At 39.7% G+C, this 72,089-nt stretch overlaps 1 pseudogene; it reads right to left on the bottom strand.

Annotated features, from left to right (window-relative positions):
* Nucleotides 1-8,290: 8,290 nt before the first annotated feature.
* Nucleotides 8,291-58,711, bottom strand: LOC102276678 (uncharacterized; annotated as a pseudogene).
* Nucleotides 58,712-72,089: the final 13,378 nt, after the last annotated feature.

The following is a 72,089-nucleotide window of genomic DNA, read 5'->3' on the forward strand; positions in this document are numbered from 1 at the left end:
GGGAGCCTCCCCAGCTGGAGAAGCAGGGTCACAGGCCCACTGTCACTGCTGCCAGTTATCTGTGGCCGTGGGTGCTCCTGTGTTCCAGAGGTGAGACTCATGCATGCTGCCTCCCCTGCTGCTACTGGGTTCTCTGGGGCTGTGGGCTCAGCTACTGGGATTGGGCTTGCAGACACTGTTTGCACTGTTTCCCTGGTTCTGCCTCCTCTGTGTGTTCCAGCCCACATACCTTTAGATGTACCAGTGTGTAGAATACTCTGGCATCCTGGTGTGTTGGGCAGAGGCACCTTTGTTGAGGAGTGGATGTTTTACTTGTTGTATATTAAGGAGCAGAGACAAAGGGAGCATCTCACTTCATTATGATGCTGATGCCACACCCTGATAGCATTTATTTGAATAGAAACTATATATGGTGTTCATATCAATACAGACAAGTAAATAACATATATTCAATTTTATAAAAATTATATGTTCAGTAGATAAACATCAGCATCATAATGGAGTGAGATGCTCCCTTTGTCTCTCTCCTTTAACATACAAAAAGTAAAGCATTCACAACTCAACAAAGGTGCCTCTGCCCAGCAAACCAGGATGCCAGATTTATTCTATATATATGGGGCTTCCCTGCTGGCTTAGATGGCAAAGAATCTGCCTGCATTGCAGGAGACCCAGGTTTGATCCCTGGGTTGGGAAGATCCCCTGGAGAAGGGAATGGTAACCCACTCCAGTATTCTTTCCTGGAGAATTCCATGGACAGAGGAGCCTGGTAGGCTACAGTCAAGTCCATGGGGTCGCCAAGAGTCAGACACAACTGCGTGACTAATGCTTTCACTTTCACATTATGTACATATATATGGGTAATTTTATAAAATGCAAAAACAGAATAAATGCATGGCATATACTCAAAAATAAGACTTACACGTCAGCTTGTTAAACTTTTATTTCAATTACTTATTGATTGTATAAGTATACCTATATGCTGGGCCATATATATACTAATATTTCTTGCTACAGAATGAGCCAACATATGTGAAAGCCACTGCTCTTATACCACGGTGACTTGAGTAACAGAAGAGTCTACACAAACAGCTGGAAAGGCCAATAAAACAACAACTACTCTTTCTGTCTTGCACAAACACAGTGACAATTCCTCAAGGCCAGACTATAATCACTCTTTAGCAGGCTGATACTTTGTTGTCTTGTCTTTTCAGATTTACAGCCAGGCTGCACTCTTTGTTTAAAAGAACTTCTCCCATTTCCTTTAACTACTTGCAAGCCTGGGAATTCTGGTCTTGGCTTCCAAGATGTTTATAACTCTGTTATCAGTTTAGAAGTTGTCATCCCATCTTTCAAATCTTTATTCTGCTTACTCAACTTAGAGCAACCCTCTTCAGGAATAATGTGAGGATCCTACCGCCCTTGCTTACTCTACTACTCCAGTCTAGCAGAGCAATAAGTGTATAAATCTACAGATACAAGTGAATTTCATACTTGAATTTCCCAAAATTTTGTGGTTTATTTTAACTATATCTAACTTAAGGCATAGGCAATTATGCTATCCTATAAGAGTAAATCTGTAGTTATTCTTGCATCATTTATTTCTTAGATAAGCTTTGTAAGTTTTTGAAATTGAGAGAATACCATCTTGAAAAACCAAAGTTGAAATTGTCAGCAAAAAAGTTCTTTTTTAAATAAAACTGCTAAAAATAAAAAAGACAAAAAATGACTATATATGAAAAGTAGGATACGTATTTTCTGTAAAAGACAGTATAAATAATGGCAATGTATTCTTGTCATGGCTGTTGAGGAAAAAAGTAATGTTCTAAACTAAAATGTTTGTCAGAATAAGAAAGGGCAAAAAAGATAGGACAATGAGAATTGTAAGTTATAGAAGGTTTATGACAAAGGAATCTTTAAAGAGGAATTTTTGTATACGTTCAATTTAGCTAAAATTAAAATGAATTAAATTAAAGTGAATTTTAGTATCAAAGGTACATTGGTAGTGTTGATATTAAAAACAAAATTAGAATTTGTTTTTTCTCTGTTAAAAGGAGAAAGTTTCTTTGTCTTCACTATAATCTGCCTGAAAAACAAAGACTCTGTGTTTTGTCTTTATCACATCTTTCAGAAAGCTGTATCTTCTCAATGTTAAAAGAAATTCACATTTTTACAGCAATGTAAATTTTTGTATTTGCCATTGAAATCTTTTTGTCATTTGATCAAGTAGGTAATTAAGTATTCCATAATGAACTGTAATCCAATTTAGTCGAGTTTCCAAACCTTTTGATATTTTTAAAGAACTCCACAAAATCAAATTCTAAATGAAATCTATGTGACCCTGAATTTCCCTAGGATCCTTAGAATATCTCAAAATATATATTTTCTCTCCTTATAAGAAGGGAGATATTAAACAAATTAGGCTTATTTGATGTGGGAAATCATATGGGAAGCATTGTCAGATATGAAGTAATACATTGTATCTATATCGAGAGTAGCAATGCCACGTCCAAGAAGTGGTGGCTAGGCAGGTGAGGAGGGCCTAGTGGAGCTACTCCACATTCAAGGTCAGGAGGGGTGGCCATGAAGAGATACCCCTTGTCCAAGGTAAGGAGCTGTGGCCGCATTTTGCTGAAGCAGCCATGAAGAGATAACTCACGTCCAAAGCAAGAGAAAGCCAAGTAAGATGGTAGGTGTTGCGAGAGGGCATCAGAGGGCAGACACACTGAAACTATAATCACAGAAAACTAGCCAATCTGATCACATGGACCACAGCCTTGTCTAACTCAATGAAACTAAGCCATGCTGTGTGGGGACACCCAAGACAGATGGGTCATGGTGGAGAAGTCTCACAGAATGTGGTCCACTGGAGAAGTGAATGGCAAACCACTTCAGTATTCTTGCCTTGAGAACTCCATGAACAGTATGAACAGGCAAAATGATAGGATACTGAAAGAAGAACTCCCCAGGTTGATAGGTGCCTCATGTGCCACTGGAGATCAGTGGAGAAATAACTCCAGAAAGAATGAAGGGACGGAGCCAAAGCAAAAACGATACCCAGTTGTGGATGTGACTGGTGATAGAAGCAAGGTCTAATGCTGTAAAGAGCAATATTGCATAGGAACCTGGAATGTTGAGTCCATGAATCAAGATAAATTGGAAGTGGTCAAACAAGAGATGGCAAGAGTGAATGTCGACATTCTAGGAATCAGCGAACTAAAATGGACTGGAATGGGTGAATTTAACTCAGATGACCATTATATCTACTACTGTGGGCAGGAATCCCTCAGAAGAAATGGAGTAGTCATCATGGTCAACAAAAGAGTCCGAAATACAGTACTTGGATGCAATCTCAAAAACGACAGAAGGATCTCTGTTCGTTTCCAAGGCAAACCATTCAATATCACGGTAATCCAAGCCTATGCCCCAAACAGTAATGCTGATGAAGCTGAAGATGAGTGGTTCTATAAAGACCTCAAGATCTTCTAGAACCAACACCCAAAAAAGATGTCCTTTTCATTATAGGGGACTGGATTGCAAAAGCAGCAACTCAAGAAATACCTGGAGTAACAGGCAAATTTGGCCTTGGAGTATGGAATGAAGCAGGAAAAAGGCTAATAGAGTTTTGCCAAGAGAATGCACTGGTCATAGCAAATACCCTCTTCCAACAACACAAGAGAAGACTCTACACATGGACATCACCAGATGGTCAACACCGAAATCAGATTGATTATGCTCTTTGCAGCCAAAGATGGAGAAGCTCTATACAGTCAGCAAAAACAAGACCAGGAGCTGACTGTGGCTCAGATCATGAACTCCTTATTGCCAAATTCAGACTGAAATGGAAGAAAGTAGGGAAAACCACTAGACCATTCAGGTATGACCTAAATCAAATCCCTTGTGATTATACAGCAGAAGTGAGAAGTAGATTTAAAGAACAAGATCTGATAGAGTGCCTGATGAACTATGGACAGAGGTTCATGACATTGTACAGGAGACAGGGATCAAGACCATCCCTATGGAAAATGAAATGCAAAAAAGCAAAATGGCTGTCTGAGGAGGCCTTACAAATAGCTGTGAAAAGAAGAGAAGCAAAAAGCAACAGAAAAAAGGAAAGATATAAGCATCTGAATGCAGAGTTCCAAAGGATAGCAAGGAGAGATAAGAAAGCCTTTCTCAGTGATCAATGCAAAGAAATAGAGGAAAATAACAGAATGGAAAGACTAGAGATCTCTTCAAGAAAATTAGAGATACCAAGGGAATATTTCATACAAAGATGGGCTCGATAAAGGACAGAAATGGTATAGACCTAACAGAAGCAGAAGATATTAAGAAGGGGTCGCAAGAATACACAGAAGAACTGCACAAAAAAGATCTTCACGACCCGGATAATAACGTGGTGTGATCACTCATCTAGAGCCAGATATCCTGGAATGTGAAGTCAAGTGGTCCTTAGAAAGCATCACTATGAACAAAGCTAGTGGAGGTAATGGAATCCCAGTCGAGCTATTTCAAAACCTAGAAAGACGATGCTATGAAAGTGCTGCACTCGATATGCCAGCAAATTTGGAAAATGCAGCAGTGGCCATAGGACTGGAAAAGGTCAGTTTTCTATCCAATCCCAAAGAAAGGCAATGCCAAAGAATGCTCAAACTAACGCACAGTTGCACTCATCTCACACGCTAGTAAAGTAATGCTCAAAATTCTCCAAGCCAGGCTTCAGCAATATGTGAACTGTGAGCTTCCAGATATTCAAGCTGGTTTTAGAAAAGGCAGAGGAACCAGAGATAAAATTGCCAACATCTGCTGGATCATCAAAAAATCAAGAGAGTTCCAGAAAAACATCTCTTTCTGCCTTGACTATGCCAAAGACTTTGACTGTGTGGATCACAATAAACTGTGGAAAATTCTGAAAGAGATGGGAATACCAGACCACCTGACCTGCCTTTTGAGAAACCTATATGCAGGGCAGGAAGCAACAGTTAGAACTGGACATGGAACAACAGACTGGTTCCAAATAGGAAAAGGAGTATGTCAAGGCTGTATATTGTCACCCTCCTTATTTAACTTCTATGCAGAGTACATCATGAGAAACGTTGGACTGGAAGAAGCACAAGTTGGAATCAAGACTGCCGGGAGAAATATCAATAACCTCAGATATGCAGATGATACTACCCTTCTGGCAGAAAGTGAAGAGGCACTAAAAAGCCTCTTGATGAAAGTGAAAGTGGAGAGTGAAAAAGTTGGCTTAAAGCTCAACTTTCAGAAAATGAAGATCATGGCATCTGGTCCCATCACTTCATGGGAAATAGATGGGGAAACAGTGGAAACAGTGTCAGACTTTATTTTTTGGGCTCCAAAATCAGTGCAGATGGTGATTGCAGCCATGAAGTTAAAAGACTCTTACTCCTTGGAAGGAAATTTATGACCAACCTAGATAGCATATTCAAAAGCAGAGACATTACTTTGCCAACAAAGGTCCATCTAGTCAAGGCTATGGTTTTTCCAGTGGTCATATATGGATGTGAGAGTTGGACTGTGAAGAAAGCTGAGTGCCGAAGAGTTGATGCTTTTGAACTGTGGTGTTGGAGAAGACTCTTGAGAGTCCCTTGAACTGCAAGGAGATCCAGCCAGTCCATTCTAAAAGAGATCAGTCCTGGGTGGTCTTTGGAAGGACTGATGCTAAAGCTGAAACTCCAGTACTCTGGCCACCTCATGCGAAGAGTTGACTCATTGGAAAAGACCCTGATGTTGGGAAGGATTAGGGGAGGGAGGAGAAGGGGATGACAGAGGATAAGATGGCTCAATGGTATCACCGACTCGATGGACATGAATTTGAGTAAATTCCAGGAATTGGTGATGGATGGGGATTCCTGGCATGCTGCGATTCATTGGGTTGCAAAGAGTCAGACATGACTAAGTGACTGAACTGAACTGACTGATTGTATCTACATAGGTGTGTGTATGTGTATATATATGTGTGTGTGTATATATATATATATATAAAGTGTTTCAGAAATCTGATATATATCCTGGTATAGCTATTATTCTCTTCTAACTACTATCTTAAAGTATGTTACCTTAAAAAATGTTGTACTTCAGATAAATAACCCAATTCCTTTGTCAATTGCATTATATTTAACTCTCATCAGATCTTTAACCTTTACTATTCTCAAGTATTTTATCATTTATAGACAGTTATTGTTTTACTTATGACTTCCCTGGTGGCTCAGTGTTAAAGAACCCTCCTGTCAATACAGAAGACATGAGCTTGAAGATCCCCTGGAGAAGGAAATGGAAACCCACTCCAGTATTCTTGCCTGAGAAATCCTATGGACAGAGGAGACTGGTTGGCTATGGTCCATGGGGTCGGTCCATGGGGTCCCTAAGTGTCAGACATAACTTAACAACTAGACAACAGCACTATTGTTTTTCTCTGATGCTTTGCAAAAATGTTCCTAGAGAAATGCTTCATCTTCAAGGAGATTCATGGAAATGACCCTGGTAAGTATACACTAACATGCAGGTTTATGATAACTAAGATCATAATACTGAACTAGGTAAATTTTTTAAAACTTTAATGGAAAACTCATTGATCCCTAAAGTTGTTAACCCAAGATCAAGATTGACAAGAATTATTAGTCCTTCTAATTACAAGAGACTAAAGATGATTATGGCTTCCCTGGTGGCTCAGAGGTTAAAGTGTCTGCCTCCAATGTGGGAGACCCAGGTTTGATCCCTGGGTTGGGAAGATCCTTGGAGAAGGAAGTGGCAACCCACTCCAGTATTATTGCCTGGAGAATCCCATGGTTGGAGGAGCCTGATAGGCTACAGTCCATGGGGTAACAAAGAGTCAGATATGAATGAGTGAGATTATAATTTTTATGACTTCTTATACATATTTTCTGCTGTTTTATTTTTCTAGATTTAAGAAACTTTTTCTTCTAAGAATCTGTGACTTACAGCAATTCAATAAAATGTATATTTTTTTGTAAACAAAGATGAGACATTTATCTGTCTTTTCCCTAGCTGATCCCTCCAAAAATTGAAAACTGTCATTAAATATTCTTATTTTTATAACAATATATGCTTTTGCATAAATTTAATAAGAATCTACTCTCCTTGTGACAGAAAGCAATTGGAAATATTGGTTATATCACCAAGGCTTTGACTGAATTTTATATTCAAGAATGACAGACATAAACTCAGACAGCTTTTAGAAATGGCCAAGATTCCAGTAAAATAATCTTAAAAAGAACTTATATGATCAATCACTATTCTTGCTGCACTTATGTAAATAATCAGGCCAAGTTTAATACAGACAAATTCATTTTACTGTGATTATCTTTGATAAAAGGGGGAATAATTACGGAGAAAAATTATGTCTATACCTATATAGGTATTAGATTCTTGTTTTAGTAATTGAAACTGCAGTACTTTGGCCACCTGATGCAGAACTGGCTCATTAGAAAAGACCCTGATGCTGGGAAAGATTGAAGGTAGGAGGAGAAGGGGACGACAGAGGATAGGGTGGTTGGATGACATCACCGACGTGATGGACATGAGTTTGAGTAGGCTCCAGGAGTTGGTTATGGGCAAGGAAGCCTGGCGTGCTGCAGTCCATGCGGTCGCAAAGAGTCAGACATGACTGAGAGACTGAATTGAACTGAACTGAATTTTCTTCAAGGTTTTATTATATGCTGTAAGCTGGACTGAATTCTAAACTCTTTTAATTTCTCCAAATATCTGACTACCAATCTCTAAACTAACATTTCCATTTTTCTTCTACTCATCTGACTTGAAATCAGTAAGAACAAAGATTACCCTTAAGTCTTCTTAGAAAGGATCATGCCAGGTTCTCCTCACTGTCCAGATGGCAGTCAGACTTCAGAGACTCCAGCCTTAAGTGCACATCTCACAGTAAAGAAGAGTCCATCTGACACCTAGTTCTATACAAGCCATGGAAATGTCTGAATCCAATTAACCAGAAATTGAAGCAGATGTCAGTTGAGGGAGACAGCTTCTTAAGATGATTGGAACAGACCTGTGTATCTTTTTCCTTAACCTCTTCTTTTTCTTGGAGAAACAACACTCGTATCCACATTCCCAACCTATTGTAAAAGTGGGAAACTTACCTATTTGTTGGGTTTGCCAGCAGAAATGTCTATCTGTTCATTTCAATGGTGACTCTTCAGTCCATACTGTAACAATTCTTTTCACTTGTCACAAGTGCTACTGCTAATTTCACTTGTTGTCTCCTTGACAGCAGCTATAGAGTAAGACTTGAAGCATCTCATTGGTCCATGGCCACCTTCAATGAGAACTTCCAGAAGGCATACATGACTCTAAGTTTGCTTCCATATGGAAAGTCCTCCTCCTTTGGGTTGGAAAAAAGTGCTAATGAATGCTTGATCAGAAATTTCTCTCTGACATTAGCAGAGCTGGCTGGTTCCACAGCCAAGGCAATAGCAACCAAGTGGTGATCATTTGACTCATTGGCTAAAGTATTGGCTTGACCAAGATGTTTGTTCAGGTAACTAACATCTTACGGAAAAATTTGAATGAAAATTTTTGCCAAACTAATAATTTGGGACAATCACATAGTCCTCAGTTATCTACTTGTTGAACAAAGAGGCACATATGAAATAACAAATACCACCTTCTGCACAAGGATAAATACCACTGGAGAGATTTAAAACTCAATTACACAAAATCAGGAACCAAGCCCATTGGTTACAACAAATTTTACCTGATGACATCTGATCTTTTCACCTATTTAGCTGGTCACTCTCAGATTTGAGTTCCTATTTAAAAATCATCATATAAACTGAACTTGTCATATTGCTTTTAACTCTGTTTTGTGTAACCATTTTTAACTTTTGTTCCTTTTGCCCTTAAAATTATTTATTTATTATTATTATTATTATTTTACTTTACAATATTGTATTGGTTTTGCCATACATCAACATGCATCTGCCACGGGTGTACACGTGTTCCCATTCCTGACCCCCTCTCCCTCTTCCCTCCCCATACCATCCCTCTGGGTCATCCCAGTGCACCAGCCCTAAGCTTCCTGTATCCTGCATCGAACCTGGACTGGCGATTCATTTCTTGTATGATATTATACATGTTTTAATGCCATTCTCCCAAATCATCCCCAGCTCCCTCTCCCACAGAGTCCAAAAGACTGTTCTATACATCTGTGTCTCTTTTGCTGTCTCGCATACAGGTTGTCGTTACCATCTTTCTAAATTCCATATATATGTGTTAGTATACTGTACTGGTGCTTTTCTTCCTGGCTTACTTCACTCTGTATAATAGGCTCCAGTTTCCTCCACCTTAAATTTTTATAAAAAGGATGAACCTAACAGGGTGATGTTGGCTCAGCACTTCGCGATATCTCCAGTGCTTATGATCTTGATAAGGTATAGACTTTAGATGAGAAATACCTGAACTTAATAATGCTATAAAATTTGTTCTTATGTGCAAAGATGAGTAAGACTGTTCTAGCAACTAGTAGAGGGCCATCACATCGTGTGCACTTGATACTTGCTTTGGGATTAAGTTGCTGTTCAAAACAGTAACTAGAAAACAAGATATTTAATTTTTTCAGTTATAAAATACTTCTCAGTTTAGGAGCAAATGGTAAAAATATCTTCATTTTTACATTTATTCTATGTTTCTCAGAGAATAAAGGAGAAAACTTTAATAGGAAAAACAATTCAAATGCACTGTTTTTCAAATTTACATGTACTGCATTCTTTCCCTCAGACTTAGTTATTTGGATGGTTTTTATGGATAATGCAAGAAGTAATGCCATATTAAATAACAATTTAAAGTTAGGCTTTTTGAGACACAATCAGCCACTGAAATACCTGTAAGCCATATATGGGTAGTGAATGGATTACCCAATACTCCAAAACACTTTCAGAGGAGACTGGGAAGCTGGAAAGATGACTTTGAATATGTTCTCTGACAAGTTGTCTCTGAGCTGAAATAGGACAGTTTACTGCTTACATGCAAAGCAACTTAAGAAGCAAACAGAACAGAGGCATCATCTTCTATAAAGAAAGAAGACAATTTATTTCCTGAAAAATAAGCAGAGGGACAAACTACCAGACTACTGCCAGGCATTTTGCAATTCAGAGAATGGCTGTAGTTGGTTTATAATGAGTTTTTCAGGGAAGCAGCGTGGAGCTACCCTCTGGAACTTTGCAATATTAGTCTAGCCCTCAAACAGCTTTAAAAATGATAAATCTTTGTCCCTGAAATAGCATCTTTTATGTTTAATTTATTTTCTTTAGCTTGAACAAAGCCTCCCTATTTATTTTTCGTGGCCCCAGGGGTTAACAATTTATTTTCTTCGGGCTCAAGAAGGTCGCTTTCATTTATTTTCCACAGATCAAGGAGGAAACTTCTAAATGTTTCTAGATCAAGTGGTAGCACTGCCCATATAAGCTAAAGGATAGAGCAAGTATGGAAATTTATTCCTCTGTCCTTGTTATGCATTTTTCTGCATCTGACAGCACACATCAGGTTTAATTGTGTGTAGTGATGTAGGAAGCTGCAGTTACAGATTCCTGTGACAATGTAATAAATTGCCGTTTGTTTTGAAGACTCCATAGTGGTGAGTTAGACCCAGCTGGTGCTGTCACATGAAAGTTGATTTGTGAACCTCTTCCTAACACTGGTGATATTTTGCTGGTAGCTTGAAATTGACCACAGTGGAGGCATTTATACCAAAGAAATTGGCAAATGTCACAAATCAGGTCTTTTGCTTCCTTTTTTCTCAATTTGAAAGCAATCACTGTTGATCAACTGACTATATTACAAAAATAATCATGGTAGATACCTTAGTTGGTAGGTACACTTCAACCTGTTGATCTAGTCTTCCCTGTTGCCAGCATCTCCACCTTCTATAAAATGCATGGTCTTTTTCTTCATTCCACCTCATGAAGAAGGTAATTTGAAGGGCCACAGATAGTTGTTTGCTTTTTTAAAATGTTTTCCAACAGTATAGATCTCATGAGTCAAACCCTCCATGTAGATGATGCTATATTAGTCAATAGAACGAGCAATCAAGACATTATTCTTCAGGGCAATTTGCTTCTTGTTGATTTTGCCATAACGATGCTTGTAGACCAGTTGATTTGCAGACTTCAGATTTGGTAACATCGTTGCTGTTGTTCAGCTGCTAAGTCCTGTCTGACTCTTTGTGATCCCATGGACTGCAGCACGCCAGTCTTCCCTGTCCTTCACTATCTCCCAGAGCTTGCTCAAACTCATGTCCATTGAGTTGGTGATGCCATCCAACCATCTCATCCTCTGTCATCCCCTTCTCCTCCCACTTCAATCTTTCCCAGCATCAGAGTCTTTTCCAATTAGTCAGCTCTTTTCATCAGGTGACCAAAGTATTGGAGCTTCAATTCCAGCATCAGTCCTTCCCATGAATATTCAGGGTTGATTCAGGTTACCAGTATGGTTCCATAATTCTCAGTATGTTAACTGAAACCTGATGAGCTTCGCAAAGGAGTCATTGAAGATCTGACAGAGGCAAAGAAGCTGCAACACCTTTCAAACATTTGGGTTCACACCAACTGATACCTCTGATCTTGATGACAAATGCCAATTTGGGTTCAGTGGGTACATACAAGTTGCTGGCTTTTCATGCTATCCTAACCATTCAAATTTCATTTCTGTACATCTCCCTGTATTCCTTGTGGTGGTGTTTAGCTTTTTCAGAGAAGCTTCCTCTTTGCCTTTCGAAGCATTTTCTGGGCACAAACTTCTTTCTCAGGCACTTGATCTTAAGCTCCGCCAAATTCTTTAGCTTTATCTTGAGGGTTTCTGGCATAGCATGAAGCTTCTTTTTCTTCTCTTCTGCACCTTTCCTGGTTGCAACCCAGAAAGGGGGGTATTTTGCTTCTTTAGAGAGCTAGTATTAAACATGTTCCAACACACTTACTCTAAGTGTGTGTGTATCTGTGTATGTATCAAATGTAATTGAACAACTTTACTGTTTCTGTATGTAGAAAGATTAAAGTCATAACTGCATGGAGATTTTGTTTTTTCATTCAGTTAGTTTTTCAGAAGTCTTCATGTGAAACTGATACTCCTCCCTTGGGTCTTTAACTAGTCAACTTTATATTTGTTTTTAGTTTCTACAACTTAAAGAACTTTTGAATATTAGGCATTAAAAATCCATATTTCTTTAGCACAGTCTCTCTAAATATCCATTCAATATGGAATCCCAGTGTGTGCATGCTAAGTCACTTCAGTCATATCTGACTCTTTATGACCCTATGGACTGTAGCCCGCCAGGCTCCTCTCTCCCTGGGATTCTCTAGGCAAGAATACTGGAGTGGGCTGCCATGCCCTCCTCCAGGGGATCTTCCCGACCCAGGGATCTAACCCATGTCTCTATGTCTCCTGCATTGTCAGGCAGGTTCTTTACCACTAGGACTACTTGGGAAGCCCTATAGAGTTCCCAAATTAATCTATTTTCTTATTCTTCTGTCTCCTATCTTCTCTTCATAGTAGCCGCTCTTTAACTTTCACTGCAGACTCAGACAGAAATATAAGACCCTCTGAGACTGACAAACAGTTTTTGTATTTTTGGCTAAAACATAATAGTTTAAGGCATATTCCTTGGGGAAAAATGAAAATAAATGATGAATGTCCAAACATTAATGTTTGCCTTGAAAATATATCTAGAATCCCAACTAGCACATTTAGAAGTGAGAGATCAAGCTTGGTAAACCACTTACAACCATGCCACATGAGAGAAAGTTGAATGAAAGAAAATACTAATTCAGATGATGTTGTAGATGCCAACCCAAAGTCCTTCCAACCACAAAATGCTAGATATGAGACACTCATCCAAAAATTGTATAGTCTATGCTCAGAACTGGAAACAATAGTTGGGAATTTTATCTATATTTTCTAAACAGAAATTTTGACATTATCTAATTGTTGCCAAATATTAGCAAAGAAAAAATTACTTAAAAATAAAGCCATCTTCTTAATATTGCTAAATTGAGTGGGAATGGATTCTGATATAAAAAGTAAATGTGACCCAATGTTGATAAGAGTTTTGGTGGATGGATATCTTCATTTACAGTTGGTGAAAGATGAAATTGAGAAATATTTTGGTAATACATCCCCAAATCTTGAATATCAGTAAACTTTCAGACTTTTTTCTATGAATTTTAAGCTGTATGTGTATGTGCTGGGGGGAGCTGACATGCATGAAGATTTAGAGATAGGGTGTTGATAAAGCATTTTTCATCAAAGATTAGAGTAATATAGGTTTTCTAAAATAGACAGCCATCTAAATAATGATATAGTTATTTGAACTTAAAAAACTTCAGTCCTTCTGAGCCTATTTTGTATTTGCAAAATGAGTAAAATATAAGTAGTTGAAATTCATATAATGATGATTGTATGCAGTCACTGCTCTAAGTGTGCTACATTTATTAGCTCAGTTGCTACTCACAAAACTCTAAGGTGGGTGCTTTTATTATCTGAAGTGTCTACAAAATGAGTGACTTGTCTATACTGACACAGCCAGTAAGTGGCATAACCAGGTTCTTAACCCAAATTACTGGCTCTGTCTCCTGTCTGTTTTGTAACTTTCCCTATGCACCTCACAGAACTGGAAGAGTCATATGACATAGAAATATAGACTGCCAAACATTTGGTAAATGCTCGATAATATTTCCCATTAAAAATAGAGCTAATAAAAACTAGTTGAACTCGGTCAAGTTTAAAGAGATAGATCAGTGGCAATGCAACTGCAAATGCGATTTGAGTAAACTGGAAAATTCTTCCAGGAAATGTGTAATTTAAACAGATAGGCAAATAGCCCCAGTAAAGCACTTGTGGACAGATTTGGAATTGTCTTAGAGTTTCTGTAAAGGCTTGTAATATAGAACTTCTGAGGACTAGAAAGCAAGAACAGAAATTCCTAGAGTACCAGGAGTAAACAATTGTCAGAAATACCACAGGTAGTTGAAAAGTGCTGCATTGCTGAGACAGAAGGGCTCGAATCTGGATGTTGTCTATGAAAAGTGGAACAGCAGTCAGGAGGCTGTCCACTGGGCGGAAGGCAGGACACTAATAATTAATTCAAGGCACAAGAAGTTCCAGGGCAGACCTGGGAAATCAGGTATCAAAGACTGGCTCCTGCCCTGGAACTTCTTGTGCCTTGAGTTAATTATCAGTGTCCTCCATTTCTGCCCAGTGGGTAGCTTGAGTTACAAGCTGGAATCAAAATAGGTGGGAGAAATTTCAACAGTCTCAGGTATGGGGCGGAATAGGCAATGGCAACCCACTCCAGTACTCTTGCCTGGCAAATCCCATGGATGGAGGAGCCTGGTAGGCTGCAGTCCGTGGGTTTGCTAGGAGTCAGATACGACTGAGTGACTTCACTTTCACTTTTCACTTTCATGTATTGGAGAAGGAAATGGCAACCCACTCCAGTGTCCTTCCCTGGAGAATCACACGGATGGGGGAGCCTGGTGGGCTGCCATCTATGGGGTCGCACAGAGTTGGACACGACTGAAGTGACTTAGCAGCAGCAGCAGCAGCAGATATGGGGATGATACCCCTCTGATGACAGAAAGACAAGAGGAACTAAAGAGCTTCTTGATGAGGGTGAAGGAGGAGAGTGAAAGATCGGGCTTAAAACTAAATGTTAAAAAACTAAGATCATGGCATCTGGCCCCATTGCTTCATGGCAAATAGAAGGGTAGAATGTGGAAGTAGTGACAGATTTCGTCTTCTTGAGCCATGAAATTAAAAGATGCTTACTCCTTGGAAGGAAAGTTATGACCAACCTAGATAGCATATTCAAAAGCAGAGACTTTACTTTGTGAACAAAGGTCCATCTAGTCAAGGCTATGGTTTTTCCAGTGGTCATGTATGGATGTGAGAGTTGGACTGTGAAGAAAACTGAGTGCCGAAGAATTGATGTTTTTGAACTGTGGTGTTGGAGAAGACTCTTGAGAGTCCCTTGGACTGCAAAGAGACCCAGCTAGTCCATTCTAAAGGAGATCAGCCCTGGGTGTTCATTGGAATGACTGATGCTGAAGCTGAAACTCCAATACTTTGGCCATATGATGCGAAGAGTTGACTCATTGGAAAAGACTCTGACGCTGGGAGGGACTGGGGGCAGGAGGAGAAGAGGACGACAGAGGATGAGATGGCTGGATGGCATCACCGACTCAAAGGACATGAGTTTGCGTGAACTCCAGGAGTTGGTGATGGACAGGGAGGCCTGGTGTGCTGCAATTCATGGGGTTGCAAAGAGTTGGACACAACTGAGCGACTAAACTGAACTGAACTGGGCTCTAAAATCACTGCAGATGGTGACTGTAGCCATGAAATCAGAAGCCTCTTGGCAGGAAACTATGACAAACCTAGACAGTGCATTGAAAATCAGAGACATTGCTGACAAAGGTCCATATTGTCAAAGCAAGTGAGAGGTGTGAAAGCCATATAGTTAAGGGGTACAGTTGTGAGAGCTGCACTGTAAAGAAGGTGGAGCACCGAAAAATTGATGCCTTTGAACATGGTGCTGGAGAAGACTTCTGAGAGTCCCTTGGATGGCAAAGAGATCAATCCAATCAATCTTAAGGTAAATCAACCCTGAATACTCATTGCAAGGAATGATGCTGAAGTTGAAACTCCAGTATTTTGGTCACCTGATGTGAAGATCTGACTCATTGGAAAACTTCCTTGATGCTGGGAAAGATTGAGGGCAGAAGTAGAGGAGCATGTTCAAGGATGAGATGGCTGGATGGCATTACTGGTTTAATGGACATGAAGTTGGGCAAACTTCGGGAGATGGTGATAGACTGTGAGGCCTGGCATGCTGCAGTCCATGCAGTCATTGCCAAGGCATTCTACTACTTTTTTTTGTTTGTTTTTGACCATGCCACGAGGCTTGTGGGATCTTAGTTCCCTGATCAGGAATCAAACCCAAGTCCATAGCAATGAAAACCTGCATTGTAACCACTAGACTACCAGGACACTCCCTACCAAGTCATTCTTGATTGAGGGTTTGCTAATTTGAATTCTGAAGTCGTTGTAATTAACACTTGACCAACATTAAATTGTTCAACTTGTATCTAATAGGAACTTCTCAAATTATTTATGTGTTATGTTTCTTGGGTGTGCTCAAACAAAAGCATTGTACATATACATAGATTTCACTGTGGGTAATTAATATGTTCTTCGAACTTACCATTGTCACAGGGGAAGGATGGGGGAAGGGATAGTTAGGGAGTTGGGGGTGGACATGTACACATTGCTATATCATTGCTATATTTAAAATGTGTAACTAATAAGATCCTACTTTATAGCATGGGAATTCTGCTCAATGTTATGTGGGAGCCTGGATGGGAGGGGAGTTTGGGGGAGAATGGATACATGTATATGTATGGCTGAGTCTCTTTGCTGCTCATCTGAAACTATCATAACATTGTTAATTGGCTATACTGTAATACAAAATAAAAAGTTAAAAAAGTATGTATATATACATCTTCTTTAGTAATTCATCCAGTTCCACCATTAACCTAGCTTTATTCATGCTAAAATGTACCATTATATTTTGTATATGTTAATATATATATATTCACTTTGCTATATTTTATTTATTTTAAAAATACTTATTTATTTACTTATTTGGCTGCACCAGCTCTTAGCGGCACACACTTCCTTGCAGCACGTGGGATCTCTAGTTGCAGCATGCAAACTCACAGTCGTGGATGTGGGATCTAATTCCTTGACTAGGGACCAAGCCTGCACACCCTGCAGTGGGAGCGTGGAGTCTTAGCCACTGGACCAGCAGGGAAGTCCTTATTTTGCTGTATTTTAAATTTAAACACATTTTGAATGCATGCTTGTTAATAAAGAAAATGCGAAGACTTCTTCAGGTTTTGTACCTGAAAATCCCTCTCCAGTGCCACCCATGTACTGGGTACCCAAAATTCAGTTCTGACTCACACATACTCTCTGGGACAAGTTTACATACTCATGCTTTAATATTTTTATTTAAAAATATTTACTTAATAATATACTTTCTATTAAAAGTGATATAGGCACTTTTCTCTCAATAGAAAATTTTAAGTCAACAAGACTTAAATGAGTTATCTCATATGTCATTAACAAATTGCCAGTAACTCCCAAATATATTAGTTTTGCTTCTAACTTCAATTATAAAAAAATCAGCATTTTTACTTTTTAAACTTGCTTTATGTCATCCTATTCTTTCAGGGCTCATATTCCTGATATAAACACATGGTAATATATCCTATATGTTCTGAGTCAGATCTGAACACCATGTATTATGACTATACTCACTCATAATGTGTGCTCAGTCATGTCCAGCTCTTTGTATCTCTTTGCACTGTAGTCCACCAGGCTCATTTGTCCAGGCAAGAATACTGGAGTGGGTAGCGATTTCCTTTTCCATGGGATCTTCCCGACCCAGGGATCAACCCTGCATCTCCTGCATCCTCCACATTGCAGATGGGTTCTTTACCTGCTGAGCCATCAGAGAAGCCTTATTATACCTAAACCATTCATTTTTTGTGTAATATAGATTTCTTGAATTATATCAACAAGCCAACTTAGAAACTTTTAAATAAAAAAATGAAAATGGGTGGCAGAGTTTCAGGGTCCATTGTTTTTCTCCAGGAAAAGTTATATTCATAAATGTGCATTAATTTTACTACTATTTCTGACCATATTTCTTTCCCTAAAGATGAAAAAACAGTTGCTTTTGGAGAGCATTCTCTCTTCTTCTGTTTTTCACAATCACTTACTGTTGCTTCACAGCCACTCAGTAAGATCATTACCACTGCTTTTTATGTTTAACTTACCTCACTTCCAACCCAAAGGTATCTCCTTTTAATAACTGCTAATTTCCTGTTGATCAAGGTCCTTTATAATTAGTTTATATGGGTATTTGCTAGCTTGCTTCAGTAGGCCTTCTAGTCTGTGATGTAGTCATTGCTTTGGTATCTATGCTGGGTTGCAAAATAACCCTGACTGCCCACCAAGCTTTCAGTTGCCAAATGATATCCTGATGGCATGGTTTGCATGCCAACTCCAACATATGGTGATAGATGCCTGAGACTTTATTTATTTATTTCATGTCAAGTGGATTGTTTGAAGGTTTTCAGGGGTATGTTTTTTATTGGGGTCTATATTGCTTCAAGTCTAATGTAGAATTTTCTACTTCAAAAAACTTTGCTATTAAATTAAATTAACTTTGAATTAAAGAGCCTCTTGATGAAGATGAAAGAAGAGAGTGAAAAATCTGGCTTAAATTTCAACATTCAAAAAACCAAGTTCATGGTATCCAGTCCCATCACTTCATGAAAATAGATGGGGAAAAAATGGAAACAGTGACAGACTTTATTTTCTTGGGCTCCAAAATCACTGCAGATGGTGACTGCAGACTTGAAATTAAAAGACACTTGCTTCCTGGAAGAAAAGCTTTGACAAAGCTAGACAGCATCTTAAAAGCAGAGACATTACTTTGCCAGCAAAGATCTGTCTAGTCAAAGCTATGTTTTTTTCACTAGTCATGTATGGATGTAAGAGTTGAACTGTGAAGAAAGCTGAGTGCCAAAGAACTGATATCTTCAAACTGTGGTGTTGGAGAAAACTCTTGAGAGTACCTTGGACTACAAGGAGATCCAAAAGTCCATCCTAAAGGAAATCAGTCCTGAATATTCATCAGAATGACTGATGCAAAAGCTGAACCTCCGATACTTTGGCCACCTGGTGCAAAGAGCTGACTCAGTGGAAAAGAGCCTGATGCTGGGAAAGATTGAAGGCAGGAAGATAAGAAGATGACAGAGGATGAGATGGTTGGATGGCATCACTGACTCAATGGACATGAGCTTGAGTAAACTCCAGGAGTTGGTGATGGACAGGGAGGCCTAGGCAGTGTGCTGCAGTCCATGGGGTCACAAAGAGTCAGACATGACTGAGCAAATGAACTGAACTGAGTGACCATCATTTACCCTATTAATAATTTTTAAAAGTTTTCTTTTCTTTAAAAATTTTCTTTACCTTTTGGCTTCTTTCACCTATTTTCCCCAACTCCCACCCTCAATTCTGGCAACCACTATGTGTCCTATATATCTATGAGTTTTTTTTTTTTTTAATACTACAAATAAAAGAGAAAATACAATATTTATGTTTCTCTGTCTGAGTTATTTAGCATAGTGCTCTTGAAGTCTATTCATTTTGTTGCAAATGGCAAGCTTTTGTTCTTTTTTATGGCTAAATAATATCCCGATAAATTTAATATAAACAACATACATTTCATTATTCATCCATACATTGATGGACACTTACACTGTTTCCATATCTTGCTTACTGTAAATAATGCTCTGTTAAATGGGGGAATGTGTGTGTGTGTGCATATCTCTTTTTTGATCTCTCTCTTTTTTGATGGGGTTTTCTTTTTTGTTTTGTTTTTTGGATAAGTATCCAGAAATGAGATTGCTGGCTCATATGGTGGTTCTATTTTTAATTTTAGATGAACTTCCCTACTTTTTTTCATAGTGGCTACATCAGTTTTTATTCCCACCAACACTATTCTCTTTATTCTTTCCAATACTTGTTATGTCTTGTCTTTTTGATAATAACCATTCTAACAGGTATGAAATGATATTTCACTGTGATTTTGGTTTGCATTTCCATGATGATTAATGTTGAGCATCTTTTCATGTACTTGTTTGACATCTGTGTGTTTTCTTCAGAAAAAATGCCTCAGATCTCCTGGCCAGTTTTTAATTTGATTGTTTTTTTGCTGTTGAGCAAATAATTTCTCCATATATACTTAATATTGGTCCCTTATAAGAAACATGATTTGCAAATACTTCTCCCACTCAGTACGTTGCCTTTTCACTTTTTTTTTTTAAATTTTATTTTATTTTTAAACTTTACATAATTGTATTAGTTTTGCCAAATATCAAAATGAATCTGCCACAGGTATACATGTGTTCCCCATCCTGAACCCTCCTCCCTCCTCCCTCCCCATACCATCCCTCTGGGTCGTCCCAGTGCACTAGCCCCAAGCATCCAGTATCGTGCGTCGAACCTGGACTGGCAACTCGTTTCTTACATGATATTTTACATGTTTCAATGTCATTCTCCCAAATCTTCCCACCCTCTCCCTCTCCCACAGAGTCCATAAGACTGTTCTATACATCAGTGTCTCTTTTGCTGTCTCGTACACCAGGTTATTGTTACCATCTTTCTAAATTCCATATATATGTTAGTATACTGTATTTATGTTTTTCCTTCTGGCTTACTTCACTCTGTATAATAGGCTCCAGTTTCATCCACCTCATTAGAACTGATTCAAATGTATTCTTTTTAATGGCTGAGTAATACTCCATTGTGTATATGTACCACTGCTTTCTTATCCATTCGTCTGCTGATGGACATCTAGGTTGCTTCCATGTCCTGGCTATTATAAACAGTGCTGTGATGAACATTGGGGTACACGTGTCTTTTCCTTCTGGTTTCCTCAGTGTGTATGCCCAGCAGTGGGATTGCTGGATCATAAGGCAGTTCTATTTCCAGTTTTTTAAGGAGTCTCCACACTGTTCTCCATAGTGGCTGTACTAGTTTGCATTCCCACCAACAGTGTAAGAGGGTTCCCTTTTCTCCACACCCTCTCCAGCATTTATTATTTGTAGACTTTTTGCAGCCATTCTGACTGGTGTGAAATGGTACCTCATAGTGGTTTTGATTTGCATTTCTCTGATAATGAGTGATGTTGAGCATCTTTTCATGTGTTTGTTAGCCATCTGTATGGCTTCTTTGGAGAAATGTCTATTTAGTTCTTTGGCCCATTATTCAACATAGTTTTGGAAGTTTTGGCCACAGCAATCAGAGCAGAAAAAGAAATAAAAGGAATCCAAATTGGAAAAGAAGAAGTAAAACTCTCACTATTTGCAGATGACATGATCCTCTACATAGAAAACCCTAAAGATTCCATCAGAAAATTACTAGAAATAATCAATGACTATAGTAAAGTTGCAGGATATAAAATCAACACACAGAAATCCCTTGCATTTCTATACACTAATAATGAGAAAACAGAAAGAGAAATTAAGGAAACAATTCCATTCACCATTGCAACGGAAAGAATAAAATACTTAGGAATATATCTACCTAAAGAAACTAAAGACCTATATATAGAAAACCATAAAACACTGGTGAAAGAAATCAAAGAGGACACTAATAGATGGAGAAATATACCATGTTCATGGATTGGAAGAATCAATATAGTGAAAATGAGTATACTACCCAAAGCAATTTATAGATTCAACGCAATCCCTATCAAGCTACCAACAGTATTCTTCACAGAGCTAGAACAAATAATTTCACAATTTGTATGGAAATACAAAAAACCTCGAATAGCCAAAGCGATCTTGAGAAAGAAGAATGGAACTGGAGGAATCAACCTACCTGACTTCAGGCTCTACTACAAAGCCACAGTTATCAAGACAGTATGGTACTGGCACAAAGACAGAAATATAGACCAAAGGAATAAAATAGAAAGCCCAGAGATAAATCCACGCACATATGGACACCTTATCTTTGACAAAGGAGGCAAGAATATACAATGGATTAAAAACAATCTCTTTAACAAGTGGTGCTGGGAAAACTGGTCAACCACTTGTAAAAGAATGAAACTAGAACACTTTCTAACACCATACACAAAAATAAACTCAAAATGGATTAAAGATCTAAACATAAGACCAGAAACTATAAAACTCCTAGAGGAGAACATAGGCAAAACACTCTCTGACATACATCACAGCAGGATCCTCTATGACCCACCTCCCAGAATATTGGAAATAAAAATCAAAAATAAACAAATGGGACCTAATTAACTTTAAAAGCTTCTGCACATCAAAGGAAACTATTAGCAAGGTGAAAAGACAGCCTTCAGAATGGGAGAAAATAATAGCAAATGAAGCAACTGACAAACAACTAATCTCAAAAATATACAAGCAACCCCTACAGCTCAACTCCAGAAAAATAAATGACCCAATCAAAAAATGGGCCTTTTCACTTTGTTGTGCAGTTTTTTGTTTCCTGAAGTTCTGTTGCTTTTGCTTTTGGTGTCCTTTTCTAAATCATCACCAAGGTTTATGTCAAGGAACTTACTACCAATGTTTTCTTCTAGAAATTTTATGGTTTCAGGTCTCATGTTCAACCCCTCAATCCATTTTGACAATTTTAATTTTTGTTTGTGGTAAAATATAGTGGCTCATTTGCATTCTTTTGCAGATGACTGTCTTGTTTTCCAAATACCACTTATTGAAGAGACGTGTCTTTTTCCTACTCTGTATTGACTCTTTTGTTTTAAGTTAATTCAAAATATATTCATAGGTATATTTCTTGGCTTTCTATCCTCTTCCATTGATCTCTATGTCTGTTTTTATATCAATATCTTACTGTGTTATTTATTATAGCTTTGTAATATAGTTTGAAACCAGGGCTCATTATGCCTCCAGCTTTGTTATTTTCTCATTAGTGCTTTGGCTACTCAGGGTCTTTTTTGATTATATAAAAATTTTTAGGATAATTGTTCTACTTCTGTGAAAAGTGCCATTGGAATATTGATAGAAATTCCACTGTATTTATAGATTGCCTTTGGTAGTATAGACACTTAGCTACATTAATTCTTATAATCCATTAGCATGAAATGCCTTTCACTTATTTGTGTCTTCTTTAATTTTTTAAATTAATGCTTAACAGTTTTCAATATACAGGTCTTCAATATAAGGTGGTGTTTCAGCAGGCTCCTAGATATGTATGTTAAATTTGATGCGTACCTCCTTAGTCAGGTGCTTTAATATAAACAGGGGAGTCTCCTTCACTTTAAGGTTGGGAAGGATTGGCTACCTCTGAGATGGGCCACAGGCCAGGAACATGTGACTGTACATGAGTTTTAAGAGGCATTTCTTAAATAATTACAGTGTTGTGAGTCTCAGGACACAAAACCTGCTGCTCTACAAAATTAGATGTTTTGGGGGCTCATCTCTCAGGTACAGGTCTTAAAAGTCAAAGTGCCCTATGTGGGATTGGAACCCTTCATTCCACTTGGAAAAGCACCCACTTAATAATTTTCTCTTCCTCACTGTGCTGGGGTCACTCTGCTGAGAAGATAAGATTAGGTTTATGGCAATATTGTGTCCCAACCAGTCCTATCAGTTTCTATGTGGCTTTCTTCTCATTTGTCTGATGTGCAGTCACCACTCGGACAGACTTTGGATTATCTTTTAAGAGGAAATTACTCTATATGTAGCTGCTGACTCGGTGTATCCACTGAAGGAGGTGAGGTCAGTATTTTCTTACATCATTCCCTTGAAATGAAACAGATTATTCCTTGCAAAAACAATAGAATACATATTTTTCTCAAGTGTTCTTTGAACATTTTCCAGGATAGATTCTATATGAGGCCACAAAACAAGTCTTAACAAACATAAATGAAGAAACAAGAGGAAATACAGTAATGATAAGGGAACTTTAACACCCCATTTACATAAGTGGATAGATCATCCAGATAGAAAATTAATAAGGAAACATAGGCCTTGAATGTCACATTAGACTAGATGGACTTAACAGATAAATATGTGCACTTTTTAAACAGTACAAAATATTTTATTATTAAAATCAAATAGTAGTATTAAGTTAAAAATGATTTGAATGCATGCCTTTATCCACTAACTTCTGAAATTTCACTAAAATGATAGCTTATAAAAAGTATCAATGACAGACATGAAGACTGAAACAGGAAACAATACCAAGGACTTCCCGAAGAAGGATAGTAGGTGGACAAGTAGCCAATTTGAGAAAACTGAAATTTAAGTTGGCATTATTACAAGCTCACTAGAAAGTTAATTTGTTTTGCAAAATGTCATAACTGAAATCAGGCACCTTTGAAAAATAATGATGAAGTTAAGGAGTTTTTTAAAAGCTCTAATTGAGACATTCTTTAAGACATACTTAACTGCCAGATTCTCTCCCATAAAAGTCACTATTGGCTTTTATCCAGGGTGGCAAAGAAATGGGGGTTTACTTTACTGGAAATTTTCAAACAAATTCTAGGAATTACAGGAATCTGTGTGCAGCTGAGGGTGAGGATAGTGTACTAGAATACAAGGACACTAAAAACCAAAACTACATCCGCAGGAAGGGAACTGAAAGTCTTCCTTGGGTAACCTCACTATCTTCAGGGAAAAAAGATCACCTTACTTAGACAGACTTTATTTTCTCAGGCTCCAAAATCACCACAGATGGTAAATTGTGGTCATGAAATTAAAAGACATTTGCTCCTTTGAAGAAAAACTATAACAAACCTAGAAAGCATATTAAGAAGCAGAGACATTACTTTGCTGACAAAGGTCCATATAATAAAAGCTATGGTTTTCCAGTAGTCACATATGGATGTGAGACTTGGACCATAAAGAAGGCTGAGCACCAACGAACTGATGCTTTTGAACCGTGGCATTGGAGTAGACGCTTGAGAATCCCTTGGAGTGCAAGGAGATCAAACCAGTCAATCCTAAAGGAAATCAATCCTGAATGTCCCATTGGAGGGACTGATGCTGAGGCTGAAGCTCCAATACTTTGGCCATCTAATGCGAAGAGACCCTGAGCTGGGAAAGATTGCAGGCAGGAGGAGAAGGGGATGGCAGAGGATGAGATGGTTGGGTGGCATCACCAATTCAATGGACATGAGTTTGAGCAAGCTCCAGGAGACAGTGAAGGACAGGAAAGTCTGGCGTGCTACAGTTTATGGGGTCTCAAAGAGTCGGACACTACTGAGTCACTGAACAGCAGCAACAGAGAAATCCATAGCACACAATTCCCAGTCATATTCACAGACTTCCAAAGATATTTTATTGCTATATTATTCATTATGAGCTAACAGCCAAAGATCTGGAGAAGGGAATGGCAATCCACTCCAGTATTCTTGCCTGGAGAATCCCAGGGATGGGGGACCCTGGTGGGCTGTCGTCTACGGGGTTGCACAGAGTCGGACACAACTGAAGCGACTTAGCAGCAGTAGCAGGCAAAGATCATGATGTCAGAAATTTGAAAAAAAAATCTTTAACCTGAAAGAGAGAAACCAATATAAACAAAACAACAATGAAAAGGGAGAAATCAGAAATGCAGGGAGATAAAAACTAGAATTCATTATCTTCAGAAAGATAAAAGATAATTGTCCTTTCATGACATAAGAAAATCCTAGTATAAAAATATATTTCAGAGAACAAGAAGGAGATTGTGTAAATTTAAAATATGATAGTAAAAATTAAAGCATCAATAGAAATCTTAGATGATAAAGTTAGGGAACCCTCCCAGAAAGTAAGATGTGACAAAAAAGACTTGAAATGGGAAAGGAAATATAAAGCAAAGGATTAGTCTGAGTGAATACATATCTTTGTAAGAGAATTTTAAAAGAGACATTAACAATTTCATGGAAAAATTATAAATACATAATTAAAGATAAATTCCTGAAGCTGAAGAATGCTTCTCTCAATAAAAGGGTTTTAAAATAACTGAACAAAGGATGAGAAAAGATTTTTCCAAGGTACACCATCTTGAAATTTCAAAAAATTAAGGACCAAAAAAAAAAAAAAAAATTAAGGAAAGGAAAGCTTCCAGAATGAAATGCAAAGCATAGTGAAACAACAGAAATAAGTGAGAAGAGAAATCAAAATTGAGTTGCAATTCTCAACCACAAAGTCTCTGTTATACAGTCAGGAAATTATTTCCAATCTGGACATCCATAAACAACCACATCATCAACCAAAACATGAGAGTAGAACTTCTGCTCACAGTTATGAGAGAGTACATTATATCAGAATAATCCTCCTACTAAGAACTAGCAGAAAAATGGACTAAGGTACTTTTTAAAAGTCTTTGTGAAGGCTATCAGTGTGGTTAGGATCTGAAAATTTGATATCTTGGTGGAAAAGTCAAAGAGGGATGCCTGACATTTCATTCTATTCCCTTCTGATACATTTCCTAAATCTGAAGCAGTGCCCCGAGAGGCTGGAACACTAAGCGACCCTGCCATCCAAGTGCCCATAGTGAGCTGCATATTACCTAATCCACTGAACCATAAAATGAGATATGCACAGCAGCACTCCATTACTAAATGCAAATGGTCAGTGAAGCTGGACAGGCCTAGGCAAAGAATAAGAGGATATGTTGAGGAGTGAAAGGGGTAGACAGATGGGTGTCGTCTACTTGCCCTTCCAGATCCTCTTTCCAAATTTTCAACTTTTTCTTTTATTGGAAATGGTCTATCTCTCAGTTGGCTTTGGCCAATCAGAGGCAGCAGCAGCAAATCAGAGGAGAGATGAGGACTTCGGGTTGGATGTTCCTCTAGTTCTCTGCTTGTTGGCCTGCTTGTTGACAAAGACTGCTTCTCTTCTGTAGGTCACCCTGCTGGCTGGAGACCCTCTCCTGCAGCTACTAATGAAACAGTTCAATCCCCAGCTGCCAGAATCCGTTCTCTTTGACCTCCAGACTTAGGATGGTTAAGCATCTCACTGTTTCTAGCAAAATGGTACTTTCCTATTCTTACTAACTTCCCTTCATCCATTTCTTACCCTTGAAAACAGTTCCTTTATTAAAAATTCCTTCAGTTACCTCATTTCACAGTGCCATCTGTTTCCTGTCAAGACCCTGCTTGATATAATTTCTAATTTAAAATGCAAACTTTATCATAGTATTTAATTATCATATATATGAGTCTATTCCTGGACTCCGTTCTCTTCATGATGTGCTTAAGTGTTCTTGCACCAACAACACATTATTTTAATTAATCTAGCATTATAGTATAGTTTTATATCTGATAGGGCAAACAGTTTTTAAACATTTTGGTTTCAGGATGTCCTTTCAGTTTTAAAAATTGTTGAGTCCAAAGAGCTTTCGTTTATGAGAGACGAATTACCAAAATTTTCCCATACTAGAATTAAAATGAAGATCTTTAAAACTGTTTTATAATTCATATAATGATAATGTAAACCTATTACATGTTAACATAACCTATTTTATAGAAAAATATATTTCCCCACAAATTAATAAGAAGCACTTTATTGCTTGAAATTGCTTCAAATATTTTTAATGTATGGTAACAGAAAAGGTTTGTATTACCACATCTGCATTTACATACAGTTGGTTGTAGCATGGCATCACTGACTCGATGGACGTGAGTTTGAGCAAGCTCCGGGAGTTGGTGATGGACAGGGAAGCCTGGCAGGCTGCAGTCCGTGGGGTCGCAAAGAGTCGAACATGACTGAGCAACTGAACTGAACTGATTGTAGCATGCTATTTTCCTTGAACTGCATGAAACACATTTCACATACACATAGGTAGTTAGAAAAGGAAGGAATATTTTAATAATCTTTTCAGTCAATTGTGGATATTATTCTTTGATTATATACAGAAGTTTGACAAAGTAGTTTCTTAGAGGTTATTTTTAATGTGGAATCTGAAATCACATCAATGAACTTAAATTTAAAATTCATTGGTCTATCTCTTACTTGGAATGGATCTTAGATTCAAGTATGATTTTGTAACATCATGTATTTGTCATTTAGAAAATATTGATTTGCTAAGGTATACAGAATCTTCCAAATGTTGAGATAATTTATTAGACAATGTCAAAAAGAATCACATTAATCAATATCACTAAAGATGTCATCAAAAAAATTCTCCATTATTGGGAAGCTCAAAGCTCATGGTGGCAGATACAAGTTCCTCAAAATTTTAATTTTCACTTGAAAGTGCGTGTCTTATCATTGACAACAAATGATGACAACTGTTTTTCTTGATGTGCCAGGCTTAATTTATTTTTCTGAAAACACCTGCCAAATATTCCAAGTTTGAGTGGTCAGAGTTTGTCTGTTACTCTTGGAAGTAAAAATGGTGGATAGTTCAGTCTGCAATTCAAGCAGTCTCACAAAGCCTGTTTCTCAAGAGCATTATTGTACTTCAACATGCAATAGAGGGGCTTTGGTTGTATTTTATATTTTTATACAGAATATTAAAAATATGTGTTCTCAAAGGTCAAGATTTAATAATGCTAACAGCATATACTTCTTTCCAAGAACATTCTAATAAAAAGGAGCTAAAACTAGCTCCTTTTTTCCCACTGTCTTTGTGTGGTGTTGATAACATAACTTCTAATACAATTTTGTCCTGTCTTTTTTATAGCTTATTTTTATTTTTGTTAATTTTTATTGGTGTATAGCTGCTTTACAATGCTGTATTAGTTTCTACTGTACAACAAAGAGACTTAGCTATATGTATACATATAGTGAAGTGAAGTGAAAGTCACTCAGCCGTGCCCAACTCTTTGTGACCCCGTGGACTATACAGTCCATGGAATTCTCTAGGCCAGGTAGCCTTTCCCTTCTCCAGAGGATCTTCCCAACCCAGGGATTGAACCCAGGTCTCCCGCATTGCAGGCAGATTCATATCACCTCTTTTTTTTGGATTCCCTTCCCAGTTAGGTCACCACAGAGTACTGAGTAGAGTTCCCTGAGCAATATAATTGGTTTTCATTAGTTATTTATACATGGTATAAGTAGTGTATGTATGTAAATCCCAATTTGTTCTCTTATGTCTGTGTATCTGTTTTGCAAATAAGATTACCCACACCATTTTTCTAGATTCCACATATATATGTTAATATACAATAGTTCTTTTTCTCTTTCAGACTTACTTCACCCTGTGTAACAGTCTCTAAGTCCATCCATGTCTCTACAAATGACCCCGTTTTTTTCCTTTTTATGGCTAAGTAATATTCCACTGTATATGTATTATACCACATCTTCTTTATCCATTCCTCTGTTGATGGATATTTAGGTTAATTCTATGTCCTAGAGATTCTAAATAGTGCTGCAATGAACACTGTAGTGCATTTGTCTTTTTAAATTAAGATTATCTCTGGGCATATGCCCAGAAATGGGATTGCTGGTCATATGGCTAGTTCTATTTTTAGTTTTTTAAGGAACATGTATGCTGTTCTCCATAGTGGCAAAGGAAATCATTGTTTATGTCTTGTTTAAACCAAAGACAACCCTCAGAGTGGGAGAAAATACTTGCAATTTGGCAACTGACAAATGGTTAATTTCCAAAATATACAAACAGCTTATATAGCTCAATATAAAAAAAGCAATCAAATCAAAAAATTGGCAGAAGACTTAAATAGACATTTCTCCAAAGAAGACATACAGATGGCCAACACACACACGAAAAGATGCTTAACATCACTAATTATCAGAGAAGTGTAAATCAAAACTGCAATGAAATATCACCTCACACAAGTTGGAATGGCCATCATTAAAAAGTCTATAAACAATACATGCTGAAGAGGATATGGAGGAAAGGAAGATCTTCTATGCTGTTGTTTAGTCACTAAGTCATGTCTGATTCTTCTGCGACCCCATGAGCTATAGCCTGCCAGACTCCTCTGTCCATAGGATTTCCCAGGCAAGAATACTAGAGTGGGTGGCCATTTCCTTCTCCAGGAAGTCTTCCAGGGATTGAACAGGAGGATTGGCATTGTCAAGAGCATTCTTTACCACTGAGCCACCTTGGAAGCCCTGTGCTCTGTTGGTAGGAATGCAAATTGCCTCCCTGTCTTGATTTGCACAAAGCTGCCAGCGGTTTACCCACCACTGTTTCCACACCATCAGTAGAAATAGGAACACACACAAAAAAATAGTAAATTACATCTGAGTATTGTTATGAAAAGATCTTTGACTTTGTGGGCCCCTAAAAAATTTAGGAAACCCCAGAGTCTATAGACCATAATTTGAGAATGATTTTGGTAGGATAACTATTCTGTGCTATACCAGAGGTAGTTATAGCATAATGTTTAAACCTGGGGTCTTAAAGTGAGACTATTTTGGAACCAAATTTGACTTGACTACTTATTTTGGACCATTTGACCACTCCCACTCTTTGAGTTACAATAACTCTCACTCCCTCAAATGCATGTGTAATGCATGCAGATGCACAGTAAATTTGCATTAATCAATGAATAAGAAGAAAAAAGATGCTATGTCTGTGTAGTTAATTATAGAGAAACAGGGTGCAGTTATCTTAAGGCCAAGAAAAATATACTTCCTTATATGAAGGTTTTTTTTTATTTCTTTCCTCAACTTCAAGATATAATCATATTCATCATTTGAAAATTACTATTTTCAAAGTATTTTGAATATATTCCTATTTAAATAATTTTGTTTTATTTTGTTCGGATTCATAAAGTTTCTTTATTCCACATGTTTAGTTCCTTGAAATGAGGAAAGGCATTATTATTATTTGTTTACTTCCTTTTCTTTTTGTTTGTTTGTTTTACTTATTCTGTTTCCAAATGCAGCCCAAACTCTGACAAAAGGTGGGCATTCAGTCAATGGTAATATAAATAATAATTGAATGGTGAAATTGAAATTGATCCTGAAATTTTTTTTAAATTCATTTTATACATATTCTTCTTAGAATTATGCTAGGAAAGAAATTTCTTTGTTTCTTAAAGGCAAATTAATTTGGTGATGAAATTATAAAGGCATCTGTCTCCTGAGTGCAGAACACCAACAATACATATTTAAGTATCTAAAAGAAGGTTATTTTTTGTTATTATTTTTATCATATTTTTATACTTTTGCCAAAAAATTAATTAGACAATTGAGGACAGAGGCATGGCATCTTCCTGGAGAAAGATGGTCAAATATTCAGTGAGGAAATGTACTCATTTTTTCTAGTTCTTCTTTTCCATAAGAATAAAAAACTTATTTTCTCAAACAACATATAAGACAAAGGTAAGAACTGGAAATTCTACTCTAAGATCAAAGAATAAGAAATGTTCTATGTTCTATTTTGATTCACCCTTTAGTGTCAGTGGGGTCACAATAATACCAGCAGCAATGATCCAAAAAAGAGAAAACATAGATGTTTAAGGGCCTATATGGAAGTTACAGGCAGTAATCCTCAGTGGAAGTGGACTTAGAGAGCGCCATACTCATTATTTTTGCAGTAAAGACGCACAGGGTGACTGTGTTGTAGGGTTTTTATTCTTCTTTCTCTTTCTTTTCTTTTAGGATTAAAATATTTATAATCTTCAAGGGCAGACTCGTATCTAAATAAATAAGAAGGTAAATAAATGGCTGCCTTTCTCTTGTAGCACATGATGAGTCCAACTGGGAAATGCCTCTCCTTAGTCAGCTGCTCTGTTCTTTGGGAAAAGCTGCAGAACATACCTCTGCTCTTATAATTTTTGTAAGGCCAATCTCTTTTCAGGTAAGGCCAATGTCTACTGATATTCATTCTCCCAATTTAGAAAAAGTCATTTAAAAACTCTAGTGATTTAAAGGACATATTTCTTTCTCTTCTCTCCCTTTTTTTTTTTTTTGCATGCCCACGTCACTGAATTTACAGAATTCAAGTCAACATATAATAACTCACATAATAACTTCTCCAGTCTCTGTCCTCCACATGTTCTTGAAATCTCATTCAACCAGAAAACAGGTTCATACTTCAATCATACAAATATGTTTTGCCTTTTTTAAATGAAGGTGAGCTCCGAATTCTGGATGAAGGGTTAAAGCATGAAGTGTAAGCATGAGTCAAACTTTTCAAAAATGAGAAATAGAGGAGTTTTAGAGGTTGTTCAATTCAATTCCCTCAATTCAAAGATGAGGAAACTTTCTTCGGGAGGTAAACGGCAAATAACTATGATTATGGTCTGTATACTGGGAGTTCAAGGTTGTGTTAAACACTGTGCACCCATTATCTTCTCTGATTTCTTCACCTTTGTTACCAGAGGGGGCACCCCTTCCAGGGCCTCAGAATGGGCTCTTGTCTAACACTTGGAACTGAAGTGTCTGAGGAGACATGTGCTGACTCAGTGAAAGACATTACTGGCCAGGCAGAGAGCAGCAGGGTCAGGGAACCCAGGAGAATTACTTCGTCACATGTTCACAGTCTCAGGTTTTAGGATAGTGGGATTCATTTCCAGGTTGTCTCTGGCCTGTCATCTTGCCTGTTCCTATATTTGGTATGACCGTGGTCCTTCCTGGCGGTACACACATCTCTCAGCCAAGGTGGATTCTAGCATGAGGGCCTCTTGGAGGTTGGCAAGACATATTATGGGCTTGCACTTCCTCCCTCCTTTTGGCCCCTCCCAAATTCTGTCAGTTGGTTTTCAGCAGCAGCACCATGCTCCTTATGTGGACCTCCTGTTGTGAGACAACTTGTGAGGATGCAAGCGGTCATTATTGTACCTGAACAAAGCGGGTGGTTTCAGTCAATGCTTCCCTAACACCTTTAACAATCTCTGTCTTATGGAAGTGGAATCTAAGTTTCAAACAGGCTAAATAATTCACCTATATCGGATCTAGCAAGACAGAGTCAAGGTGAGAATTTGAATCCAAGTTTTTCTGCTTGACATTCTAACTCAAGTCAAAGCTCCAAGGGCTTGTGCTGAGAAACTTCAGAAGGAGAAGGTCATAGCTCAGTGGAGATAGTGTCTTTAAGGTTATCACTTGGTTGCTGGGAAGTGGTAGATTTATGATGTCAGCCAGTGAGGTGATAATTGAATTTTTAGCTCAACTCAGAATGACTTGGAGAATATGATTTATTTTTCAGTACCTACAGGAATTTTAAGATTCTATATTGAGCAGCAACCCTAGCAATTCTAACATGGCATAAACTGTATGGGTCGGTGGAAATGTTGCTAAGGCATCTCCCACCTTAACAATAATATTGCTGACGTACTCCACAGATGTATAGCCTCTGTCACAATTAGCTATATGATTTGGGTGTGTCATTTTCCCTTAATATTACTTTTCTCGTCTGGAATTTGGTGACAGTAAGAACTACTTAACAACTCAATGGTATTGTGAGGATTTAGCAGAATAATGTATACAGAAGAAAAATTTTAAATGTGGTACAAATTTAAATATTGTTGTGCTAAAATTCACCAGAGTTTTGTTAAGCAGGTTAGACTAATGAAGTCAGCTCATGCAGAAACCTGTAGTAGGTGCTGTAGACTAGCACATTAACCTCATAGTATGCGTAGGAATCACCTTGGGAGCCTGTTAAAATGCAGATTAAATTTAATTAATCTGGGGTGGGGCTTAAAAATCCCCATCTCTACAACACTACCAGAATAAGCCAGTGCTGCTGGTCTACAGACACGTTCTAACAGCCAGATTCTAGATCACAACATTCCAGTTAATGTAGATTATGGAGTTTGAAAATTTTGCCTGAAGTACCAGATATGTTTAAATAAAATTCTAAAAGGATCATCTCAGTGAAAACTGCAATTATTTAGAAAAAACATACTTTTATTTAACTCCCTGATTTTAAAAAGCCTTTTTCTTTGTATTGGGATACTGTTGTTGTTCAGTTGCTCAGCTGTGTCCAAATCTTTGAACCCCATGGGCTGCAGCACGCCAGGCTTCCCTTTTCTTCACCATCTTCCAGAGCTTGCTCAAACTCATGTCCATTGAGTCAGTGATTCCATCCAACCATCTCATCCTCTGTTGTCCCTTCTTTTCCTGCCCTCAATCTTTCCCAACATCAGGGTCTTTTTCAATGAGTCAGTTCTTCACATCAGGTGGCCAAAGTATTGGAGCTTCAGCTTCAGCATCAGTCCTTCCAATGAATATTCAGGGTTGATTTCCTTTAGGATTGATTGGTTTGATCTCCTTGCAGTCCAAGGAACTCTCAAGAGTCTTCTCCAATGCCACAGTTAGAAAGCATCAATTCTTCAGCACTCAGCCTTCTTTATGGTCCAATTCTCATATCCATACATGACTATTGGGAAAACGACAGCTTTGACTATACAGACCTTTGTTGGCAAATAATGTCTCTACTTTTTAATATGCTGTCTAGGTTGGTCATAGCTTTTCTTCTAAGGAGCAAGCATCTTTTAATTTCATGGCTGCAGTCACTGTCTGAAGTGATTCAGGACCCCAAGAAAATAAAGTCTGTCACTGTTTCCACTGTTTCCCCATCTATTTGCCATGAAATGATGGAACAGATGCCATGATCTTCATTTTTGAATGTTGAGTTTTTAAGCCAGCTTTTTCACTTTCCTCTTTCACTTTCATCAAGAGGCTCTTTAGTTCCTCTTACTTTCTGTCTTAAGGGTGTTGTCATCTGTGTATCTGAGGTTATTGATATTTCTCCCGGCAATCTTGACTCCATCTTGTGCTTCATCCAGCCTGGTATTTTGCATGATGTACTCTGCGTGTAAGTTAAATAAGCAGAGTGACAATATAAGCTTTAATGTATTCGGATATAGCTGATTACCAATTCTATGATAGTTTCAGGTGAACAGTGCATTTCAGCCATGCATGTATCCATTCTTCCCCGAATTCCCCTCCCATCCAGGCTGTCACATAACATTGAGCAGAGTTCCATGTGCTATACAGCAGTCTCTTATTGATTATCCATTTTAAATATAGAAGTGTGTAACTTCTTCATTTTTGTATGAGAGGACAATGGACACACACACACACACACACACACTCACACACACAAAGGTGAAATTCCATTCTGCATGCCTTCCTCATCTCTGACCCCAACTAGCTGGTGGAAAAGGCCAGGTCTCCTGGCCTAAGTATGCTGCTCACAACATCCTTTACACATCTGTGTCTAATCACCATGGACCCCATTGATGCATTTCTCAACTTTATGCAAAACTGAGAAGGCAGTGGGGGGGGTGACACTTGAATGTCTGTAAAGTTTCTAAGAAGTGTACCATCTGTCTTTAGATAGAAACTGAAAACCCCAGCTCCTAATTTCCAGTCTAAACTTCATGAAGCATCAGTCACACAGCTCTTTCTTTCAGTGATATTACACTCCAGTTCATTTTGACAAGTTCTTACTAGATAGGACAAACAGCTTCTTTCAAATAATTCTTCAAACGAGACCTCTGCCTGCAATGTCAGTCACTTCAGTCATGTCCAACTCTTTGAAACCTTTTGGACTGTAGCCCATCAGGCTTCTCTGTCCATGGGATTCTCCAGGCAAGAATACTGAAGTAAGTTGCTATGACCTCCTCTAGGGAATCTTCCTGACCCAGGGATTGAATGCATGTCTCCTGCATTGGCAGACAGTTTCTTTACCCACTGAGCCACCTAGGAAGTCCTGATTTTATACCTCTATCTGCACACAATTCTGAAATATCCCCAAAATATAGAGAAGTTAAAACCATGATATACCAAATACATTTATTTTCATTTTCCCAAATTAACAACTATTAACATTGTGCCATCTTTGCTTTTAGAGTTCTTACTTCATTCATTCTTCTTTATTGGCTATATGATCCATGCTAGATACTGTCTGGTATACCTGGGATAATGTGAGAAAGATGAACAAGATCTCTTTTCATGAAACTGCACCTAAGTGGGGGAAATGGAAATATAAAATAAACATGAAAAACAAAGGGAAAATATCAGAGTATTTCTTGCTATGCAGAGAATTCAAGCAGCGACATGAGAGAGAGAGAGACCGGTGAGGTCAAAGATGACCTCACTGAAGGACTAATATTTAAATAAAGTTTAGATGTAAGTTCAAGGGTGTGGAGATACAGCAAAAGAAGCATTCTGAGCAAAGGTGACCACTCTAACAAAGCCTTTAGAGGGAAGCAAGGCTGCTGTGTTTAAAATAGAGAAAGAAAGCCGGAATGTGTTACAGCAGACAATGCAGGATGGTAGGGAAAAGGTCTGCCTGGAGAATCCCAGGGACCGGAGAGCCTGGTGGGCTGCCATCTATGGGGTCGCACAGAGTCGGACACGACTGAAGTGACTTAGCAGCAGCAGCAGCAGCAGGGAAAAGGTCAAAGAGCTGGGCAAGGGCCAGTTGCTTTATGATGAAGAGTTTGGTTTTTATTTTATATGAAGTCAGAAGCCATTGGAGGCTTTTAAGTAAGGGCATAATATAATTTGATTTATCACTAAACATGATTACTCAGCTTGCTTTGTGTATAGAATTAATAATTGGAAGCTTAAGCAAATTAGGGGCTATGGAACAATTCAGGCAAGACATGACAGTAGTTTGCAGAACAGGAAACAGATTTGAAATATGTTTGCATGTAGAATAGATGGAACTTGTTTATGGATTAGATGTTAGGAATAAGGGAAGGCAACATGTGAATGTTGATTTCTTTTATTGGGAAAGAAAATACTTGGCAAGAAGCTGGTCTAGAGGAGCAAATCAAGGGTTTGGTTTTGTCCATGTTAACTCTGCAATACCTATTGGATGGATACAACTGTCCTCTGGAGTTCTAGAAAGAAATCAAAGCTAGAGATCTGAGAGTCATTTAAAACCTTGGAACTCACATCTGAGGCAGCCATCTCCTGGAGAGAACATGTTGATAGAGAAGTAGGTCCCAGGACGTAATTCTGGGCACACTAGCATTTTGGAAGCCAGAGAAAGAGGAGCCGACAAAGAAACTTCATGCTTGTGGCCCACAAAGTGGAAAGGGTGTGTATGACTTAGGAGTGTGAAGAAAAACAGAATTAATAGTTAATACTATTACGTAACTGTGTGTGTGAGAGAGAAAACAGAGAGACTGTGGAGATGTGGAGGTGGGCAGTTCCAAAGCCAGCAGGCTGAAGACCCATGGAAAGAGATGATATTCCAGCTTGAGTCTGAAGGTGATCTGTTGGCACAGTTTCCTCCTTCTTAGGAGAACCTGTTTTGTTTTTTTTTTCCCCTAATGTCGTCAACTAATTGGATAAGATTCACCTGCCTAATGGAGACTGATGTGCTTTACTCAAAATCTTCTGATTTAAATATTAATCTCCAATTTACTGATTTATATATTAATCTCAAATCTACTGATTTAAATATTAATCTCATTTAAAAATACCTTTGTAGCAACATCTAGACTTGTCTTACCAAATACATATCAGGGCACCATGACCTACCCAAGCTGGCATATAAAATTAACCATCACAGGATGTTACCATAGAAACCCAGAAAAGAATATGTCAAAGGAGAAGAGAGTAGCCCAATACATTGACTACTGCCAAGAAGTTAAGTAGTATAAAAGATCTCACTTTTAGGATTTGATATCTAGGAGGCTATTATTGTCCAAGAACAGTATCTGTGTAATAGGTACAGAAGCCCAATTGGAGTATGTTGAGAAGAAAAAATACGCCTAGAACATTTTTTCTTTTTCTCTCAATCTTTGAGAAATAATGAAAGCTAAAGACACTTTTTAACATATCCTATTCCCCTCTCTCCTCTCTGTTTATGGAATATCTTGACTAAAGTAGAAAAAGCTTGAATCCTGAAGATTATTTGGGTAGATTCTGAATCTCTTTTGCTGATGACTTACCAAATGAAAATAAGTTACAATTGTCTATTTTAAATCTTGGAAAATTCTTCAAGAGATGGGAATACCAGACCACCTGATCTGCCTCTTGAGAAATTTGTATGCAGGTCAGGAAGCAACAGTTAGAACTGCACATGGAAGAACAGACTGGTTCCAAATAGGAAAAGGAGTTCATCAAGGCTGCATATTGTCACCCTGCTTATTTAACTTCTATGCAGAGTACATCATGAGAAACGCTGAACTGGAAGAAACACGAGCTGAAATCAAGACTTCCGGGAGAAATCTCAATAACCTCAGATATGCAGATGACACCACCCGTATGGCAGAAAGTGAAGAGGAACTCAAAAGCCTCTTGATGAAAGTGAAAGTGGAGAGTGAAAAAGTTGGCTTAAAGCTCAACATTCAGAAAACGAAGATCATGGCATCTGATCCCATCACTTCATGGGAAATAGATGGGGAAACAGTGTCAGACTTTATTTTTCTGGGCTCCAAAATCACTGCAGATGGTGACTGCAGCCATGAAATTAAAAGACGCTTACTCCTTGGAAGGAAAGTTATGACCAACCTAGATAGCATATTGAAAAGCAGAGACATTACTTTGCCAATAAAGGTCCATCTAGTCAAGGCTATGGTTTTTCCAGTGGTCATGTATGGATGTGAGAGTTGGACTGTGAAGAAGGCTGAGCACTGAAGAATTGATGTTTTTGAACTGTAGTGTTGGAGAAGACTCTTGAGAGTCCCTTGGACTGCAAGGAGATCCAACCAGTCCATTCTGAAGGAGATCAGCCCTGGGATTTCTTTGGAAGGAATGATGCTAAAGCTGAAACTCCAGTACTTTGGCCACCTCATGTGAAGAGTTGACTCATTGGAAAAGACTCTGATGCTGGGAAGGATTGGGGGCAGGAGGAGAAGGGGATGACAGAGGATGAGATGGCTGGATGGCATCACTGACTCGATGGACATGAGTCTGAGTGAACTCCGGGCATTGGTGAGGGACACGGAGGCCTGGCATGCTGTGATTTATGGGGTCACAAAGAGTCGGACATGACTGAGCAATTGAACTGAACTGAACTGAATGTTTCCTGCAACTGTGACAAACTATGCCTCTATGCAGCTACACTACTAGGAGTTTGAAAAAGAGAGACTCAGTTACAAGATTACATAAGGATCAAATATTTTTGCTTAAGTGAAGTGTATACAATAAATAATATCCCCAGAAAGTGTTGCTGCTTTGCCATCAAAGGCATTAAATAATAAAACACACAGATTAAAGTAATAAATCATGAGTTCTGAGAAAATAAACTTGGGTAGAACTTTTCCAATTTATTGAGCATAAAAATCAGCTGGAGAGCTTGTTTAAAATAAAGGTTTTTGAGTTTTTTTCTCAAAAATTCTATTAGACTATGTTATGGTGGGGCTAAAGTCTTCCCTGGGGGCTTAGCAGTGCAGATTGTGCCTGCAATGCAGGAGATGCAGGAGAGGTGGGTTTGATCCCTGGCTTGGGAAGATCCCCTGGAGGAAGGCTTGGCAATCCACTCCAGTATTCTTGCCTGGAGAATCCCAGGGACAGAGAAGCCTGGAGATCTACAGTCCAGGGGATTGAAAAGAGTCAGACATGACTGAGCATGCACACACATGGCTGGGCTAAAGTTTAAGGATCTGAACTTTAAATATGTTTTATGTTCCAATTGGTTTTGATGTGGATGAGTCCAAAGACACATTTGAGAAACAATGATTTAGGAAAAAATAAATAAATACATAAATAAAGGTTAAAAAAAATTAGGTCCCTCTGATGTGGGGAAGATAACAAAATATAATAAATACTAAGAATTCGTTGAGTAAATTGAAATGCTGAGCAATATATTTTTTTCTTTTCCAATTGTATTCTGTTTGTTGTTGTTGCTAAGTTGCTCAGTTGTGTCCAACTGTTTGCCACCCCGTGGACTGCAGCACGTCAAGCTTCCCAGTCCTTCACCATGTCTAGAGCTTGCTCAAGCTCATGTCCATCGAGTCAGTGATGCCATCCAACCATCTCCTCCTCTGTAGTCTCCTTTTCCTCCTGCCCTCAATCTTTGCCAGCATCAGGGTCTTTTCCAATGAGTCAACTCTCCCATCAGGTGATCAAATTATTGGAGCTTCAGCTTCAGTATTAGTCCTTCCAATGAATATTCAAGACTGATTTCCTTTAGGATGAACTAGTTTGATCTCCCTGCAGTCCAAGGGACTCTCAAGAGTCTTCTCCAACACCACAGTTCAGAAGCATCAATTCTTTGGTACTCAGCCTTCTTTATGGTCCATCTCTCACATCCATACATGACTACTGGAAAAGCCATAGTTTTGACTAGATGGACCTTTGTTGTAATTTGTTTGGGTAAAAAGAATTTGGTTTCCTAGGAAACTGAAAATATATAGCATTTGTTTGGATGGGTTAACATGCTAGGTCAAATGATCTGTGATATGGGTAAGCAACCAGGACAAAAGATTTAGAATATTCCAAGTGTAAAGAATGCTTTATTAGTATGGACAAGGTATGATACCCAACTCTTAGAACTTTTGCAGGATTAATGTCAATGAGTGATTCATCTCATTAGCCCAACACTTGGGAGTCTTGTCTAGTCTCTATCACCAGTTATTCTACTTTAGGCAAGTCAATTATAATCTCTAGATTCAGTTATTTTGCTTGTATTATGATGACCAAGATGGTTTCCTCAGTTCAGTTCAGTTGCTCAATCGTGTCTGACTCTTTGCGACCCCATGAATTGCAGCACGCCAGGCCTCCCTGTCCATCACCAACTCCCAGAGTTCACTCAAACTCATGTCCATCGAGTCAGTGATGCAAACAGCCATCTCATCCTCTGACGTCCCCTTCTCCTCCTGCCCCCAATCCCTCCCAGCATCAGAGTCTTTTCCAATGAGTCAACTCTTCACATGAGGTGGCCAAAGTACTGGAGTTTCAGCTTTAGCATCATTCCTTCCAAAGAAATCCCAGGGCTGATCTCCTTCAGAATGGACTGGTTGGATCTCCTTGAAGTCCAAGGGACTCTCAAGAGTCTTCTCCAACACCACAGTTCAAAAGCATCAATTCTTCAGTGCTCAGCTTTCTTTATAGTCTAACTCTCACATCCATACATGACCACTGGAAAAACCATAGCCTTGACTAGATGGACCTTTATTGGCAAAGCAATGTCTCTGCTTTTGAATATGATATCTAGGTTGGTCATAACTTTCCTTCCAAGAACTAAGCGTCTTTTAATCTCATGGGTGCAGTCACCATCTGCAGTGATTTTGGAGCCCCCAAAAATAAAGTCTAACACTGTTTCCACTGTTTCCCCATCTATTTGCCATGAAGTGATAGGACCAGATGCCATGATCTTCATTTTCTGAATGTTGAGCTTTAGGCCAACTTTTTCACTCTCCTCTTTCACCTTCATCAAGAGGCTTTTTAGTTCCTCTTCACTTTCTGCCAGAAGGGTGGTGTCATCTGCATATCTGAGATTATTGATATTTCTCCCAACAATCTTGATTCCAGCTTGTGTTTCTTCCAGACCACTGTTTCTCATGATGTACTCTGCATATAAGTTAAATAAGCAGGGTGACAATATATAGCCCTGATGGACTCCTTTTCCTATTTGGAACCAGTCTGTTGTTTCATGTCCAGTTCTAACTGTTGCTTCCCGCCCTGCATATAGGTTTCTTAAGAGGCAGGACAGGTGGTCTGGTATTCCCATCTCTTTCAGAATTTTCAACAGTTTATTGTGATCCACACAGTCAAAGGCTTTGGCATAGTCAATAAAGCAGAAATAGATGTTTTTCTGGAACTATCTTGCTTTTTTGATGATCCAGCAGATGTTGGCAATTTGGTCTCTGGTTCTTCTGCCTTTTCTAAAATGAGCTTGAACATTTGGAAGTTCACAGTTCACGTATTGCTGAAGCCTGGCTTGGAGAATTTTGAGTATTACTTTACTAGTGTGTGAGATGAGTGCAATTGTGCGGTAGTTTGAGCATTCTTTGGCATTGCCTTTCTTTGGGATTGGAATAAAAACTGACCTTTTCCAGTCCTGTGGCCACTGCTGAGTTTTCCAAATTTGCTGGCATATTGAGTGCAGCACTTTCACAGCATCATCTTTCAGGATTTGAAATAGCTCAACTGGGATTCCATCACCTCCACTAGCTTTGTTCATAGTGATGCTTTCTAAGGCCCACTTGATTTCACATTCCAGGATGTCTGGTTCTAGGTCAGTGATCACACCATCGTGATTATCTGGGTCGTGAAGATCTTTTTTGTACAGTTTTTCTGTGTATTCTTGCCACCTTTTCTTAATATCTCCTGCTTCTGTTAGGTCCATACCATTTCTGTCCTTTATCTAGCCCATCTTTGCATGAAATGTTCCTTTGGTATCTCTGATTTTCTTGAAGAGATCTCTAGTTTTTCCCATTCTGTTGTTTTCCTCTATTTCTTTTCATTGATAGCTGAGGAAGGCTTTCTTATATCTTATTGCTATTCTTTGGAACTCTGCATTCAGATATTTATATCTTTCCTTTTCTCCTTTGCTTTTCACCTCTCTTCTTTTCACAGCTATTTGTAACGCCTCCCCAGACACCCATTTTACTTTTTTGCATTTCTTTTCCATGGGGATGGTCTTGATCCCTGTTTCCTGTACAATGTCACTAACCTCCGTCCATAATTCATCAGGCACACTGTCTATCAGATCTAGTCCCTTAAATCTTTTTCTCACTTCCACTGTATAATCATAAGGGATTTGATTTAGGTCATACCTTCAGTATTTTTGCCTTGAGAACGCCATGACCAGTATGAAAAGGCAAAATGATAGGATACTGAAAGAGGAACTCCCCAGGTCTGTAGGTTCCCAATATGCTACTGGCGATCAGTGGAGAAATGACTCCAGAACGAATGAAAGGATGGAGCCAAAGCAAAAACAATACTCAGTTGTGGATGTGACTGGTGATAGAAGCAAGGTCTGATGCTGTAAAGAGCAATATTGCATAGTAACCTGGAATGTCAGGTCCATGAATCAAGGCAAATTGGAAGTGGTCAAACAGGAGATGGCAAGAGTGAACGTCAACATTCTAGGAATCAGCGAACTAAAATGGACTGGAATGGGTGAATTTAACTCAGATGACCATTATATCTACCTCTGTGGGCAGGAATCCCTTAGAAGAAATGGAGTAGCCATCATGGTCAACAAAAGAGTTCGAAATGCAGTACTTGGATGCAATCTCAAAAATAACAGAATGATCTCTGTTCGTTTCCAAGGCAAACCATTCAATATCACAGTAATCCAAGTCTATGCCCCAACCAGTAATGCTGAAGAGCTGAAGTTGAACGGTTCTATGAAGACCTACAAGACGTTTTAGAACTACCACCCAAAAAAGATGTCCTTTTCATGATAGGGGACTGGAATGGAAAAGTAGGAAGTCAAGAAACACCTGGAGTAATCGGCAAATTTGGCCTTGGAATACAGAATGAAGCAGGGCAAAGACTAATAGAGTTTTGCCAAGAAAATGCACTGGTCATAACAAACGCCCTCTCCCAACAACACAAGAGAAGACTCTACACATGGACATCACCAGATGGTCCACACTGAAATCAGATTGATTATATTCTTTGCAGCCAAAGATGGAGAAGCTCTATACAGTCAGCAAAAACAAGACCAGGAGCTGACTGTGGCTCAGATGTTTTCCTAAGTTTACAAAAATACTAACATGGAAATGCTAACCAAGGCCCAGTAGGTTTCCGAGTAAAATAAAGCTGTCTGTTCTAAAACATGGCCAAAGTCAGAGTCCTGGTCAGTATAATACACAGAACATGTTCATTAAAATTTTTTCTTTTTTTTTTTGAAATATACATGTATGCCATAGTATACGTAAATTACATATATATGCTATGTAAAATCTTAGAAGACCTCCATGTGTCCAGAAAAGACACTACATTCCTACTCCCTGGGGTAAGGCCTAGCCTGGCTTCTGTTACCATTTTCTTGTTTTCTTTATAGTTTGAATCATCTACATATACTTACCTAAAAAATATTGCTTAGTTTGTTATTAAGCTATATAAATGGAACATTTGTATATTCTTTAGATTTTTTTTTTTTTCACTCAACATTTTTTTGTGAGGCTCATTCATATTACTATGTGAACTGTTTTCACACAATATCTTTGTTGCGTGAAATTCCACTGTATGAAAACCTTATTATTTATCTATTCTACTGTTGATGGACATTGTAATGCTATGACTATTCCTTTATACATATCCTCATGCAAGATTTTTATTGGAACATATTCCTACATAGTCGAAATGCATAATTATAAGATATTTGCATCTTTAACTTTGTTAGATAACTCCAAATAATTCCAAAGTGGTTGTGCCAGTTATAACCCCTTATAATTACCCCTTAGCACGGTCTTCTTGTTAACACTCAATTTGATCAGATTTGTAGATGCCTTTTGCCAATCTGAAGAGCATGCACTGTTATACTTTATTTTGTAATTATTTGTCTGATTATTACTGCAGGTAAATACTGTTTTATATATGTAAAGGATTTCTTCTAGCTTCTTTCTATGTCATGTTTTTTGTATTACTTGGCAGTAAATCACCATGCTGTTTCTCTAATGTTGATTTATCAGCAGTTTCTTATATATACTAGAACACTGTGGCTTGTCTTCTCTGTATGATGTCTTACCTAGAAAATTTTAATTTAAGGGGAACAAATTTATCATCTTTCCCTTTAGGATTACTGCTTTTTAATGTCTTTTCCTAGCCTGAGGTCATGAAACTATTTTCTGAAGTTCTAAAAATTTATCTTTCTTACATTAATTACTTTTTATATATGAAGTGAAATTGAAATTTGTTTTTAATTTTTTTACATTAAGCTAAAGTTTACTCACAGTTAAATGCACAAGTATTACTTGTACAATTCAGTACATTTTGAGAAATGTAACCAACATACCAAACAAGATATTATAACATTTTTCCTATCCTAGAAATGTTCTTCTTGTCCCCTTGAGACAACCACTATGCCCATCGACTTCTTTTATTCAATGTATTCTAACTTATTCTTGCCTAACCTCCTCGTTCTTTACTGTAGATCAGAGTTTCCATCTAGTATCATGTCTACTCAGTTCAGAATTTTCTTTTAGTATTTCTTACACTATAGGCCTACTGTAATAAATTCTCACAGCTTTATTTCCTTAAAATGTATTTCACCCTCATTTTTGAAAGGCATCTTTACTAAATATAGAATTCTGAGTTCGCAATTGTTTTTATTAAACATTGTTACTGATGATGTGAATTTTACCTAGTCCTGTATTCCTAGAAAATGGTGGTTAAATAAAATTTCCTAATTTTATGAGTTCAGGAAAATGGCTATTGCACAGAACATTCTTTCTCACATGACTTAGATAAGACTCATGAATATCCCACTTTTATCTATGACAAGGTTGGTTACAGATTCTTCAAATTCCTAATTTCTGCTTCATGAATGATTAAACTAAATTGTATCTACTGATCAATGACAAGGAAATGCTTGTTAACTAAACTTGGGTAAGATTTTTTCCTTTCCCCAGGTCCCTATGCAAGCATATAGCCTCTTCTTAAGGGTTGGGGAAACAGACTGGCCTCAGGGTAAAACATTTTCTGATCTACTACCTGATCATGCCAGTCTTCAGTACTAAGTAGCTACACCCTGTTTCTATTATGAGAAAAAAAAAAATCCTTTTTACCTAACCCAAGTGGGAGATGCTTGTAGATCTTATGGTCAGTGTTATTTCTACTGCAATAGTCTCTTCCCTTCTCTCCTTGCAATAATCATTTTGAATGAAGTGCCTTCCACTAAGTCCGTGTTTGCTTTTTATTTAGCACTGTGTCACAAATAACTATGAAACTTAAGGCTTTTTTTTTTTTTTTTAAAGCACATTATATTTCATGATTTTGTGGATTGATTGGGATGGACTGGATGGTTCTTCTGCTCCGTGTGAAATCAGACAGAGATAGATACACTAGTCTGGGTGTACAAGTGCATTGAGAAGTCCAAGATAACTCATTTCCAAGGCTGGTTGTTGGTGCTGGCTTTGGGCTGGGAGCTCAGCTGGGGCTGCTGACTGGGGTTCTCACACCTGACCGCATTTTCAGCTTGGGCTTCTCACTGCATGGCAGCTGGGTTCTGCAGGGAGCAGAAATTCTAGCAAAAGGGGGCACAAGCTGCCAGCTCTCTTAAAGGCTAGACCCTGAGCTGACACAATGTCCTTCAGGCATATTGTATTGGCTAAGCAGGCACAGAGCCAGCACAGCTTCAAGGGTAATTGAAACAAACTCTCCTTGAAGGGAGTAGTAGAGATAGGCCATCTTTTAGCTTCCATTCTTTCGAGTACTCTAAAGGCATCTTTTGACTGTTTTCTGACTTTCATTGTTTGTGATGAGAAACCAGACATCAAGATCATCATTGTTTCTCTGTATGTATTTTTTTGCCCCCCTCTCAAGGTTCCTTTAAGACATTATCTTTCTTTTTCAGCAGTCTGACTATGATGTGCCTGGATGTGATTTTCTTTATACTTACCCAGCTTGGACTTCACTGAGCTTCTTTAATTGTAGGTTCCTGTGTTTCACCAATTTGAAAGATTCTTTCAGTCATTCTTTCTAAAATTTTCTCCTTTGTTTCTTCTATATTCATGTGCTACTTGATTTGTTGAAGAAGGGAAAATTTCAGGCCTTGTTCATGGATTTGGAAGCACGGGAGTTGGTGTGAGTTGAAAATGGACTGCCCCTGCACGGCAGACTGACTGAGGTAGTGCTGAAAGATGATATTGAAAGAGCTTCAGTAAACAGACTTTGGCATCAGTTAAATTAGAGGGAAATATACTGAAGAGACTTTGTCCATGGACTCCTTGTCAGTGGCCAGTGCTTGACTGGTTAGGCAGGGCCTTAGAAGGAACTTGACTAGAAATTCAGAGACAGAGAAGTCTGAGTGAGAAGCATGTGTATGAACCTACAGAAATCGGCCTAAATTAAATCTGTGTGTCTCATGTAAATACCTACCAGAGAAGGTGCACTTTGGGCATGACATCAAAAAATCGGGTGGATATTGGTCACTCAGTGGTTGCACAGAGAGTCCATGAATGGAGCAACTACCTTTTCTAGGCTATCATTTATTCATAGTCCCAATAGCTTGGGCTCCTTCTCAGAGGCTGATCCAGCTGATTGAGCTCATAGCATTATGCCACCCATTGAAGAGATATGCAACAGCTATTTGGTTTCAATCTAATTGCAATGAAACACTGCCAAACTGGAGGTGACAGCAATTTATCCTTACTAAAACTGCTATTCTGGGGATAAGTCTTCCACTTCTATCTGCAATGCCTCAGCCTACTATTTAAAGATTCAGATAATGTCTGTTTTACTGACATAGGATCTCACATAATTCCTCTATGGACAATTGACCCACTTGCAGTGGGCATATGGCCATGTCATCCACTAATCCTGCCATATTTAGCACCCTGAAGCTTCCAAGCCTGACAGAAAATTGGAAAGAACTTCTAAATACACACTTATGTGCTTAAATAAACACCTCTGGACTGGAGTACTGTTCTTTAAAACGTGGTATTTGAGTCAACAGTCATTGCGTGCTGCTGTGCTCTGAGAGGTAAAGAACTCAAGGTTGGAAGTGGGAGTGGTCCTCTCATTATCACTTTCAGGGATCCTTTTGAGAACAAACTGTGGAACCTTTCCTCACTGTTGTTAGCCAAGAATTCTAAGAACAGAGACCTGGTTGAGGCAAAAATGTGTTTATTTGATGTTTGTTAGAATTGCAGCCCAGGAGACACAGATCCAAGAAGCATCTGAATCGTGCTCTGCTGGACTAAAAAATGGAGAGGTTTGTAAAGGCAAAAATCCACAAGGTTACATGCATTGTTTGTCAAGAATTAGGGTTTGAGCTGGAAAGAGGTAAGGGTTCTTGTTAAGCAAGGATCAGTTGGGGTCTAAAATAATTACATAGTTGCAAAGGGTGAAGTGAGAACTTTGAGACTACAAGGTGTTAGGAGACCACTAGCAGGTGTTAACAGATGTTGTTTTGAAAAAGGGCTGGTGGTGTCCTTAAATTTGATATAGTTCAGAGAAAATTCAAGTTCTCTGTAATTTTGGAATGTGTCTGAAACTGTGTCCACAATGACCACCCAGCTTCATCTTGGATGTCTGAGCCATAGTTACTCCACTTTGATTTTTAAATGATTTTGTCATCACTACTATAGATTCAGTACAGACCTAGTTCCTAGAGGACCATTCTACTAGGACCACAGTGAGGCTTTCACTAGACCTAACACTATGCATGTCATTCAGTCATTTGGGGTTCTTTAATCCAGTATATTAACAGTATACCAGACCATCTGACCTGTCTCTTGAGAAATCTGTATGCAGACCAGGAAGCAACAGTTAGAACTGGACATGGAACAACAGACTGGTTCCAAAAAGGAAAAGGAGTACATCAAGGCTGTATATTGTCACCCTGCTTATTTAACTTATATGGAGAGTACATCATGAGAAACACTGGGCTGGAAGAAGCACAAGCTGGAATCAAGATTGCCGGGAGAAATATCAATAACCTCAGATATGCAGATGACACCACCCTTCTGGCAGAAAGTGAAGAGGAACTAAAAAGCCTCTTAATGAAAGTAAAGGAGGAGAGTGAAAAAGTTGGGTTAAAGCTCAACATTCGGAAAACTAAGATCATGGCATCTGGTCCTATCACTTCATGCAAATAGATGGGAAACAGTGGAAACAGTTTCAGGTTTTATTTTTGGGGGCTCCAAAATCACTGCTGATGGTGATTGAAGACATGAAATTAAAGGATGCTTACTCCTTGGAAGGAAAGTTATGACCAACCTAGATAGCATATTAAAAAGCAGAGACATTACATTGCCAACAAAGGTTCATCTAGTCAAGGCTATGGTTTTTCCTGTGGTCATGTATGGATGTCAGAGTTGGACTGTGAAGAAAGCTGAGCACCGAAGCATTGATGCTTTTGAACTGTGGTGGTGGAGAAGACTCTTTGCGAGTCCCTTGGGCTGCAAGGAGATCCAACCAGTCCATCCTAAAGGAGACCAGTCCTGGGTGTTCATTGGAAAGACTGATGCTGAAGCTGAAACTCCAGTACTTTGGCCACCTCATGCGAAGAGTTGACCCATTGGAAAAGACCCTGATGCTGAGAGGGATTGAGGGGAGGAGGAGAAGGGGACAACAGAGGATGAGATGGCTGGATGGCATCACTGACTCGATGGACATGGGTTTGGGTAAACTCTAAGAGTTGGTGACAGACAGGGAGGCCTGGCGTGGTGTCACAAAGAGTTGGACATGAGTGAACAACTGAACTGAACTGTTACTTTATTATAGGGAGGAGATAAGGTTGATGGCTCCTAGTATTGTAGAATAAATACCAGGACAGAGAAGAACAAATCTAACTCCATCTTGGATCTATTCCTCTGTGTTCTGTTGCCTCTGCTCAGCCTTGCTGGCTCTAATAGTAGAACCCTACTACTATCTCTGTAGTAGAATGATACCTATAGCCTTAAATATACTCAGTAGCCCTTTCTCAAGGCTTTGTCTCCCAGGCTTGATCTTTAAAGCCATAACACTTTCACTGACACACAGGAAAAAAATTTAGAAAGAAAATAATATTTGTCTTGTAAGTTTATAGGAACATAATGACTCGGAGAAGGCAATGGCACCCCACTGCAGTACTCTTGCCTGGAAAATCCCACGGATGGAGGAGCCTGGTGGGCTGCAGTCCATGGGGTTGCTAAGAGTAGGACAAGACTCAGCGACTTCACTTTCGCTTTTCAGTTTCCTGCTTTGGAGAAGGCAATGGCAACCCATTCCAGTGTTCTTGCCTGGAGAATCCCAGGGACGGGGGAGCTTCGTGGGCTGCCATCTATGGGGTCGCACAGAGTCGGACACGACTGAAGCGACTTAGCAGCATAATGGACTGCTACAGGAACAAAGGATTATTGCACCCCCTCTGGAGTCTTGGCAGTACCAAGAAGTCTGTGACAACCAGCCACACTCGCTTCTCCCACTTTTAGTATAAAAAAGCCTGATTTCTAACTCAGGTGTTTGGGACACTGGTTCACCATCTTCTCAGTCTGCTGGCTTTCTGAATAAATTTGCTATTCTTTGCTCCAACACTTCATCTCTCAATTTACTGGCCTTCATGCATGGTTAGCTGTACAAACTTGGACTCAGAAACAATAAGGGTCTTGTCAAATTCAAGTTCATGGGCCCAATGCACAACTGAGGCCAAACAAACCAAAACGCTGGAGTTTGGAGCAGGAAAGTTTTGATAGTCGCAGAGGCGCCAATCCAGAAGATAGGAGATCTAGACTTGTCTCAAATACATCTTTCTGGCTCTCCTGTGGTTTTTAAAGGCCAAAAGGGTAAAAGGGAGAATTTTTTTGATTTTTCAGTTTCCTGATGAGATTTCAGTTGCAGGCTTCCTGGATCTGTCTTGTGAGTCAATGTGTCACTGGTGATTGTGATTGATCTTTTTCCTGCAAATCTAACTAGTAAATAATGATCTTGTAATCTGTTAACTTCTTTCTAGGAGACAGCAAAAGCAGTGGTTGAGGCATTTTATTATTTACTTAGAGGGTTTGTGATTCATGAATTTCAGTTCTTAATTGACCCTCCTGATATCATCAATTTTAAGTTCACTTGGGGCTAGCTAGTTGAAGCCACAGGACATTATCTTGACAGTTTGGGGTCATAAATCAAGGCTTTAAGTTTAAGCTAACAATCATGGGGATGATTACCACGGGCTAGCTTTCCTTTGTTTTTGCATTCCCTCACCTTTCTCATTAGTATCTGCTTAAATCTGATCTTTGGAACTGTTAGGTAGGTAAAATAGGGAAAAGGAGTCCAAAATGGTGGTGGCTAAAAGACAAGGAAGGGAAAAGCCCATGAAAATAGAACAAAGGGAGATCAAAGGAAGGTCCAAGGACCAGAGTGAAGACTTCAGGTAGAACAAACAGCACTCCTGGCTAAGCCCAATTTGCATAGGGCAGGTCCAGGTGGAGGAAAAAAAATATATGTATAAAAGGAGGAGCCAAAGCGCTTTCTCACCCTTTTTCTCTCCCGCGTGCGTGCACTCTTTCTTTCTCTCTCCCTCTCTCACTCTCTCTCCCTCCCTTGTGCACTCCTCCACTCTTCTCTTCGAGTCTTTGGGTTGGCATGCCCTCACGCTTTGAGGATGGATTCTTCTGTTATCTTCTAAATAAAATAGAGCTGTAACACTGATTTGCCTAAAAGCTATAACACAGTTTGTCCAAGACCCGAGAGCTGTGATGCGTTGAGGGCTTTAATGTCCGTCGCTCCAAATCTTTGTTGTGACGAGACAAAGAACCGAGGAACATACACTTGCGTGACAGAACTCAAGGAAGATCTAGGAGCCTTTTTCTACAAACAAGACATGGGGGACATGGAAAGGCTTTTGTATGTGGGAAGACATGACTGAGTCTTGCTTGGTTTCAGCAGCAGCAAGGAGTCTGATTGGAACTTGGGGGATTTACTTGACTGCCTCTTGATGCCTCAGTGCCCACTGATATACAGGAACAGGGAATGGAAATAACACAGCTTAACAGATGCACAGTAACCAGGGACTCGGACAAGGAGACCAAAATATCTGTGTTATCCCTTTTGGCAAGCAACCAACACTAGACCATTGATAGCTTACAGTGAATGATGTCAGATTCATGGTCTCTGAAGAAGATTTAGCTTCAGCACCAGGGACCAGACTTGATCACTCAAGAGCTTTAGTGTAGCAGAGTTTTATTAAAGTATAAAAGGACAGAGAATGCTTCTGACACAGACATCAGAAGGGGAATGGAGAGTGCCCCCTTGCTAGTCTTAGCAAGGAAGCTGTATACATTTCAATTGGTTATTAACAATAAATCAAAAGAATGTCTCAAGGTTGTAAAGTTCTTACCAGACCCTCTCCCACAATTCACATTTTAAGATAATGAGATCAGAACTAACAATAGAAAGATCTTACCAGATTCAATCCCATAATAGGCTTTTTAAGATGACAGGATTAGTCAGAAGGTTCTCAAGAAGGAGAAACTTGTCCTCTAGCAGGATACATTGTTGTTACATACACCATTGGTACAGAGTTTAAGGGAAAACATTTCCTTGAGCAAGATGAGTTGTTTTGTTGTGCAATCATCAGTTCTGGACTTAAAGTAAAAAAAAGTATTTTATGTGACTGAGACTAAGGAATGTAGAAAAAAAAAAAAGTTTGTCCTTTTTTCCTCCTTGAGAACTTGAGATCCCTATCTTCTCTTCGAGAGCCCCAGACTCCTCTCTCCTCCTTGGGGACCCTGGACTTCTTATCAACCTACCTAAGAATTGACTTTCTCAGCATGATCTGGCCAAGGATATGGGAAACCTATAATGGGCAGGAGAGGAGAGAGGCAATGAAGGCAGTAAAGGCAGCACTCCCTCAAGACTGCCAACAGCAGTGGGAATGGTCGTTCATCCATCCTCCTTTCACGAGGCTTCCTTTTCAGAAATTGTAAGCAAGTCATGGACAGAGTGAAATTCACAGGAAGCATGTGTGGATCTGAGCAGTGCAAGGCTTTGTCTGGGACAGAAGTTGTGCCCTATTCTTGTCTCACCAGTTTTGACCATATCAGTGTACAATACTCTAACCTCTGAACACTGGTATCTGCATGTCTTCTCCTGAAAGCTTTCTCTGGCCACCAGGTTATGCCTTATCAATGCACCAGCATGCCAGAGCATCTTGAGATTAATGTCCTCTGGGAGTTTTAGGGGAAGCACACTGACTGAAACCACCCACCCTGGCCAGGCCCTTTAGTAACCATTCACATGAGTTGTTTTATGACAGGAGATCCTGGTAAGGAATACAAAACTAATAAGCCACCACCAACTGGAAGAGTTTGGGAAAGGTCAAAAGGAGAAACCGTGTGTCCGTCCACTTCCCAGAATCCCTCTCACTAGCATCCATCTTTGTTGAGCAATGCGTGCACCACAAGGAAAAACTCTGAATTAGAATGATTGGCCAAAGACAACCCGGAAACTAATCCCATCACCATAAAACCCGAGACTGTGAGCCACACAGCAGAGCTGTTCTCCTGGGTTCACTTACCCTACTGCTCTCCACCCAGGTGCCCTTTCCAAATAAAGTCTCTTGCTTTGTCAGCACATGTCTCCTCAGATAATTCTTTTCCAAGTGTTAGACAAGAGCCCGCCCCTGGGGCTTTGAAGGGGGGCCTCCCCCTTCCTACAACAGGAGGATTCATTAGCTAACAACTGGCCGCAGTTGCTACATAAACATTCCACTTCCTTCATCACTTGGGTGGTGCATGTTTTATATCACATCCCAAAGTTCACTGGTTGGATGAAGCTCCAGCTACCCAGAGTGGGGAATTATTTGAAATAGGCATCATTCTTTCTTGCCTCCCTCTTCCCTTTTTTCCCTCCACTCAGCCATTGTTTTCTGAGACCATCTTCCAAATAAACTACTTTCACACTCAAAAACCTCAGAGTCTCAGGGTCTGCTTCTGGGGAAATCCAAAACAGTTGACTTATGAGTCTAACATTTTGTGGTGCTTCAGGATTCTACAGATTTGGGGAAAAAATTGTGTGTTGGGTGTTGTTCTGTCTCTTCTCATTTGTGGGGATCTTGGCTCCACAAATCTGCTCTTTTATCTCTTCAACCCAGTGAGACTGTCAAAACACTCTACTGGCTTTTCTGTCAAAAGCCAGCTCCCACCCTCAATTCTTTGCTTTTCTTTTCCTATCTAAACCAGCAAATGGTTCCAGTAGAACAGCAGTTTAAATGTTATCTATTCTCCATTGTGTATATGTACCATAGCTTTCTTATCCATTCATCTGCTGATGGACATCTAGGTTGCTTCCATGTCCTGGCTATTATAAACAGTGCTGCGATGAACATTGGGGTACACGTGTCTCTTTTCCTTCTGGTTTCCTCAGTGTGTATGCCCAGCAGTGGGATTGCTGGATCATAAGGCAGTTCTATTTCCAGTTTTATGTGTATATGTATATGTGTACATATACACAATGGAGTATTACTCAGCCATTAAAAAGAATACATTTGAATCAGTTCTAATGAGGTGGATGAAACTGGAGCCTATTATACAGAGTGAAGTAAGCCAGAAGGAAAAACATAAATACAGTATACTAACGCATATATATGGAATTTAGAAAGATGGTAAAAATAACCTGGTGTACGAGACAGCAAAAGAGACACTGATGTATAGAACAGTCTTATGGACTCTGTGGGAGAGGGAGAGGGTGGGAAGTTTTGGGAGAATGACATTGAAACATGTAGAATATCATGTAAGAAACGAGTTGCCAGTCCAGGTTCGATGCGGGATACTGGATGCTTGGGGCTGGTGCACTGGGACGACCCAGAGGGATGGTGTGGGGAGGGAGGAGGGAGGAGGGTTCAGGATGGGGAACACATGTATGCCTGTGGCGGATTCATTTTGATATTTGGCAAAACTAATACAATTATGTAAAGTTTAAAAATAAAACAAAATTAAAAAAAAAAAAAAAAAAAAAAAAAAAAAAAACAAAAACAGCCTTACTGAAGTAAAAAAAAAAAAAAAAAAGAGTAAATGTTATCTATTCTTTCTGCAGTTCTCTTCTCTCTGAAATCTTATCCCTTCTTATCCTAGTAATATCAGGAACTACCCAGGGCCTTTATACAGATGTTCAAATTTTATCTAGATGTATCTATTCATTATTAATTGGATCATTGTTCTACTTCATCATAGTTGGAAGCCTATTCATCAAATAAGTATACATTTTAATTCTAGAAGTTCTGTTTGATTCTTTTGCAAACCTGCTTTGTTATCATTTGTAATTTCTGTTTCCAGAAGCTTTTTTTTTTAATTGTTGTTAATTTGCTTTAACATACAAAATAAGCTCTTTAGTAATGCTTATCTGTGAATTTCTAGTATCTAAATTCTCAGTGCATGTTTTATGATTTTATATTGATGCTTGCACATGGTGTTTTGTTTCCTTGTGTGCTGAGTGATTTTCTATAATCTGAAGGGTCATTTTCCTTGAAGAATTATCTATTTATCTAATAATTTTTTGAAATCTGTTTAAGGTACATTCTTTTGGAAAGGATTTACTTATTTTTCAGCCAAGTACTTGGAACATTACTAATCTGGACAGCTGGTGTTCATGATTTGAAGATTTTTGGACCACATGAGTGAAGTGAATTTGGATGAAAATGTGTGTTAGGGCTGAGTTATTACAGTTTCCCAAGGATAATGCCCTCTGCTAGTCACCAAGGCATTTTCCCTTGAGTTCATGGAGGCAGTAGAACTCTGGAGTTTCATCTTCACAGGGGAAGGTTCTTCTTTTGTACATGAGTTTTGTTTTCTGCTGCCCACCTTCTTTTCACCTTGAAGGTTACAATTATGTTCCTTAGATTTGACAAAAGTCTTTAGGGTAAAAGTGACATATGGGCTCTTTACTTTTTACTTTCGTATATATTTTAGTGTGGTACATTATTTATTACTAGTTCCTATATGCTTTTAAGAATATTTTCTAAACATGTTATTCAACATTTTAAATTATTTTTTAAAAAGTAGGCTCAGATATCTAATACCTAATGCCCTAATGAAGAGAGACTCATTTTGAAAAAAAAAAACTTTTGAAATATGTAATATAATCTTCATTTAGTAAATCCCAGTAAAAAGAAATCAATAAATAAAATAGGTCAATTATTTGATTGAGACAAATTCTCACTATAACATCTACTATGTTATTTAAATTCATCCAGTTAGTTATCCCGGAGAAGGCAATGGCACCCCACTCCAGTACTCTTGCCTGAAAAATCCCATGGATGGAGGAGCCTGGTAGGCTTTAGTCCATGGGGTCGCTCAGAGTCGGACACTACTGAGCAACTTCACTTTCACTTTTCACTTTCATACATTGGAGAAGGAAATGGCAACCCACTCCAGTGTTCTTGCCTGGAGAATCCCAGGGACGGGGAGCCTGGTGGGCTGCCGTCTATGGGGTCGCACAGAGTCTGACACGACTGAAGCGACTTAGCAGCAGCAGCAGCAGCAGTTAGTTATCCATTCTGTGGCCTCAATCATCCATTCCATGATTTCGTCTCAAGAACTTTTTTATTGAAACACATTCTGTGAAGATGAGAGAATTAAAACACTACTGCTTCAGTAAGATATTATCCACCTAAATTGACTTGGGTTTCAAGCCTTGATCCACCTGCCTGGGTAAATATAATTGAGTCTTTTGAGCACAAGTTCCTTCCTGAAAATGAAAATGAGAACATCTTGTAGAACTGCCGGGGTCCAGCCCCGGCTGATCCAGGGTATTCGAAGGAGAGACAGCGTAGGCGACCTATTTATTTAAATATTTATCAAAGATATAAAGAGTAATAGAATGACGATAGCTCAGTGAAGAAATTCAGTGGAGAAAAGAGGCTGAATAATTCAGCCAGAAGGTGAGAGAAAGAACGACATGGGGAGACCAAGTTTCGGTGAACAAGGCCCGCACTTTATTTTCCAAAGTAGTTTTTATACCTTAAATTGTGCATAGAGGATAATGGGGGAAGGGATGGAGTCATGCAAGGACAGCAGTTCCTGATCCTAATCGAAGCCAGGCTTTCAAACTTATCATATGCAAAAGTTTAGGTGATTTACATCATCTTCTGGCCAGGAGGCCGGTTAACATTTTAAGAAACTTATTTTTCTCTAAAGGTGATTATTCCAAAGTCAGGCGCCAGCCTCCAAAAAAGCATTGGACAAAGCTGCATTCCTATAGGGCAAAGGTGAGGTGGGCTCAATCAAGAAAAGAATTAACTCAAGGGTCCAAGGTTACAAACATTGAGGCTACTACTTACATTTCTATACACCCATTATATCAATCAATACACTGCCAAGAACACAGTAGGTAAGGGGTATGGAGACTTAGCAGCAAACATTGGCCCAATAAGTGAAAAACCCTTCACCAAGACAATTTCTAATCAATCTTTTAACTACTCAAAGGAATCTGTGTTTAGACAGTTTAGAACATCTCCTGCCTCTCACATTTGGGAGGCTCCGAACAATCACATGTGGCTGGAAAAACCTATTCAGGCAGGCTAGAGGGTTTCCAAAGGAGTTTGTAGGTTGAAACACTGTCACACCCAGGAATTATTAACTGGAGCTGTAAGCTAACTCTTTTTTCAGAGAGAGGTAGTGGGGGACAGCCCCCCATAAAGTCAGAAGTGTAGGTGAAAGCACAAAGCAGAAAGTAGGCAGACTCTGGTTTTGGGGGTAGATGCTCGAGAATTTCCAGGGGGGGCTCCTGAGGCTTGATCCCGCCTTTGCATATGCCAAGCCTCCTTCCTCATGACCTTTGCCACCGGCAGAGATCCTCATGCTGGCTCCTGGCAGTGATAGAATTCCAGTTGAGCTATTCCAGATCCTGAAAGATGATGCTGTGGAAAGTGCTGCACTCAATATGCAATATGCACTCAATATGCAATATGCCGGCTCCCAGCAGTAGAACTATTCTAAAAATAAAATGGGAAAACAGTGATTTACAAACATTTATTGGGCAATGACAATATATTAGTTCCAGTTGCTGCTGCTAAGTCGCTTCAGTCGTGTCCGATTCTGTGCGACCCCATAGACGGCAGCCCATAAGCTCCCCTGTCCCTGGGATTCTCCAGGCAAGAACACTGGACTGGGTTGCCATTTCCTTCTCCAATGTATGAAAGTGAAAAGTGAAAGTGAAGTTGCTCAGGCGTGCCCTACTCTTAGCGACCCCATGGACTGTAGCCCACCAGGGTCCTCCGTCCACGGGATTTTCTAGGCAAGAGTACTGGAGTGGGGTGCCATTGCCTTCTCCGTAGTTCCGGTTAGGAATGATAATATATTAGGTTATAGAGTCCAAGCTTAATACAGCGTGCCACACACCAGCCCAATCAAGAAAAGAGGTACTGGGGTAAGGAATGGCAAATTTATTCAGAATGTCAGCAGACATAGAAGACGGGGAACTAGTGTTCCAAAGAAACATTTTACCCGAGTTAGAGTTTAAGCTTTTCATACTAAAATGGGAAGTGAGTATGGCTGGTGTTGCAGACTTCTGGTGCATCCCAGAGAGGATATGATAATCCTTTATTCTTTCAGCTGTCCACTAGCTCTGGTCACCTTTTGGAGCTCCAGGGTATCTAGGATTTATTGGCTTTCTGTGTTGTGATTCTGGGTGAGATTTCATCCAAAGAAAGATAGAGGGACACCATATGGCTTCCCTATCTGCACCCCTCTGGAAAATGGGTCACTGTGCCATGTTCATTATTGCTTCACCAGGGTCTACTGCATCCCACAGTAGACCCTCAATACATACTATATGGAAAGAAAGACAAGAAGGGAGGGAAGCAAAGTAGATGAGAGGGATGATGAGAGTGTGGGTGAATAGGAGGAGAGATGGGAGGATGGGTGAGAGGATGGTGGGAGGTGGATGGGGGTGGATGGGAGGGTGGATGGGGGGATTGTGGGGGGATGGTGGGAGGGTGGTGGAGGATGGTCTAAGGATGGTGGGAAGGTAGATGGGAGGATGAATGATAGGATGTGAGTGGATGGATGGGAAAGTGGTTGGGAGGATGGTGGCAGGGTGGTGGGAGGGTGGTGGGAGGATCGTGGGAGGGGTGGTGGTTGCTGTGGGGTTCCTCTCGAGTTGCAATGGGGATCTCAGGGAATGGCTCGTGTTGCCTCAGAGAAGTCAGGTCCCTTTTTGAGTTGAGAGGGGCCCGTCGGGATTCCTCTTGAGTTGCTGCCCGCGAACAGGGCCGAGTCTAGAGTTCAGTTGAGAAACTCAGTGTTCCACTCCGGCAGGTGACAGGTATCTCGGGCTTCCTATCAAGGTTCAACAAGGGAGTCAGGCCTCGCCTGGTGTTGAAGCATGGAACTCTGCATTCCTCTCGAGTTCTCAAAGGGCTGTCAGGCCTGCGGTCGAGATCAGGTGGGGAATTTGGGCTTTTTCAAGAGGACAGGCAGGGCCGACAGGCCTCCCGTCCTGTTGTGAGGGGATACTGGGTGTTCCATTGGATTCGTTGCAGGGGAATCAGGACTTATCTGGAGCTGAGGGGGAACTCGGCCTCCTTTTTCCTTGCAGCAGGATCCGCGGGGTTCCACTCGAGAATCAAGAGGTGACACAGGCCTCTTCTTGTGGTGTGAGGGGAAGTTGAGATTCCTCTTGAGTTGAAGCAGGGAATGGGCCCTCATCTCCGAATGAGGTGGGACACACGGGGTTCTAGTCGAGTTGTGGCGGGAAATTCGGCTTTCATCTCGAGTTGTGACGGGGATCTCTGGGCCCCCTTGAGTTGCCTAAAGTGAGTCAAGCTTTCTCTCGAGTTTTGAGAGGGAATCTGGGATTACTCTTGAGGTGATGCAGGAGAAAAGGGCCTCATCTTGCGTTGACAGGGGCATCTCGTGGTTTGTCTCGAGTTGTGGCTAGAGGCTTGAGATTCCTTTCCATGTACCATGGGGAACTCAGGGAGCCTCTCGTGTTGCCTTAGGGAAGTCAAGTCTCCATTCGAGGTGTGAGGAGCCTCTTGGGATTCCTCTGCAATCCGTGCAGGGGCATATGGCCTCATCTCGAGTTGAGGCTGGAACCTCAGGGTTCCTCTGCAGTTCTGACATGGATCTCAGGGTTCCACTGGAGTTGGAACAGGGGACTCAGGCCTCATCTCGTGTGGAGACCTGGAACTCTGCTTCCCTCTCAAGGTATAAAAGAGGTGTCAGGCTTCCTGTCCAGTGGACACAGAGTACTGGGGCTTTTTCTCGAGGTGCCACAGGGCTTTCACCCCTCCATTCGTGTTTTGAGTCAATCCTCAGGGTTCCAGTCAAGTCCGTGCAGGGGAATCAGGCATATCTGGAGTGGATGGGGAAATCGGGGTCTTTTCGAATTGAGGCACAACTCCTGGGGATGCCCTCGAGTTTCAAAGGGAGACCAGCCTCCTCCTGAGGGCAGACGGCAACGTCGGCATTCCTTTCCAGACAAAGCAGGGGAATCGAGCCTCATCTCGATTAGAAGAGGGGTAAAACGGGGCTCTTCTTGAGTTGTGGCATGAAACTCGGGGTTCCTCTCTAGTGGGGACCGGTATCTCAGGGACCTGACTGAGTTGCATCAATGGTGTCAAGTACCCTTTCACATTTCAAGTGGGAATGTGGGGTTTCTCTCGAGACACTGCTCTGGAAAAGGGCCTCCTCTCGCGTTGAGGGGAGAATCTCGTGGTTGTTCACGGGTTGCGGCAGGAAGCGTGGGGTTCCTCTTGAGTTGCCACGGGGATCTCAGGGACCCGCTCGTGTTGCCTCAGAGAAGTCAGGTCCCTTTTCGAGTTGCGAGGGGCCCGTCGGGATTCCTCTCGAGTCGCTGCCCGCGAATAGGGCCGAGTCTAGAGTTCAGTCGGGAAACTCAGAGTTCCACTCCGGTGGCGACAGGGATCTCGGGTTTCCTATCAAGGTTCAACAAGGGAGTCATGCCTCGCCTGCTGTTGAGGCATGGAACTCTGCGTTCCTCTCGAGTTCTCAAAGGGCTGTCAGGCCTCCGGTCGAGTTCAGGCAGGGAATTTGGGCTTTTTCAAGAGGACAGGCAGGGCTGACAGGCCTCCCATCCTGTTGTGAGGGGATACTGGGTGTTCCATTGGATTCGTTGCAGGGGAATCAGGACTTATCTGGAGCTGAGGGGGAATTTGGCGTCCTTTTTCCTTGCAGCAGGATCCGCGGGGTTCCACTCAAGAATCAAGAGGTGACACAGGCCTCTTCTTGTGGTGAGAGGGGAAGTTGGGATTCCTCTTGAGTTGAAGCAGGGAATGGGCCCTCATCTCCGAATGAGGTGGGACACACGGGGTTCTAGTCGAGTTGTGGCGGGAAATTCGGCTTTCATCTCGAGTTGTGACGGGGATCTCTGGGCCCCCTTGAGTTGCCTAAAGTGAGTCAAGCTTTCTCTCAAGTTTTGAGAGGGAACGTGGGATTGCTCTCGAGGTGCTGCAAGAGAAAAGGGCCTCATCTTGCGTTGACGGGGCATCTCGTGGTTTGTCTCGAGTTGTGGCTGGAGGCTTGAGATTCCTCTCCAGGTACCATGGGGAACTCAGGGAGCCTCTCGTGTTGCCTTAGGGAAGTCAAGTCTCCATTCAAGTTGCGAGGGTGAGCACAGGAGTGCTCTGGAGTCACAGCAGGGAAATCAGGCCTCAATTTGCATGGAAGGGGGAATCTCAAGGTGTTTCTCGAGTTGTGAGTTGCGGCAGGAAGGGTGGGTTCCCTCGAGTTGCCACGGGGACCTGAGGGGGCCTCTCATGTTGTCTCTGGGAAGTCAGGAATCCTTTCAAGTTGTGAGGGGCCTCTCGGGATTCCTCTCGAGTTGGTGCAGGGGACAAGGGCCTCATCTCGAGTTGAAGCGGGAACCTCAACAAGTCCTGTAAACCTCCAACAAGACAAATATTTTTTTCCGTGCTGCAACCTTTTTTTTTTTTTCTGTTTGAATGTAAAATTGTTATGGCTCCAAAGGTCAAGGCTGGGAGGCAAAACCCTGAGAAAGGCTACTATGTACATCTCAGGTTACAGGCAGCATTCTTTCACAAAGACGCAGAGCCAGCATGACTAAGCACAGACAACAGAGCACAATACTAGAGCCAAAGAAATAGATCCGAAAAGCAGTCAAGGGTTTTCTCCGGTTAATTGAACTGAAACACTTCTTCTTGGGTCCCAAGTCTGCCAGTTCTTGGCTCTCCTGACTCTTAGTCCTTCAGATTCAAGCTAAAACTAAACCATTGACTATCTTTGGTCCCCAGCTCACCTTACAGATTATGGTACTTACCCATCTCCATAATCATGCAAGGCAGTTCCTTAATACAAGTCTCTGTCAATGTAACAGACACGTCCCTGGTTCTGTTCCTCTGAAGAACTTTGACTGACACAGGTCCTAAGCTAAACATCAAAGATAATGCATATTCCTAGATGCAGTTGATTAGCCTGTCATTTATGGGTTTATGATAAAGTGTCACTGAGTAGATGGTCATAATTATTAGTTTTATGTTCCTTAAGCATGCAAATTAAACGTGGATATAGAGGGACATAAAAATATTTAAAGTGCAGAAAGAATTAACATTGTTCTTCTTATCAGATATAAGAGAGAAAACGAGGAATGATCATAAAAGAATTGCAAAAGAATGTGGCTTCAGAGGCCAAACACCAAAGGCTGATGAAAGTGAAATTGAAAGATGTTGAGTTCCATACAGACAAAAATAATGCTTACAGAAGGTGAGAAGGAAAAGTTGCATTTTCAGATCAGATCAGATCAGTCGCTCAGTCGTGTCCGACTCTTTGCGACCCCATGAATCACAGCACGCCAGGCCTCCCTGTCCATCACCAACTCCCGGAGTTCACTCAGACTCACGTCCATCAAGTCAGTGATGCCATCCAGCCATCTCATCCTCTGTCGTCCCCTTCTCCTCTTGCCCCCAATCCCTCCAGCATCAGAGTCTTTTCCAATGAGTCAACTCTTCGCATGAGGTAGCCAAAGTACTGGAGTTTCAGCTTCAGCATCATTCCCTCCAAAGAAATCCCAGGGCTGATCTCCTTCAGAATGGACTGGTTGGATCCTTGCAGCCCACGGGACTCTCAAGAGTCTTCTCCAACACCACAGTTCAAAAGCATCAATTCTTCGGCGCTCAGCCTTCTTCACAGTCCAACTCTCACATCCATACATGACCACAGGAAAAACCATAGCCTTGACTAGATGAACCTTTGTTGGCAAAGTAATGTCTCTGCTTTTGAATATGCTATCTAGGTTGGTCATAACTTCCCTTCCAAGGAGTAGGCGTCTTTTAATTTCATGGCATTTTACTAAATGCAACAGTAACAACAGCAACAAAATACTCTATCCCTGAAGTCCATTTACTCATTTACTGCTGCTGCTGCTAAGTCGCTTCAGTCATGTCCGACTCTGTGCGACCCCATAGACTCCCCTGTCCCTGGGATTCTCCAGGCAAGAACACTGGAGCGAGTTGCCATTTCCTTCTCCAACTCATTTATTAGACTGTTGTAAAAACAAATCTGTATCCCTGAATCCTGTTAATATGAGTAACATTCATTAGAAAGGGTTATCCGAGAAGACTGAGGATCCCAAGTATTCTGATCTGCTATTTTAGAAGAGAGTGAAAGAGGTTTACTCCTCCGACCCTGTTAGTGAGATTCCCTAAAAGCTCCTGAAGACATGCAGTGTTTTGAATTGTTATTAATTCTCACACATTTCATGTATATTTTCCAACGGAATGGCTTTCACTTCTATTGTGTCTTCTATCTTCTTTGTCCTGATGAGATATTATTTTAAGGACAGTTTACTCTCTTTTATAAAAACAGTTAGGGAAAAATTATAGACAAATAGTAACAAACATTAATTGGTGTTTCATTCAATACAACATTTAGCAGCTGACTAAATTCCCCAGCTGACTTCCTATGCAATGAAAGAAAGGAAATGCTGTAGTAAAGAGAAACATCTGTTTCTTCCGACATTATGAGTCTCATAAATCCCTTCTTGTGAATAAAATGTAATCATCCCCTTTATTTCCAAAGGTAGGGAAGATTACCCCCAAATAATGACAATCAGAAACAAAGGTGACTAAAAATCTAATTCAAACAATGGAAATACATATATGACCTATGGTTGATTTTCCATTTCTCAGCTCTTCTTTGGAAAAGAATTAGGGGAAATTGGTTACAATAAGGATGATATTCTTTCAAATGAAAAATCTCAGATTTTGAAAAGTTCTTTCTTGGGATGTCAGCATGGAATAATAGGTTCACATTGTTGAAACTTATTTGCAATTGATACTGTAAGTGAGTTTTAACAATAGGGAAATCAGTTTGTGTCAAAGCAACTTAGGTCACTAGTGAGTACCATTTTCTCCATCTGTCAAACAAATAGCACTGAACCTCTTTTGAGCAGCTGTTCAAATTAGCATGAGCTCATAGGCCTGAGGCCTCAATGTGTAATTTGACTGACCCTAATAGTAATCGAGCTTTACCAAATGAATGTTCTTGAAAATACCTTTGTCACTGCTTCTAACATTTTCCTAACTATTTATGCCATTTTCTACTTTTGCAACTTACGATGATATTCTTATTCTTTTATTTATTCATTTTCTCTTTTATTTATTATCAGTTTTAACTAAGATCTTAAGCCCATTTTACAACCTATGCGTATAATGGCGTGGGCTTCCCAGGTGGCTCAGTGGTAAAGAATTTGCCTGCTAAACAGGATATGCAAGTTTAATCCTTGGGTCAGGAAGATCCCCTGGAGAAGGAAATGGCAACCCACTCCAGAATTCTTGCCTGTGAAATCCCATAGACAGAGGAGCCTGGTGGACTACAGTCCATGGGATCTCAAAGAGCTGAACATATCTTAGCAAATAAACAACAGCAATAACAACTCATAATGGTTTAGGTAAAATCATGTGTTAGATTAAAAATATATATATATTTCCTATAATAAAGATGAACTTAAGTTGCCTGAAGTGGAAGCTGGAGTATTAGCCTCTTGGGAATGTTTGCTCAAGGCCAACACTATTCTCAACTTTAATACAGAAAATCAAAGGAGAACCATCTCAAGGGGAAAAATCAGAAACAAAGCCTATGGCTTGAGGCTTAAGCCACCACTTACTGTCTCCTGTTGGGCCCCACTCTACCTTTGGCATTGCTGCTGCTGCTGCTGCTAAGTTGCTTCAATCACGTCTTACTCTGTGTGACCCCATAGAAGGCAACCTACCAGGCTCCCCCATCCCTGGGATTCTCCAGGCAAGAACACTGGACTGGGTTGCCATTTCCTTCTCCAATGCATGAAAGTGAAAAGTGAAAGTGATGTCGCTTAGTCATGCCCAACTTTTCGTGACTCCATGGACTGCAGCCCACCAGGCTCCTCTGTCCATGGGATTTTCCAGGCAAGAGTACTGGAGTAGGGTGCCATTGCCTTCTCTTTGGCATTAGGAGCTCTTTTTCTTCATGCAGGCACAGTATATGAAGACCATGAATCTGACAAAATAAGAGACCTTGAGAGTAAAGACAGAAGAAGAGATAAGGAGTGGAGAGGAAAAATGGGGGAGAGTTCTAAGAAAACTGCAAGTTGCAAAGCCTTTGTATATCCCATGAACCCATCAATCAAATTTTTACCCTCTAGATCCCTGAGAAGGGTCTCAAGTGCTCCAGGACTTACAGTAAAATTAGAACTATAACATACAATGCTTGGGCTCCAGGGAAATGAGAATTATTTTTTTAGAAATTGAGGTAGTTTATGTTAGATATTTTTTAGAAATTACAGTGTTGTTGTGATTGCTAAACAAATCAATGCATTTGTACTGGTAGTAGAACATTTAAGCAAAATAAATTGTTATGCTGGTTATGGGAAATTTAAGTTGAAAGAATAAATCTTTAAATGGATACAGTGATGACTTGCAAGTGTTGATTTCTAACATAGACCTTTCCCTTCTTAAAAATAACCTCAGGCTGAGTTAAACAGGCAAGGAAGGCTTTACTCCATACTATTGCAATCTGTATTTGCTAATTGGTGCTTGTCAAAGTTAGGTTGCTACCCTCCCACAGAGACTGAGAGATAGGGGTGCTATCTTTCTTGATGATTACAGTTTAGAAGGATGGCTCCTGGAGAAAGACATTCATGGGTTGTAAAACTGGCAAGAGGCTGGGAGAAAATTTACATCTTAAAGCTGCAGAAAGAATTTACAATTGCAAGTTTTCTAAAGTAAATGTTCTAGGAAAAGGAAGCTTATAATCAGGAAGAAGCCTGCCTAAGGTTTAATCGAGCTGAGGTGAATGCTAGGGTCATGTTGATCATGCCTGAATTATATTTTCTGTGACATTACCACTAGATGTCTAACTGGCATCTAAAACTTAACATGTCCAAACTCATCTCCAGCTGTTCCTCCATTAAACCGTTCCTCCTACAGTCTCCCATCCTCAGAAATGGTCTATCTCAGTAAAATGGTAGAATTATCCTGGTCTCCACTTAAAAAGCATCCAGAAACCGAAAATCTCTTACCATCTCCATTACAGATGCTACACATGGATGATTAAAATACATATATCAGAGGTGGTTTCCCTGCTTCTTATCTTGACCCCCTTTTATTTATGTTAAACCCAGAAACCAGAGGGATTCTTTGAGAGCATAAGTCTAATTACGTTGCTCCTTTGCCCAAAACCTTCTGATGGCTTCCATCTCACTGAGGATTTAATCCAAAATTTTAACAATGGCCCCCAAGGCCCTACCTACATTTTCCCTCTGATTTCTGTTCTAACAGCTCTCTCTCCCCTGCCATGTTCCTCTCTGGGACACACCAGGGCTTAGTCACTTGCTATTCCCTCTGAATGTAACACTGTCCCAGGATATCATGATGGTTTTCCTCCTCACTAATTTTAGGTCTCAGCTCAGATGTGCCTGAGTGAAGGTTTCCATACCACACCATCTAAAGCGTGACCCTCTAACCCTCTGCCTCCCCTCCCTCCTTTATTTTTATCTCTAGCACTGAAGGCTGCCTGTTGGAGGGCTGAGTGCCCTGCAAACCAGAGTGCTGACAGTGTGGTGTCATTTTATATACGTGCCTTCAGCATCCATGATTAGGGTATCCTTGGTGGGTCCTGAAATCAGTCCCTTGCAGATACCAACAGGTGACAAGTGTGTTGCAATTGTCCTGTTATTTGTTATTTGTCTGCCTCATCTAGGCCCTACACTCTGTGTTGACTGCTTATGTCCCCAACTGCCTAACAAAATGCCTGACATATGTCAGATGCTCCGTAGATGGTTGTTGAGTTGAATTAATTATTGTCTCTAATGCACGCACACGCAAGTAGAAAACTCAGACCCAACATGCCAGTTCAGCATCATCAGTACCCCTTCTAAATTTTTCCCTGTATCCCTTTCCCAGTAGAATCTAGGCTAGATTCCATCAATAAGAGGCAGTAAAGAACCAAAGAGAGCAAAAGAGAGCTTCCGGGCAGCAAAAGTGAAGGCACTGCTTCCAGTGGACCGACAGATGTGAGGCTTGCACTCTGTCCTAGGCATTCTCCTGTGGCTCATTTGTTTTAGAATCAAGGTAGCAGCCTCTTTACCTCCTAAAAGCAGGTGGCTGTTTTCTCTGACAGATAGTGGCTTGATAAGCCCCAACCATCTTTATTAAATCCTTTCCTATTCATTTTTGCCTACCTGACCAAACTCTGAATAAATCAACCAAACTTACAAGTGTGAATGCATCGGCAAACATACATAGAAAAATACACAATTGAAAAAAATCTTCAGCTACAGCTGTTAGGGGAGGCATACTGACTGAAACCACCCACCCTGGTCAGGCCCTTTAGTAACCATTCGCATGAGTTGTTTTATGACAGGAGATCCTGGTAAGGATATGGAATTAATAAGCCACCACCAACCGAAAGAGCTTGGGAAAAGTCAAAAGGAGACACCGAGTGTCCATCCACTTCCCAGAATCCCTCTTGCTAGCATCCATCTTGGATGGGCTATGCATGCACCACCAGGAAAGACTCTGAATTAGAATGATTGGCCAAAGACAACCCGGAAACTAATCCCATCACCATAAAACCGAGACTGCGAACCATGTGGCACAGCTATTCTCCTGGGTTCCCTTACCCTACTGCTCTCCACCCAGGTGCCCTTTCCCAATAAAATCTCTTGCTTTGTCAGCACATGTGTCTCCTTGGACAATTCATTTCTGAGTGTTAGAAAAGAGCCCAGTTTTGGGCCCTGGAAGGGGTCCCCATTCCTGCAACACAGCCATGACTCTCTGTCCCCAGACTAAACTTTCTTTCTGATCTTTAGTTTACCATCTCCTTGTCCTCCAGAAAGACTGCACCAATGACATTAGAATCAGCAATTTAAGGAGAATGCTGGAAACTGCTAATTTTGGGTGCTCTCAGTCTCTTTCACCTCTATTAATTTGATAAGTCAAAAACAGTACATCTAAAAAATCTTGTCATTTAATTTATGGAGCATTTTTGCTCAGAGCTTTATACTTTTATGCCATTGATATGTGCATTTTTTATGGTTTGCCCTTAGAAAGTTATTTCTCCCCCAGGCTTAGGTAGATTACTTCACTGTATTTTTTTCTATCATTTTCTCTCTTATCATCATTATTTTTCTGTAAATTTTGGATATTTTTATTCAACTTCTGATCTTTCAGTTCAAGTTCACTGAACTGAGTATACATTATGTTGCTAATTACTGTTTCAATTACTCTAGCATTAGAGCTTACAGTCATATCAGAAAATAGTTGATCTCCTTTATAATTCTCATCTTTGTAAAGTTTTCTGACATTCTTGCTATTATACAAAAAATTTAAGTATCTTTGTTTGAAGTGCCTAGTCTTTCAAATATGGATTAAAATTGCAATACTGGTAAATACATCTGGGAAAACTACAGATATTAATACTTTTAAATCTTCTTAATATTTCTTTTACTCATTTTTGTCTTGATTGACTAGTTAACATTTATACTATGTTTTTGAAGAAACATATTTTGGTTTTCTCAAATGTACTCTTTTTTTTTTTTTTAAGTTTTCATTCCTACCTTCAGATTTCCTAATTCATCTCTTCTCTTTATTTGGATCCCTAACTTCTATTGTTGAATATGTGTCTAAATCTACAAATATCTTTTAGTAATAAAAGCATAGAATATTGTTTGGAAATTATTTGGAGCTAGTTTTGAACCATTACTTGCTGTGTAATATGTAATTCCATTGTTGTTTTAGAAATCTTTTGTAATTACACTTTTAATTCTATCTTTATCTCTGGAGCTATTGGGGGAATGTTTTAAACTTTCCAAATAGTTAATTTTTTTCTTTACATTATGGTTATTTCTTGTTTTGTTACAGTATCATCAACTGACACTCCCTGTAAAATTTCTATACCTTGGAATTTCTGTATATTTGCTTTGTGATAATATATGTAGCCACATGTTATTATTATTAATTATTATTTTTGCTTCATAAGATGTTGGCTGTGGAATGCAGGATCTTGGTTGCTTCATGTGAATAATCACTTGCAACATGTGGGATCTGGGTCCCTGACCAGGGATCAAACCTGGGGCTCCTGCACTGGGAGCTCAGAGTCTTAACCACCAGAGGAGTCCCACAAGTGGTATAATTGCAAAGATTTCCATTTTCAGACCCTTGTCTTTTACTTTTGTTCATGACCTCTTTCATTATACAAAAGATACACAATTTTTGTGTTAAATCTATCTTTTCTGGCATCCAGGTTTTGTGTCTTTGTTAGTAAACTGGATGATGTAGTTTAGCTTCTGCCAAGCTAGACTTTTTATACTTCCTTAAAACGAAACTATATGTTTGCTTTACCAAATTTCTCCTGCTCTCTTATTCTCCCTGGAAATGGGCTTCCTCTTAGCTCCCTCTGTGGAAACCCCACAGATTTCTTAAGACCTATGTCGAAGCCTACCTCCCCTTGAAACATGTCCCAGTTTGCTTCCATCATGCAATCAGAGGCTCCTTTCCCTTCCTGATTCTGCTCTGCATATTTCTGCATCTTTCCTGTGACATCTCATATTCTGCCTTGAGTTAAGGTTAGTTCAATACTTGTGTGTGTGTGTGTGTGTGTGTGTGTGTGTACACTCAGTCATGTCCAACTCTTTGTGACTCCATGCACTGTAGCCCACCAGGCTCTTCTGTCCATGTAATTTTCCAGGAAAGAATACTGAAGTGGGTTGCCATTTCCTCCTCCAGGGGATCTTCCTACCCCAGGGAATGAACCCATGTCTCTTGCATCAGCAGGTGGATTCTTTACCACTGAGCCACCTGGGAAGCTTCAGTTCAGCACTTGCTTTTCCCTTATTTTAGATGTGTTGTGTTTAGCATATAAAAACTGGATTTTATTCATATTTGTTTTTCTTGGCACCACATCTGGCACCCAATAGCCTCTCAGTAAATATGTACTGTTCTTTAGTGGTGTTAGTAAGTAAGAGACTTTCTCTGATCTAAAATCACTAAAATCTGAAAACACTTGGTTCTGTTTGTTGAGTTCATTAGGAAGAAATGACGGTTACTTTGCTTGTTGACTTTGCTGACTTCAAGTATCCATCGTGATTAAGCCAACATAAGATGAACTGCAGATACCCAGGCATGCTCAGAAATGCTAAACAGACTTATAACTTAATGATTCTGAAAATAGGGTTCTCATCCTTGTCTTTGTTTTATGTTACTGGGCTTGAGCAGATCTAAGACTTCTGATTAAAAACATGTATCTGTGAAATGCCACAAGAGAAATGACTGTGTCAGCTACCCTTTGTCCACAGACTTTCTGCCGCCTTCAGAAGTTTATCTGTGAAAAATAACCCCGGGCTTTGAGTTTCAGGATGTGGCATGCCAGAGCTCTAATGAGACTCCGTCTGAGCCTCCCGTGGCTGTGATCTCTCGGAGAAGGCCAGTCTGCTCTCCAAATCTCACAGCGTCTCTTTGGCCTTTAATAATTGTTTCGAATGAAGCTCTTTATTCAACACATTTAATGAAAAATCTGTTTTGTTTGACCCCTTTAGAGGTTTGTTTCATCCTTTGCAAGTGGGAAATGGACTTTTCTGTCAGAATGGGAGAACAACCACCCCCTGGCCCCTTGACTGTTCTCTGGTTGGTGCCCCTGTATTCCGGTCAGGCCTCCGGCCTCCTTCTCACACACTGGGCCCTTTAAATAAAGCATTGAAGTGCTCGCTTTGCAGCACAGATACTAAATAAAGAACTGGACTGGCTATGGGAATGGACTCTTATTAGATGCACTGTTATGGATTTAAGCATAGTTACAAGCTCTGTATGTCTTGTGTAGATAAAGAAAAACCTCTCAGTCCCGTAGCGATTGCCAAAAAGCAGGAGGATCTGTAGCACTAGAAATGCGTGACTGATTGTTCAGTTGCATTAGTTTCTCCTGCTTTAAATCCATTTCAGAGGTGCAAGAAAATCTTACCAAAATTTGTGTCTTACATATTTATTAGTTTATTAGAGTCAGCATAACAAAGTGCAACAAGTTGGTATATATCTAACAGCTCTGGAGGCTTGAAGGCTAAGACCAAGGTTTTGTTTGGCAGATTGGGTTTTTCCTGAGGCTTTTCTCCTTGGAGTGTAAATGGCCACCTTCTCACTGTCTCCTCATGTGGCCTCTTCTCTGTGTGTTCACATCCCCAGTGTCTCTGTCACTTCTTAGAAGGATAACAGCTATCTTGGATTGCACCCCACCCATAAGACCCCACTTAACCTTGTTTAAAGGTTACCCACTCAGTATTCTTGGGCTTCCCTTGTGGCTCAGCTGGTAAAGAACCTGCCCACAATGCGGGAGACCTGGGTCCTTGGGTTGGGAAGATCCCCTGGAGAAAGAAAGGGCTTCCCACTCCAGTACTCTGGCCTGGAGAATTCTGTGGACTCTATAGTTCATGGCATTGCAAAGAGTCAGACACAACTGAGCAACTTCCACTAACCTTATTTATCCCTATAAAAACTCTGTCTCCAAATACAGTGTCATTCCACCAGTTTGGAGGCTTATAAGTTCAACATAATGAACTTTGGAAGACACAATTCAGCCTGTAACACCATGGCCAGTGGGAATATCATAATACTGTATAAAGGAGATAGTATGTCTAAAGTATTCAGAGCCCAGCACATAATTAGGACTCCATCATTTGTGGTGGTGAGAGTTACTTTTACTATTCATGTTGTGGCAGTGATTATCTCTATTAATTATGACCAATATTTAGCAAACTAGGCCATACATATATCAACCTAAGGTAAAACCCTTTTTACAACCATGGTGTTGTTAGCCTCCAAGTAATAGCTGGCTTATTTGAGATGCTATTTGATCCTACAATACCCAAGCCAGTGGAAGAATCTAGACAGAATAGAAGAGGCAATTTGGGAAAAGTGAAGGTTCTGGAATAAGAAGACCTGGGTTCAGACTCCAACTCTGCAAAGCATTGGCAGAGTCATTTGAAGTCATTTGAAACAAGTCCTTTAACTTCTTGGTCTCTATATCTTAGAAATAAAGTAACTGTATTTTTTTTTTTTTTGGTATATTTTTATGGCAACGATCAAGGAAGAAAACATATTTGGAAATTTGAAAGGGCAATAGCACATGCTTTGATGCATGTTATCCCATGACTTCTGAGGACAAGGGTAAAGGATCTCTTTACCTTTAGATTTTTAAGATTAGTGCTTTAAGATTTTTAGAATCCCTAAATGAAAAGGTGATACTATTTCAAGTGGAAAAGTAACTGTAGGGATAGACAGTGTATTTTATTATTTATCCTGACAATTTTTGCTTTTTTGGATGTAGAATTCTTTTTTATATATAAAGCAATGTAAGCACACAGTACAATAGAGTATAGAGTAAGTGGGAAGAAAAGTCTTTCTCTTTGGATACCACAAATATCCAAAATATATAAGGAACTTGTACAACTCAGTAGCAAAAAACCAAACCAAAACAAAACAAAAAAAAAAAAAACCCAAGTAATTCAGTGTTTAAAATGGACAAAGAACTTGAGTAGACATTTTTTTTCTAAAGAAGACATACAAATAGCCTATAAGTACATGAA

This window comes from Bos mutus, chromosome 19 (assembly GCF_027580195.1).
Source record: "Bos mutus isolate GX-2022 chromosome 19, NWIPB_WYAK_1.1, whole genome shotgun sequence".
Taxonomy (NCBI): Eukaryota; Metazoa; Chordata; class Mammalia; order Artiodactyla; family Bovidae; genus Bos; species Bos mutus.